Raw genomic sequence first — 72,089 nt, 5'->3', positions numbered from 1 at the left:
AAGACAGCAGTTCTCAACCTGTGGGTCGCGACCACTTTGGGGATCGAACGACCCTTTCACAGGGGTCGCCTAAGACCATCGGAAAACACATATACAATTACATATTGTTTTTGTGATTAATCACTATGCTTTAATTATGTTCAATTTGTAACAATGAAATTGGGGGTCACCACAACATGAGGAACTGTATTAAAGGGTTGCAGCATTAGGAAGGTTGAGAACCATTGATTTAAGACTAATTGAAATCCATTGTTCCAGCTCCTCAACTCTACCCAGTTCAATTTTGCTCCCTGGGAAAGTTTTCTTTCTTTCCACACCTGGATCAACAGATAGGGTGCTCATTTGTCAGTTAATCTGTTAGATCCAAGAGGCCTCAATGAGGTCTTTCAAAACAGATTGTCTTCACTGGAATACAGAATTGGGGTGCAGTCCCCTTTGCACAAGACTCAAGAACAGTCCAGAGTGATGATGCTCTGTGCTGGGAAGGAGGCAAGACGCTCCTCAAGGGAATGGTTCCCGGGCAAATGGAGCATGGATCTGAGGACGGTTTCCTGAAGCAGCATTTGGTGATGCCAGCTAAGTCATCCTCCAGGGAGACATTCTTCACTCTGTACCTTTCATGCCTCTCCCCAGGAAAGCCTGGCTCAGCATCATCAGGCCTTTCTTCCTTTACCCTTGCCTAGGATTCCTCTTCCTAGTGTGATATACTGTTGGGTTGTGAGATTTCAGAGCACTGGGAAAAGTCTTGCACTTGGAATGTAACCTATATGGGCCTGCTGCCTTTGTGCTGGAAGTCCCATCAGTCATTTCTAAGGGTATAGCTTTGAAGGCAGCTCCTAACTTTTTTTCAGTTATTTTCAGTTAAACGAATTCGAGTGATATTAGGACAGAATCAGGAGAGACCAGGATACAAAAGAAGAGACCTGGGATAGATCAGTTTTTGTTGTTGTTTTGTTTGTTTTGTTAATCCTCACTTGAGGAAATGTTCATTGAATTTAGAGAGTGAGGAAGGGAGGGAGAGAGAGAGAAAAAAACATCTATGTGAAAGAGAAACACTGATTGGTTGCCTCTTTCATGTGCCCCTACTGGTGATCAAACCCACAACCTAGGTACGTGCCCTGATGGAGAATCAAACCCACAACCCTTTTGGTGTGTGTGGGACAATGCTCCAACCAACTGAGCATTTAGCCCCAGGCTGGGGCTAAATCAGTTTTGATGTGAAATTTAAGGAAGTAGAAAGGATATATGTTTTCAGAGGGGTGGGTTGGTGGAAAGAGCATTGAACCAGGAATCAGAGTTCTGGAGTTTGAGTTTTCTCTTTGTTTCTTAGTAACTATATGGCCTTGAGTAAGTCATTTAGAATTTCATAATCTCAGTTTTCTCACTATAAAATGGGATAATTACATCTCCCCTAACAACCTCACAGGGTTATTGTGATTATAACTCAAGATGATTAAGGGCAGATCCAGGTTCTGTGGAGCCTGAAGCTTATAGAATTTCAGGCACCCTGAATAAGAAAAGGGATTATTACAAAATTATAAAAACAATAGTAAGCATAAATGTGGAAATTTATAATAGCAAAGTAAATTACAATTCATTATGAAATCAGTATTCCCAGATCAACTTGATTTTAACCAAATGCCAAAAATACTCCAAAGCAAGTGGCCTGTAAGAGATTCATAAGAGAGAAGTCAGAGTTAAGAGAGAGTGGTCTTAACAAATTGCACTTAAAAGACCTACTACTGCAAATGTCACTAAATCGCAGAGCATGTGAGCACATTGCCAGGGTCTCAGAAGGCACCTGTACCTGTATCTGTATCTGCGAGGGGTCCAGAAGCCAAAGCTTCCTCGTAAACCAGTTTCGGAGAGCACACTTACTAAATGTCCTTGGGAACTGTCCAGTACAACATAAAGGAAAGGCGTTGCTCCTGGTTTCTCAGTTGCCAGAGTTGTTGTCTCATGGGAAGTCTATTTGGGTTATTTGTATCACAGCCACAGCCTAAATTATTCTGTTAAAAGTGCATATTTACTTAAATTTCCTGTCGCAGAATATATACACCCCTTTGCATGTATAAAGCAGGTGTTAGAATTGTGATTCGAACAGTTTGTAAAACATTTAAAATACATACTTTTATTTGAGCCTTGTATGGTCTATTGCTGTCCCAAAACTTAGCAGCTTAAAGCAACAGCAATCATGTTATTCCTCATGCTCTCTGTGGGTCAGGTCGTTGAGAGTGGTTTGGAGAAGTGGTTCTGGTTCAGGTGTTTCACGCAGTCGCATTTGGGTGTTGGTTGGGGTTGCAGGCAGCTGTAGGCTTCATGAAGACCAGAGGACTTACTTCCAAGGTGCTCACATAGTTGGCAAGTTAGTACTGGCCATTGGCCAGGAGCCTGTTTTTTTCCATGTGGGATTCTCTCCAGACTGAGTATCCTCTAGGCATGATGGCTAGCTTCCCCATAGCAAGCAATGAAAGAGAGAGAGAGAGAGAGAGAGACTGTCATCTTGCCATTGCCATTTATGACCAAGCCTAGGAAGTCACTTCCCATGTAGCCTATTAATTCAGGAAGTTACAAGTCAGTTCATATTCAAATGAAGGGAATCAAGAGCACACCTTTCTTTGTTTGTTTTTTAAAAATGTATTGTTGAAAGTATTACAGATGTATACTTTTATCCCCATTGACTCCTTCTACCCCACACCCACCCTACCTTTCGATGGAGGATTGTCAACATTACATGGTAAGAAAAGCATGTATGAGACATATATTGATGCAACCATCTTTGGAGAAGACAATATACTACAAGCTTCATACAAAGTTGGGAGATGGGTAGGGCAAATATTTTGATCTTCCTTCTTCAATAGAGAACACTTCAAAGAATTTTATAGTAAGAAGCCTAATAGACCTGAATTAAAATCTACCCTTTACACTGTATTCTCTGCATCATGCTGGGAAGTTACTTAACTTCTCAGAATTTCTCTTGCCTTATGAATTAACTCTAATATATTATGGTTCTTATAAGGCTGAAATGAGATAGGGTCTGGGAAGGACTAGTCAGTGCCTAGAACACAGTAAATATTCAGTAAATGGTAGAAATGGTTTGGGGATGAAATACAGCAACTGAAACGGTAAATACTTATTAAATAATTTCTCAAGGTCACAAACTATAAAAATCAAATTATCCAAGCAAAATCTTTTAAGTGAATAAATGGCCTGTACTTTGACTTTGCATGTAATTCACATATGATTTATTCATATTGTTTGATTATAAATAGAACTCCTTCTTTTAGTCTAACTTCAAATATCAACTGGGAAGTGAAAGCTTTTCTGGCTCCGGGTGCCCCTTATTTATTTTTGGATGATAAATGTGACCCACATTATTGATGATGGAGGCCCTGAACTTATGAATTACTCTTTAATTATTCAATTTGATGGGATATGCAGTATGTAAAATTAATAGGGGATGCAGTTGGGAGCAAATTTCCATTTTTTCCCTTAGTTAACAGACTTGATATAAACAATAATACAGCTGAGTTTAGCACTCAGGAAAATGTGACCGTATTTTTAAATTGTTATGCATATTAACTACTTATAGTCTATTTTCTTGAATATTAAAGGTGATGAAGCGGCTTTGTTTACCTAGGATTATTTAGGCCATATCTGTTGGGAGGTTGAGGGGAAGGGTTAGCAGAAAGTGTTTAATGCACTAAGCACATGTATAAGGTTTCCATAATTCATCAGCTCCGCTGTTGCACACCTTCCTGTGCATTTGCAGAGACTGCATACATTATACAGTGATGGATGGGATGCTGATTAAATAAAATGTGTTGCTCTTGCCCAGAATATATATATTTTCACATTAATTTTAAAAATTCTAAATGGTGTCCTTAAAAACGACTGGATGTTTATACCAGAACTGAACACCAGAGTTCACCAGAGTTAGTAGGAATTTGACAAAAAGTTGCTTTCTCTTGACTTTGCAGTAGGTGCTGTTTACTCTTTCCCATCAAGACAAAGAAACAAAGAAAACTAAAGTATGAAGCCCTAACTCAGACCTTCAATAATGGTTGAGTTCTTCACAGAGTTCAAAATCCTGTGCAAGGGTATCCTCTTCTCCAAAGAAAGTTAATGATAGGGAAAAGCTTACCTAGTCCATCTCCCCTCTAGGAGAATCACAGGATAACTTCACGTAATTAAGGTTCTCAGATAGCAAGAAACAAAATTCATTTAACTTGGCATAACTCGGTGTTTCTCAAGTGTTATTTGAACAGGGAGTTCTTTTGTTGTTTGTTTTTTCAAAGGACTTCAACTGACATCTCATAGACCCTCATCCTCTCTTAAGGGCTACACACTCACTATTACAGTGTATGCATATGATACTATTTTACGTAGCAAAGCTCCTGATGGTGTCTCTGTGAGTTGCTAACAAGTTTTTGCTATTTTTAACCTTTGTTTGTAAATTATAGCGCATACACATGATTACTGTCTTTAGATAGACTTCTAAAGACGGACTGCTTGGTCTTGACCTGGTCTTGATGTAGAAGCCACAAATCATCCTTCTGCACACCCCCAAACCTGCTCCAGGGAAGCCGGAGTGCAATCATCTCCCCTCTGCACTGGGAATCTTATAGTCTCCATAGTGACAATTAGGCAAGAGGGCTTGACGTTCAAGGACAGATGAAGCTTCCCTGCCGCATTGCTCTAACAGCCAGCTCTCCATTTCACCTGCTTTCATTCTGGATCTGGATGTGCGTTTTCATCAAATATAAAGTTTGTTGGAGGCAGTAGGTGAGCTCCTCCTCCTTCAAGGCTGAGAAAGTCTTGGGATAATGTTCCTGGTTTTCCTGAACTGCACTCAAGTAGTCCATGGGGTGTCTGAGTGATTTGCACAAACCATCAAGTTCGCACTGTTCTCCTGCACTGCCTTCTCCTGCCCAGTGCCCTCAGGCCCTTCCTACTCGTTTTCTGCTGTTGGCTGGTTACAAGAAGAGAAATGCCTGGAGCACAGAGAACATCTGTCCGAAGCTCATCTGTTTCCAAGGCAACTAGTGATACCCATCTCTCCTTAGTTCTCAGTTCCTGTTTCCATTGATGAGAATAGCTTCTCTGTCAGTCGTTGGCTAAGTGACTCATTTGCAATTGGGAATCAGATATATTCTTGTGTGTAAACATCATCATCATTCATGTATTTTGGAAACACTGTTAGCCCATCCAGTCTGCATTAGACTAGGACAGTTGTATAAACCCTGACATAACTGATTACTTCCTAGAACAAGTCTCCTTTGTGCTATTGTATCCAAGCATCGCTAGCTAGTATGTCTTCACTCTTGTATACAGACATCACCAGCTGACACCATTTCTCCTTCCCAAAATAACTTCCATTCTTTATCCCCTTTCCTCACCCCTATAACCTTCCTTTCCAATTTTATATGTACATTGTTCGGGACTTAGATCCTGTACAAAACCTTTCAGAAGCCTCTCCTGCCCACCCTAGCCCCATAGGGTCTCCTTTTTCTCATTTCATTAGGCATTTGCCATACTTAACCTTGTATTTTCATTTATCATTCGCAAATCTCTATGCATTTTACCCAGCTAGATGATAAGTATCTTGAAGTCAGTGGTTGTCTTTTCATCCTTTCAGTTTTCAGAAACATACATCCTCTCTCATTGTCTAGAGACCACAGGACAAAGGTCCAGGTGATGTACTCTCAAGTTGGCCTAGAACCTACTGAGTAAACGTTCACCAGCTTCTGTGGTTCTCCTCATTGGTATCTGGGTTTTTCAAAATGGCATATGATATATGCCCACTAAGCCACAGTACTTAGAATTTTTTTTCATTTTTCCCTAAGGTGGCAAATGTATTACTATCCTTAAAAACTATGTGTTTATACATTCATACAATATGAATAGGGCATTGCAAACATTTCTCAGAATTTTAGGCAGTGAGAGTACCTATCTGAGATACTGACTGATGGTAAATAATTGAGGAGAAAGAGTATTTCCAAACATGTATTCATATCCTGCTATGTGCCAGAACCCATCTAGGTTGTGGAGGCAGGCGGTGAATAAGACACAGTTCCTGCCCTCATGAAACAAAGGCATTGAAGATATTTTGCTCTTGAAAAACTATGAACCCAACCTTGAAAGCTGAGAAAGAAAAGAAATATGAGTGGCCATTTGGAATTCTGGACATAAAATATATGCATCATGTATTTTATGCAGACATGCTATTACATTGGTTGCATAAAATGGGTTCTTTTTTATGATTCTTTTATGGATCGGCCATAGACTATGCAATGCAAGTGGCATATAAAAGAATAATGGAAGAGACGAGACCTGACTAAATAAATCCCTGAAAGCTTTATTTTAAACATTCTGTCGTGAGAAGACATTTCCCTTGCACCATTTTTTTTTTTTTTGCTTCTGTTCTTTTCTAGGTCATCAGAAATGAAAATATATTAGGAGCATGGCATGTGTATTAAAAATCTTTGCAATATCTCCAAGTCAACACTAGACCATTAAAAACCTAAAGGAAGTACTCAAAATGAATACATTGGGGGTAGAGTACTGAATAACATTTGGGAAACCAGAAAGTATCTACCCATTTGTCTGGACTGGTGTCTATTACTGTCGTAAGAAACTGAAGCCAAACAAATGAGACAATTTGTAGTGACAGTTTTCAGATTGCATTCATGCACATTGTGAACCCATAATAAGTATTGGATAATTCTCATGGTAAGGATCATGGCAAGGTCCTGCAGATTAAATAAAATGAGGGGGCTGAAGTAGGCAATATTTACTGGAAACTTGGGCTCAGATGTATGACACAACGGGCTGCAGATGTGTCATTTCCATGACACGATATAAAGTAACTCCTCATTCTTAGAAATTTCTAAGCCACAGTGAACGATAGATGGATGAGTGGGAGGTAGAATCAGAATGCTCTATGATAAAAATGAGGTATTGATTCTCTGAGATTTTAATTTAGATTAGTTCACTTAGAAAAAGTAATAAATTGAAATGTACTCAACACAGCTCACATTCGAAATGACTTATCAGGATTCCGAAACGAACCTTAGGCAAGCAATAATTTTAACTGTAGCACTCACTCTAGTCACCCATGCTAAAATATAGCATCTTTGTGAAATAATTTGGACAAGAAAGAGGCAAGGAGTATATCTCTGAATGACAGATGGGAGCTTGAGCTTCAGTGCCAGGAGAAAAGATGGGGAAAGAACTGGATATAAGTGTCTGGCCATACTAAATTAGGGAGGCAAACATCTGAGCTATTAGAAAGGTGATTCAATGTGAGCTATGCCATTTATTTGCCCGATGCCTAGTTCAATTTGGTAGTTTCAGATGGTCAGGTAAAAGGCATTTCTGTATATAGAGTTGGATCTTTTTTATTCGTATCTAGGTTTCTTGAGATTTTAATTTGTTGATGTTCAGGTTCATTTGAAAAGATGTGTTCATCCAGTCTTTTTAGCCTTTTGTATATGCAATTAAATCAAATAGCACCTATAAATCTGCTAATGCAAAGCTTGGTCTATAGTAGGTTAATAATCATAATTATAAAAGCTGACAGTGTTCGGGCTCTTATTGTAAGCCAGACACTGAGCTCACCATTCTTATTGCATTTAATGTGGAGTTCAAAAAGCATTATGTCCCCTTTTGTGCAATCATGGCTCATTTTTCCACTTAGTTTTACATTTTTATACTGAAATTATGACCATAGAGCTAGAACTCAGTTAGTGTTTTCTTTGCAAACTACTAATTGAAGACTCTAGTCGTTTCCTATGTATTTATTGTGCTCCATTGTCTTTTAGGTTAATTCATGCTACATCGAGGATAAATATTTTGCTGTTCTTACAAAGCTTCCCAATAAAAGTATTTTTTCTTGCTGACCCTTTTTGGGGATATTTTTGGCTTTTAAAGATTCATTTTGTGCCCAGCTGGTGTGGCTCAGTGGTTGAGCGTCAATCTATGAATCAGGCTGTTAAGTGTTTGTTTTTTAAAATATTTTTTTATTGATTTCAGAGAGGAAGGGAAAAGGAGAGAGATACAGACATCAACGATGAGAATCATTGATTGGCTTCCTCCTGCACGCCCCCTACTGGGGATTGAGCCTGCAACCTGGGCATGTACCCTTGACTGGAATTGAACCTGGGACCCTTCAGTCCCCAGGCTGATGCTCTCTCTATCTACTGAGCCAAACCAGCTAGGGCCAAGCTGTCAAGGTTTGATTCATGGTCAGGGCACATGCCTGGGTTGCAGGCTTGATTCCCAGTAGAGGCTATGCAGGAGGCAGCCGGTCAATGATTCTCTCTCATCATTGATATTTCTATCACTTTCTCCCTCTCTCTTCCTCTCTGAAATCAATAAAAATACTTTTTTATAAAGATTCATTTTGTTACCAAGTGACCATTATGATGGTGTACACAATTTGTAGCACCCATCTTTGTTAACTGCCCTTAGTAAAAAATGACTTCGTTTCTGTTCTGGCTCTTTCATAATAGTTCAGCTTTCTCATCTCCACTTTAAAGAATTTCTCTTTTGTAGGTTCAATACTTACCTCCTTACAAGCGAAGTTCTTTTTATTAAAGGTATAGCTTCTGTAGCATCCTGGGACACTTCGGGGGCCATTAAGCTTAATGAGTTAGCAATTTTTTTCCAAAGTGTACATGAGATGGCTACTGAAGATAACTTGAACAGGCTCTCCTGATGTTTTACGAAGCAAGTCTCTTTCCACAAAAGCTTTTGGGCTGAACTTTCCTTCTAGTCTAAGAGAAGCCAACTTTTTCATCTCAAGTGCTGTGTAATGCATCCCATGCTGGATCTCTGTTCTTGGGCTATTATAGAACCAAGCTATCTCCCTGCATAATGATGCAGTGACAATAGATAAATCCCCTTTCTCTCCAGTCAGGTTTTTTGTTTCTTTTCAAAGAATTTCATCATGAATAAGGATCATTTTTTCCCCTTTGAAATGAGATTTTAAATTTCACACATATTTATCAAGAAATAGTCAAAGCAGAACAGGTCATTTTTATCACGAAGTTTTCTTCTTCCCATGGAGCCTCTAAAAGCAAATCCCATGCAACCATCAGAGGACCTTTTCAGAGGTAAGTCTTCAAAGTATCCCTTTAGCCCAGTGGTTCCCAGCTCATAATAAAGACCCAAAAGTCCCTCACATCCTTTCCACCATATTTGAGGCTTCACAGTGAATTCCTGACCCCAAGGAAGAGGAGGCAGAAGCAAACTCCCTTCATAAAGAAGCTCTGGCTGGCTGGTTAGAGAGACATGAGCTCTTGGCCATGGAATGTAGCTCTGTGGGGCCACCTTCCTATCCTATATAATAAAAGTCTAATATGCTAAGCATCCAGTCATCCAGTCACCTGTTCAACCAATCAAAGCGTAATATGCTAATGATATGCTAAGGCCACTTAACCACTCACTATGATGTGCACTGACCACCAGGGGGCAGATGCTCTGACCAGTAGGTTAGCTTTGGGTCTGGATGATCAGGACTGAGCAAGACAAGCTGGACATGCCCTGGAGCCCTCCCGCAGTCCCTCCCCAGCTGGCCAACCTTCCACATCCCTCCCCAGCCCAGATCATGCACTGGTGGGGTCCCTCGGTCTGACCTGTGCCCTCTCACAATCCGGGACCCCTCGAGGGATGTCAGAGAACTGATTTTGACCCAATCCCACAGGCCAGGCCAAGGGACCCCACTGGTGCATGAATTTGTGCACCGGGCCTCTAGTCATCTGTAATGACAAAGGACCCCATTGACCTTCATCAGTCCTTTACTCTGATTCAGGTGCCAATGTTTCTAAAAGATATGGCCCAGCATAGAGACTTCAGTTCTGTGAACTTGGTCTCTCACCTGTAAACTTAGCCGAGATCAGTATGGTGCACAAGTCCCTGTAGGACTTTGAGCAAGTTTCTTAACCTCTCTGTCACCCTCATTTGTAAAATTTATTCACCTACCAAATATTTTTAAGTGTTTATTATGTGTCAGAAACTTATGTGTTTTCGGTACCAGGAATACATCAGTGACCAAAAATAAATAACTCTCAGCCCTACATTTGATTATATTCTACTAAGAGGATTTAGAGAATTTAAGAAATTAAATGGATAAAGTATTACAGAGAAGAGCAAAGCAGGGAAGGAGACAGAGATGCAGGTGAGATTTGCAATTTTAAGTAGAGGAGCTTGTGTAGGTCTTTCTGAGACTCTGACCTTCTAGCAAAGACTGGAAGGAGATGAGGCAATGAGTCACAGAAGTATCTGGGGGCATGGCAAGGAAGTCAGAGAGCCAGGTTGGGGAGGATGCCTGATGTCCAGAAGAAGCAAGGAGCCTGAGGTGATGGGAGACGAATAAGTGAAGTCAAAGGGCTGCTGCAGGGACAGATTTGTCATCCTTTGTATACATTGGCCTTTACTTAGAGTAAAATGGAAGGCTATTACAAGGTTTTGAGTGAAGTAATACAATCTTAGAATTTAAAAGGATCTGACCATTGGTTTGAGAACAGGAGGAGACAAGGGTGATTCAGGACAGAAGCAGAAAGATAGCTTAATAGGTGACAGTAGTTATGTAGAGATGATGTTGGAGAGGGCCAGGAGAGAAGGAGAAATTGCTGAATCCCAGGTGTATTTTGAATGTAAGATCAGCAAGACTTGACAGTTATGATACATGATGTGAGGAAAAGAGAGGCATTGAGAATGACATTAACTTGAGCAACGAGACATATGAAGAAGCTAATGAGTCAGAGAAATCTGCAGAAGTAGCAAGTTCATGGGGGAGGACAGGAGTTTGCTTTTGTACATGTTGCTTAAAAGGCCAAGTAGACTTTCAAGTAGAAATATTGACATTAGATAATGATAGTGCTTATTACTCTGCATGGTTGGGAGGATTAAATGGGCTTTATCATCTAGCCCTGCCTGCTTCTCCAGTCACATCTGCCACCATATTTTATCACCCACCCAGGTGTTAGCCATGTTGAACTATTTTGTACTTTCTCATCTCCTTATCTTTGCATATGTGGTTTCCCAAGCAAGGATGATCTCATCTTCTCTTCTTGCCCACCCATTTTATTTATTCTGCACATTTCTTATTAGCCAATACTTAAAGTAGTTGCTTCCACATTCTCCCTTCTTCTACAGTTCTAAAAGAAATAAAATTGGTATTATTTATTGAAGACAAACCAAATATCACGTCCTCCAGGCAGCCCCTCCATGACCTCCCTGGGTATAGTTAAGAGACATCTTCCTATGAGCACTTATAGGCATGTCTGGAGCTTTAATGACAACCTTTGTCATAGTTACCATTAATTAATAACTAATTTCTTAATTATCACTGTACTTATTGATTTCTGTGAATCTCCCCTAATAGGCTATCAGCCTTATAGAAGGGGAAATTGATCTATTTCATAATAAGTATTTAATAAATATTTGTTGAATGAATGAATCAGCGGGTGAATGTTCTATATGGCAGAAATAAAATGGAGAAATCATCCCTTGAAAGGAATTTTTGTAAAGAGAAACTTTGTCATGAAATTGACTTAAGGAGCAGCAGATCTTGAGTGGTCATCTTTGCTGAAGCCTTTCCTCGCCCAATCTGTTCAGCTGGGTGCTGGCACAGTGCCTGGCACAAAGAGACATTTATTAGAATAAATGCTAAAAATGACTCACAAAGAAAAATTCTTCCTTCCCAGTCTGTGTACCTGGGGAGGATTAGTCACCAGAATGAAATTTGGAACTTGAATTTCAACCACTTTGATCAAAAGTACTCTTCAGAATTATTTTATATTGGTAATGTTATCACAAGCTTTGAGAAAGAACTTACTCTTAAACATTTCTTAGAAGTGCCAGGCACCAAGGCCACCTGTCAGCTTTGACTTGCCAAAATCACAGTTAAGAAGCAAATGCTTCTGTAAACAGCAGCTGCCAAGCATTTATGAAAATGGGCTCAGGGTGTTCTGATGAACACTGAGCAAAAGCTACTGTCCCTCCCTAAACGTGCCATGTTCTCTCCCTTGAGCCACTCTTCTACCTAGAATGCCCCTCTCCTCCACTTCACCTGGTGTCACTTTTCCAAGGAGTTTGTCTTTGATCTTCCAGGTACATGTGGGGCCCTTCCTAAGTGTTCCCAGAGCACCTCACACATCTCCCTGTAAAAGCAATGATTCCTCTTCACCATACAGTGTTGGTTAGTTGCCTGTATCTTCCCTTTGTTGTAATTTCGGCACACTTCCCCCAAAGACTGGAATATTGGAAGCACTCAGTAAAGATTCATGAAATGCACCAGTAAGTTTGATGGATGGGGATGATTGGAAAATCATTGGGTCTTTGGAAGAATTGACTTACATGGAGGGTTCTAGAAATATAACCAGAAATCACACTTCATCTATCCTGAAATTCAACCTGGACCAATCCCATTAATATGCCCTAGTAAAGTCATCATGGCTGAGTCATGCTATTATACAATTTCTTAAATCTCTTTTAAAAGGTATAGCTTGCCTTAATTAGGGGATGAGAAGACGTAAGCCCTATAGTCTCTATTTTATAGTCTTCAAGGTTTTCAAATGGTGAATAAGAATATATGACTTTCAGATTTGACAATCTCATTTTATCTCCTGTTAGAAAATTTCATGACCACTCCCAGAAATCTTCAGGCATTCCTGGGACTTCCATTTGTGCTGAGATTGTCTCACCTCTTTTTTTTTTATCCCCTTTCTTTATACAGGTCATTCTAAACTACAATTTGGGGTACACTGAGGGAACCATGGTGGATTTAGTCAGATTCCTTTTTCTGAATGTTCATAAAGCTTCCAGAAACACGTCTGGACAAACCTGTCTTAGTGTTTCTCTGCTACGATCCTTTATGTCCACAGCAACTAATGTATGAAGTTCTTGAAACTACTGAACTCACATTAGTTGTCAGAGCAGTAGACTGAGTACAAATTGCAATTAGAGAACCACTGGAAGAAGACATCTGTTATAAAACAATCCTAAAGCCACTTAATATGCAGGTAATGTTCAGTGCTTAAAACAAAAATAGGCAAGGTCATTACCAAATGGCATCACCATCTCATGATCCATGCGGAAAATAAATGGGCTCAACCAAATAATACCTTATAAACTGAGCTTTCAAAAGAAAAATGATTAATAGACAAGCTAAAAAGTCCCATATTTTGACAATTTAATACACTTAAAATAACATAAACATTTTTTTGTAAAATTTTATTTGGTTCTCACTAATTTTTTAAAAACATCTAGTTTTAAGTAGGCATTATTAAACACAACACACACACACACACACACACAACATATGCTGAAAATCACTAAAGCCTAATATGAAATAAATAATTTAAAAAATTCTAATTCCTGCATTAGCATAGATTAATACTGACCTTGAAATTTATAAAATTGTTTTTAAGTTAGATATAGTATTTTTTATTGTACCTCAAGAACAAGAGAAATAAAAGAATTGGAGCTAAGAGTGATATTGTAAGACAGAGAACTGCATGTGAAATTATTCTATCAGATCCCACCTCTGAAGAATATGATTGTGAAGTTCACGCGTTTCTTTGTAAATGAGAATTTTCTTTATTTTGTGATAGACAGATAGCAGTGACTTTTATAAAGCAGTTCAAAATAAATGAAGAATTATTAAATTAACTACTAACTGTGCTACTTTTCCCAGTTAAAATAGTCCATGCAAGCTTTATCTCAGGTTTTTTTGGATACTAACCTGCTCCTTATCTTGTCCACCATCTGTTTTTCATTTGAGCTCTGTAATTTTGGATTGTGAGCACATCTTTAGGGGACTTCTTTGTGAAAATTCTGGGAGTCTGGATTTATGAAGTGTCCCATGAAATAGACTTGGTGCATTTAAAAATATTTTATCCTTACTAATTTTGTCTACTTAATAAGTACTAAGAAACGTGTAAAACTCTCTATGGTAGTAGATTTTACTTTTTCTTTTAAATGTGCTAAATATTACTTTATATGGGGGCATGTTGTTCGGTGCATAAAAGCTTAGAACATTATGATAGGGATTTCTTGTGCTCACCCATATATACTTCTTCTGGCCTTCTGAGTACATTAGAATACTATACTTTCCTGCTCCTTTGCAGTAAGGCAAGACAGAGTGAACCATTTACACCAAGGGGGGCTGTGAGAAAAAGTGAATCACTTCCAGGCCAAAACATTGAGTTCATAGCATGAGACCCTGTGGTGCCCTCTTACCTTTCCATGGCAAAAAAAAAAAAAAAAAAAAAAAAAAGGCTGTGCATTTCTGATGGGGCTGCTGCAGATGATAGAGACGCCATCAGCTTGGGTTCCTGAGTGATTATGTGGGATAGAATGCCACATTGACCTGTGGTGGCTATAAAATGAGAGCAAAACATGTGAAACAAGTGGGATTTGGGTTAATTTCTCCTGCAGCAAACCTGCCCTGTCTGATGATGCTTTTATCTCTAATAAATTTAAACTATATTTTGTGTTATTCATAGCTACATTAAGTTTTCTTTCATTAGCGGCAGCTTAGTGAATGTTTTATTTGTCCTTTACTTTTATCTCTTTTTAAATTTTATTTATTGATTTTTAAAAGAGAGAGAAACATCGATGTGAGAGACAAATCAATTGATTGCCTTCTGCACGCACCCCAACCAGGGTGGGGAACAAACCTGAATCCCAAGTAAATGCCCTTGTTCAGAAATCAAACCCAGGACCCTTCACTGTGGGGGTGATGGCTCTAACCACTGAACCACTGACCAGGGCGACTTTTGTCTCTTTTTAAAATCTTGTTTCTTTCATTTTAACTGTGTCTCTTATAAATAGTCTATAAATTTTAATATAATTTTGTATTGGTGAACATTTTATTTTTTTATTTTTTCCAATTACAGCTTACATTCAATACTATTCGGTATCAGTTTCAGTGTACAACATAGTGGCTAGCCAATCATGTACTTACAGAATGGTCCTCCTATATTTCATGTACCCACCTGGTCCCATACACAGTTACTACGATATTGTTGACTATATTCTCTATGCTGTAATTTACATCTCTGGGACTATTCTGTAACTACCAATTTGTACTTCTCAATCAGTCTAATTTTTAATTATTTCAACAAGCATTAAAGCTGTCACTTAGCTCCTTCTAAACACTAGGCCCTGTTCTGGGTATTAGAGATAAAGAAATAGACAAAGCAGAATTTTTTCTCTAATGAAACTGTAAATATCTTTTGCTAGCAAGTTTGATCCACTACCTAGCAATAGGAATACACTTATTCCTATTGCTAATGTATTTTTATTTATTATATAATTTTTTGTTTTCAATTTAGTGAAATCTTTTTGCTTCTTTTATTCTCCTTTCTGGTGCTAATGTACCAATCCAGTTTTTTTTTTCTTTCCTTTATTCACTTAGATGTTATGCATTCAATTTCTATTCTCCTGGGATTACTAGGAAAGTGGTAAATTTTTAACACTCCCTCAGGTTTGAAAAATATATTAAGGGAACTACTATCTTTATCCATCATCAGAACTATGTGTGTTTCTTAAAACATTTATAAACAAATTTGCTCCCTTCTAATTTCATGTAACTGTTGTTTAGTATTTTAGTTATCCGTTGGGTTTATGTAATCCAATAGGTCATTGTTTTGATAAAATCAAAAGGAACAATCTTTACAAAGTAGGTATAGGCAAATTTTTCTTGGAGAGAGCACAAAAAGCACAAATAATAAAATAATAAAATAAATTAGACTTCATTAAAATTAGAAACTTTGCTCTTTGAAAGACAGCATTATGAAAATGAAAATTCAAGCCACTGCCCAGAAGAATATATATATATATATATATATATATATATATATATATATATGCATATGCATTGGACCAAGGACTTGTATTCAGAATTTATAAAGGACTCCTACAGCTCAAGAATGAGAAGACAGCCCTGGCCAGTGTGGCTCAATTGGTTGGGCATCGTCCTGTGCATCCAAAGGATGTTGATTTGATTCCTAGTCAAGGCACATGCCTGGGATGCAGGCTCAATTCCTGGTCAGGGGGCATGCAGGAGGCGATTGATGTTTCTCTCTCTTCCTCCCTCTCTAAAAATCAACAAGAAATATTTTTTAAAAAGATGGAAAAAATTGAGCACAAATTTGAACAGATTTCACATAAAAAAGGATAAACAATAGCAAATGAAAAGATGCTCAATATCATTAGTCATCAATGAAATGCTAATTAAAAGCAAATTGAGATACCACTCAATTTATATACTGACTAAATGGATTTTTAAAAAGTGATTTAAAATATTGTGATTTTGTTAGGATGTGTAGCAACAACAGTTCCCAAATATTGCTGATAGAAATGTAAAACGGTATACTCAGTTTGTAAAAGTGATTATCAGTGTCTTACATAGTCAAACATACCTATCAGATAAGCTAACAATTATACTCCTAGATTTTTCCAGACTGGAAATGAAAATGTGTGTCCACACAGAAACATATATTCACGTGATCTTGCAGATTGATCCAGAATAACCAAAGATAGAAACAACCTAAGTGCCTGTCTGCAGGTAAAAGGATAAAGAAAGTGTGCTAAAAGTACTCAATGGCATACAACTCAGCAATAAAACGAATAAACTTCAATACACACCATAACATGGATGGATCAGACGAAACATAATGCTGAGCAATAGGAGCCAGATCAAAAGAATGCATACTCACCCTAACCGGTTTGACTCAGTGGATAGAGCGTCGGCCTGCGGACTGACGGGTCCCAGGTTCGATTCCGGTCAAGGGCATATACCTTGGTTGTGGGCACATCCCCAGTAGGAGGTGTGCAGGAGGCAGCTGATTGATGTTTCTCTCTCATCGATGTTTCTAACTCTCTATCCCTCTCCCTTCCTCTCTGTAAAAAATCAATAAAATATATATTTTTAAAAAGAATACATACTCTATCATTTTAATGTGTATGAAATTCTAGAACAGACAAAATGAATGTGCAGTAGCAGAAAGGAGGTCCATGGCAGCCAGTGGCCAGAACTGCAAAAAACAGATACCCTGCAAATCTGTGCCAGGGAATTTTGGGGTGACAGAAATGTTCTGCGTCTTAAGGCTGGCAGTAGCGGCATGGTGTGTGCATGTGCTCAGGTTCACTGGATTATATAAGGCTTTTGGGACCCAGAACAACCGAGATGAAAGAAAAGAGCGCCTTGAAAATGGCAGGTACTGGCCATCCCATTGTGGCCCTGGAGGGATCAGAACCAGATTTAATTTGATTTAGGAAAACAAAGCAAGGTGATGTTTCATGTGCCTGAATATTGTGAAGCAACTGTCTCCCGCATGCCATTGATTGGTACCTTCCTTCCTGAACCTGGAAAATGCTAATCCCAAAGCAGGATACATACCCTACCCAGTCCTGTTATATTCCCCAGACCGTACATTATCTTGTTACCAGGCCAGTTAGCAAAACTAACCATACTTTCTGTTGCCTTCAAAACAAACAGGGCTTTACTTAAAAACTTTAAATGGCACGATTGCTATCATGGTATAAAGGTGCCATTCAGCTTCTCGTGGTATTACAGCCAAGCAGCTTTGACCCTTTTCCTGTCAAAGACATCTGTCCGCCTAGACTCTGGCCTTTGCTTCTATTTGGGGTACTTATTATTTTTCTTACCGTTATTGAAACTGTGCTCCCTCCATCCCAGCCTTCTCCAGTGTTTGGTAAATTCTGCCATGGAGACCACACTGGCAGCTTGATGCCTGGTGTGTGAAATAACGTGTCAGTGGCCAACCTTGCTCGGCAATGAGAACTGGCGTGTCTAGGAGCTCAAGCCCGGCAGAGCCAGAGCCTTTTGCTGCGAGTGGATAATATATATTTGAAAAGAACCCTGATCACTCCTGTTCCTTATCTACTGCATTGCATATTATGTTCTTTTGATTTACAACCCACTCTCAGATTTCTGGTTTGGTAGTATCTATTATCTATGGTTGTCACTTGCAAGAATTGAACTTTATTTTCTTTACCTCTCTTAAATACTTGTGGTAGATAAGAAATGGTCTTCTCTGTGCTCTCATTTTCACAAACTATTCATTAATCAGTTGACAGGGAAGTCCCTCAAATGTACATATGAAAGGTGTATAACAAAGTGGGGGGGGGGGGAGCCTGAAAGAAAAAAATAATGAATAGACCTTGAGTTCTTGTTATAAAGAGAAAGAAGGAAAATACATGTGTGTTTTATTTTGATTCTCACACAAGGGTATATTTATTGATTTCAGAGAGCAGGAGGGAGAGAGAGAGAGAGAGAAACATTGATCGGTTGCATCCTGAATGCACCCCGAGAGAGGATTGAATCCTCAACATAGGTATGTGCCTTGACCAGGAATCAAACCACAGTGTTTTGGTGTGTGGGACAATACTCCAACCAACCGAGCCACCTGGCCAGGATGAAAATATGCTTATATTTTATAGTTAGAAGCAAAGGGATGTTTGATAAAGAACTCAAAATGGGTATCATGTACCTGGCTCTCCTGCCACTTTCTAAGTTAATTAATATTTCAGAAATGAATATTTTTCATGTCATTCCTATCCCACTATTTTGTTTTGAAGATTAAAAATGTGCAATGTCTCGCGCTTGGAAAGTAGCTATTATGTACGCTGGGTCAACACTAGTGTATCATGGTACGTTAGGTGCCAATGATTAAACTGACACCATCTGGACAGAAACACATTGTCTTTGCCTAATGTCAAAAGAGCAAAGACAGCAGAAGTCATATTTAGTGTGCTGAAACTTCTAAATATCAATCCACAAATGGCTGCTGAGGTTGAAAAAGCAAAATCCTAATAGTCACAAACAGCTGAGAGTCCTGGAATGGGCCAGCAAGCCTAATGGAATACATGGACAGAGAACACAGCTTATAGTCTCAGGGGACATCACGTCTTCATAGGTAAGAAGTGGAAAAACTGCCTTTCTCTTCTGCCCTTGGCACAGACAGCCCCCCAAACAGGATTTGTGAGCCATGGGCTTAGTGGAAACCTGAATCTCTGTAGTAGTGATATAAGGCCTCTAGAATTTGCTTTGGGATCAGGCCATGGCAACTCCAGGCCCCAACGGCCTTGGTCCAATGTATAGCAGCTTCTAGTACCCTGTCTTGGGTTGTTGAAATAGTTTTATACATTTTGTCTTGAATGTAATATAAATAAACCTTTACAGTGTTTATTTATTTTATAAGTTCAGAGTGTCCCACTGCATAAGAAATCTCTGACTTCCAAGAACTTAACTTCTGAGTCATTAGACTCATATATCATTCTTACAGCCTATGGGCCAAGCACTAACATTTTGAGTGTGTCAGTTTTGTACCTGGGCAGAAATATACATCAAATCATAGGCAGGTCATATAATTCCAGGATGAAGGACACATTAGGCATTGCTTCTCCAAGCAGCCATTTTTAAAAATCTCAGGACTGGCCCTAGCTGGTTTGGCTCAGTGGATAGAGCATCGGCCTGTGAATTTAAAGGTCCCAGGTTCAATTCCGGTCAAGGGCACATGCCTGGGTTGCAGGCTCGATCCCTAGTAGGGGGCATGCAGGAGGCAGCCGATCAGTGATTCTTTCTCATCATTGATGTTTCTATCTCTCTCTCCCTCTCCCTTCCTCTCTGAAATCAATCTATAATAATAAAAGCATAGTATGCTAATTAGACCAGATGACCTCCAGATGACCTTCCTGATGAAGCTGCAGCTGCGAGGGTGGAGGCAGAGGCCGCAGTGGCTGTGAGGGCCAAGCCCCTTGCACAAATTTCATGCATTGGGCCTCTAGTAAAAAATAAATTTAAAAAGTTTGAGGACTGAAAGGTAATTAATTTCAGCGATTGGTACCCACATCCTTTTCTGGTATTATATTCAACAGAGTAGGAAAAAAAACAGGGTTTTGATGATCAGCTAGCCCACTGACAATTAGTATATCTGTAGGTTCATCTCCCCATTTCTATACACTTGACTATATTAATCAACATTGCCACATAATGTTAGGTAAAAACCACTCTAAAACAATAACCATTACTGCCTCTCACAGTTTATGGGTCATCTGGGAAGTTCTATATGTGCTCAACTGAGGTTTGTTGGCCTTACCTCTGAGTCTGCTAGCGGGTTGGATGAGGATCCCTGGTATAGAACGGCCTCTCTCCGTGACTAGTACTTCATCTGAGATAATGAGGTTGACTATTCTGCTCCATGTGGCTCATCCTCTAGAAAACTATTCTGAGCAGAGGAGAAAGAAAGAGGGCAGAAGTCCACAAGACTTTCCAAGGGCTGAAGTTGGAACTAGCATTCTTTTGCTTCCATTACTTTCCATTGACTAACGCGAGTCACAGCAGACCACTTTCAAGGATTAGGGGGAAAGGCTTAACCGATTTTTGGAAGATCTGGACAGATTCATTGTAAAGGGATTGGTTGCCGTAAACCATTGATATGAGCTACCATTGAGGAAGTTATTCTCTTGTGTACTGATAACACTTATAATTCTTTTATGTAGATGTTGAAATCATTTTTAGCCTACCTTGACCTTGATGGGGACTTTCAAGAATGGAACTTACAAATCCCCAAAGCTCACAATTTATTAAACCCCAGAGTGAGGCATCCTGATGGTGCTATATGCGATACAAATTATGCACAATGAATCAGACTGCCAGGGCCTTGAGAGAGAACTTCCAAACCAAACCAACAGCTTCTAGCCTTAGACTCCCGGATTTGAAGCTTTAGGTACAGTATAGAGGGCTATTTGTGGAAGACTTCCTCCCATTGCTGATCTGTTGAAAGGAGCTGTAGAAATATTGTTTGTGAGTTATACAATTTATACAGTAAATTTACAAAAACTATACAAATATATTTATAATAGACATCCTATTTATAAGTAAATATACACATATATGTTTGCATGTGTGTTTGTATATATGTTATATTTACATATGGATGTGTGTATATAACATGTATTTGCATGTACTATAAATTGGTCTCTGTAAATTACTTATGATGGTGGCAAATACTGCCAGATATAAGTTTCAGGCTGAAAGTTTGCTGAGATAAAAGATACCTGTAAGATTAAGGAAGAATCTGTATAACAGTTTGTCCCAAGTCCAGAGAAGGTGATCAGGGAAGCCCCATAGGTAAATAACGGAAATCTGACCCTAAATTGAATCTAACACCTGGTGTAGGTATTCCAGTGTTGGACCAGTCACTATATCATCACACCCATGCCCAAATTGAATAGATTAAAATTCAAATAAGTCATCAAGATGAAAAACATGCATGTGCACTTCTACCTTGAAATATTCTACAAGAACATTCTTATTGCTGACTCATCGATCTAGAAGCCTGACGTGCTGCTTGGACCTACCTTGTCACCAGGACCAAGGTCCTTCATTTGGAAGCCACAGTCGGGTAGTTGACAGCAGTGCATGGATAACAACTGCGTCTAAAGAAGCCCGCCAGCCCTGTCATAGTTCTCCACTGTCCCTAATAGCCCTGAGGCAACGTTGTCTAGAGCAAACAAATGTTAAGTTTGAAAATCAAACTCCAAACAGGACACTATATATTTGTACATAAGGATATATTATATGTGTTTTTCTATACTTTATGACATGAATTATTATGAACACACAGTATACATAAGACACTCACCAAAATCACGCTTTCCTGATGACTGGCTAGTTGGTGAAGCTTTTTGGAAACTTAAAGAGCAAAATAATTTGCAAATAAATAGCAAGGGCTTCCATGTGGTTCTCAAGTAAAGCTTTCAATTTACAAGTCTTTCATCTGCCCTCACTTTTCATCTGCCTTCTTCCCTTCAACGTTATTTGAACCACAGCGTTTCCATTAGCATGAAGATTCTGAAAATTGCTTGAAGGCTTCCCCAAGGAGCACTGAGCCATCTATTTAGATATTTTAAGTTTCTTTTAATTGTAGGACAGTGGTCTCTGGATACCTCCCATATGGGTTGGTGAAATTCAATCAGTTCAAGATTAATCTGAAATAATAATAATGGTGACAATAATAATAGCAGTAGTGGTAGCAATAATGCTAGTAATAATAATAGTAGTAATAATACTAGCCATATGATGATCACTACGTTGTCTCACTGAATCCTTTTGACAGCCTCTAAGATAGCTCTTTTAAAAGATGAAGAAACTGGCTTATATTTTTCTAAACCACACAGCTAACACATGGCAGAGGCAGGATTGAACCCAGGTCCATCTGACTCCAAAGTTCATGTTCTTAACTACTTTTCTATGTTGTTCCTGGATAGACTAAAATCAAGCTAATTTGCATGTTGCTGCTAGGCTGAGACCACTAGACCAAGATTATTGGCGACTTTATCTGTAGATGTTCAAACCTTGGCTCGTAGGGAACCAGCAGTACACCAGGCAGGCCAAAACAATGACCATGGAGAACCACACGCCCAACTCAAAGCAGCAAAGGCAGCTTAGATCCCACCTTGACAGAAAGACACTTTGGATGGAGTCTGTGATAACTAGAGATAGGCTGACTCTGAACAACCAGCAGGGCAAAAGCACAGAACAGAGTGACAGGTGACATGCAGCAATAGGCATAGCAGGTTTTCAAGAATGTGGCTCAGAGAGGTCAGGTGCTACACTCATGGCCTTGGGCACTGTCCGCAATCAGAGAAGTATAAGTCATATCACCCCGAAAGTGTCAACCTCTAGTTGACTTCATATACACTAAACATGCATTTGTAATAGTGTATATTAGTTGTTCACAGGCCAGGTAGCACACAGAATTACCAATCCTTTAAAATTATTTTTAATTAAATAATTTCTGCATACTTTATATTAGATTCAATATGTTTCAGCCACTAGCTTCTGACTTTGAAAACTATAGAATCTAGAGGGAAGATAGACACATAATTAACAATTGGAATCTATTAAAAAAGATGGGCACACATATTTCTACCTCTTTATGTAGAAGAATGTTTGAAGTATTGCAGTGGGATTAAAAAAACACTTCATTGAGTTATGACTGACATACAAATAGCAGTACATATTTAATGGCTACAACTTGATAAGTTAGTGGTAAGTGTACAGCCATCAAACCATCGCCAAAATCTAGCCATAAACCTATCTAGAACCTCCAAAAGTTTTTCCAAAGGCTTGTACTATCAGGCTCCTGCTGATAAGTTGGAATTATATTTATTATTGTGGGGCACAAGGTACCAACCCTATCCCATGATAGACGTGCATTTATTCATTTATCCATTCAGCCAATATTTCTCAGTGCCTGTATTAAATGCCAGATACTATGTTAATCGCTGGCATATGCTTATGGTCAATATAAAGTGGCTGGGACAGACATTTTAAAAATGCAGAAATCTACGTGTCATTATAAATGTGATTCGTACTCCAAAGAAGTTCAGGATAGCATGGAAGTTCAATGTAGGAGGTCTAACATGGGCCTAATTCTGTGTCTTTTAAATCAAGAATTGAATGAGAATTTGGCTCTTATTCTATAAGGAAGAAGGTGCGAAGCTTCCAGGCAGAGGAATAGAATATGAAACATCCATGAAGGAGAAAACTGGGACCTCTGATGAGTGGAAATGTGACTGTCGTAAAAACAGAGGGAACAAAGAGAGGTGCCAGAGGAGGCTAGGGAGACAGATGACATAAGACACTGTCAACCATAGTTTGTATTTCAGACTTTATTCTAGGGGCCCTGAGAAGTCACATGAAGGATTCGAAGCCGGGTTGTGACATAATAATAAGTCAGGAATTCTAAGCACTTTACATATATTAACTTTACAATCTATGGGGTCATAATTGGGGAAGGTCAGCCTTAGAAAATTTCAATAATTGATATTAGGGGCCAGAAAAAAAGCTGAAATGGGAGTCACACCCAAGCAGTCTGGCTCCAGAACCCAGAGATCACACCACTTCTGAGGATTAGCTTTGTGTTTCAGGCAGGGGGGTGGGGGGGGGTCAGTGTGTTCCATGCACCGGTCATGTCAGTTCACGTTAGCACATAGTGTTCACCCGCGTTAGAGTGGACTGAGCTTTCAGGAAGAAATCGCTGGTCACCTGTCTGCCTGGGGCACGTACAGCTGGAGGAGGCCTTTTGACAAATGCGAACATTACTGGCAGAAGTACTTTCTGCACCACTAAGCCGTCCTGCATTAAGAAATGGGAGGCAGTCCGTATTTCAGCCACTTCCATTAAGCAGTGATGTACCTTCCCTGTATCTCCTGCCTTACAGAAGCCTTGGATTAATCAGATCTTCTCTACTTAATGCAAGTTTTCCCCCCTCTCACCTGCCCAACCATCCTGCATTCTGCTTCTGATATCGCAGTCTAATCACTGTAATGTCAGATGCATAAGGTCATAGCCGCATCTTGAGCCCTTGGGTGGTTGTGAATCATTTAGCAATTGCAAAACTTTAATGATAGCTAGAAAGTATTGAACGTTTTCAGCTTTCCTTTCCCCCAAAGGATCTGTGTAATAGAGCAGTGATAATCATGCTCATATGCAAATGTGCCTTTCTGAAATTCTAGATAAAACTCTGCCCCACGCAGTTCCCGTGTATGAGAAACAAGGGGAATATAGTAGTAATATGTAATCATGTAATTTTGTTTTGTGTATGCTTGTATATGGAAAATTCAAGACTATCAATATAGAACTCTATAGATGTAAGTGTATCTTAATTCAGCATTTTAAGCTGTTGAAAGTGATTGCTTTGCAAAATTTATCTTTTAAGTAAGTAATAAATTCACAACACAAATTTTCCACCCATCCCACTAAAAAATGTATGTATATGTGTGTGTGTGTGTGTGTGTGTGTGTGTGTGTGTGTAGTCATATGTACATAAAATTCTAGTTTCCCATTCTTTAAAATAAATTAAGGCATATTCAACACTAACAAGTTTCTTAACTCATTCACTGTTTTTAGGACATAGCATGTGTGGGTTGCACTTACAATTCTATGGTTCATGAGCCTTGATAATATTTTGACTATTATTCAACAGCTGAGAAAATTTTCTCTGATGCTATGTACTCATCATCTGAACCATTACTATTAGGATAATTGGCTTTCTTAAATGAGGCAAATTCTCACTATTCCATAGGTTAGTGGGTTCAGGAGAAAGGATGCAAATGACTAGCATTAAAACAATAGCATCACTTTTTTTACTTCTAGTCTGCTCACTCCAGCCCCATCTCATCACCTCACCTTCTACAACTATCAAGCAATGTTGTCCCTTTGGTGCCAAATGAGGGACTTGAAGGCCCCCTCTTGCCCCTCAAGTCATTTTACGTTATTCAAATAGCTGTGGTGAGATGTGAGCTGGGGCAGGAGTATAGAATTTTAGAGCATGTGCTTTGGGATGACACAGACTTGGTTTGAATCCTAGTTCTATAACTTGTTAGCTTTGGGCAAGTCAAACTCTCTGAGCTGCTCCCCATATGTAACATGAAGATTATCATAGATGCATCATGAGTTTGTTGAGGGTTAAATGAGAAAAGGTATTGAATTTCTCATCCCAGTACCTGACACCTTGCCAGGCATTATCATTGATATTATATATCAACAATATATCACTATTATGATTATCAGCTGTAATGAGGAAAAGATTAGACCATTATCTCTCCCTCTAGCAATTGGTTCAGTATCTCCTATCTCCTGTCCAAGACCTTTGAAGGGATATGCCAGCCAAGTTCGGGCTGTTGTTGCTATTTTAATCATTTAATATTCACTGAGCACTGAGACAGTAAAGCACTTGCGGAAGCACAGAAGGAGGCAGGGGCAGCCTCTCTGGCTCTAAGTGGAGCTGGGAGCATGGAGCTGGCTGGATATGTGACTGAGAACAGCCCAGCCAACAAAGACCATCTGGCCCAGTGCAATCAGGGCTCCCAGGAAACCTGTGGGGCCTCTGACTAAACCAAGATATTTGGCTTCTGATCAACTTCACATTAACATTCTCCAAGCCTTCCTGTCTAAGATGCTAATTCCTCCTAAAGAGGCGTGTGATAAATAAGAGACCTTCTCAATCAGGCTGCTGTTATTTCTTCTGCCTCATCTTGCTCCTGTCAGCTGGGTTGATCCACTGTAAAACACAGACTTTTTTCTTATACTAAAGCAGAACCTTCATTTGGATAAACATCACTGCCATAACCTCGCTTTAAGAGGCCTGAACACATTTGGGGGTGTATGGCTCTGGGCCTCCAGCGATGCTTCTCCTGGAGTTGATGCCAGTTTCCCTTTCTTGTTAGGGAAGTGGGCAAGCTCCTTTGAACAACTGTGTTTTCTAGGACCACCCAGTCTTTAACTTTCAACCCTTCTAAAGGTGTCTGAAGGCCAAGGGTGTCCTTAATTCTAACTTAACATTAGTTAAGCTACTCCAACATGTTAGCAATAGGATCCTAGACAAAGCCACAAAATGAATCCTGTCATTGCTGTCTTGACTTCATGACCTGCTTCAGCCAGGTAAAGGCATTCAGAGAAGTCTAACAACAACTTAAGCAAGATCTTACTATTTAAACCCTGTATTATAAAGTAGGCCTACAGTTCCGGGGGAAACTTGCGATCAGATCCTCGGCCTCCCTTTTCATTGAATTCCCTTGAGTTCCCCAGATAGTGTCAGGCATATAAAGCTGCTTGGTCCATGTTTGCCGAACTGAGCACAGTTACTACCAGAAGGATTATTTCTCAGCTTCCATGGATTTGGATTTGCAATGTTACTGTCAAGTAGTCTTACAGGAAGACCTCAATAAACAGTTCTTCATAATTCAGACAAGCAAATAGTCAATGTATATATGAGTATGTGTGTTTTACTGGATATGTTGGAGGTTAGAGAGGAGGGGCCACTATACTCATATAGAAGGAGGTAAATCTATTGTACAATTTCTACAATTTAGGGCCATGCAGTAATATTTGCATTTAGTAATAATAATTTATATAATATATAATGTAATTATATATTGGATTATATAATGGTATATAGAATGGCTGATTATATAATGGTTTACAGTTTACAAAGTACTTTTGACCATGCTGTCTCATTTGATCTCTATAACAATTGAAGGGAGTAAGGAGAGTCAAGATTCTTAGTCTCATTTTACTTGTGGGGAGACCGAACCCCAGAATCAGCCGTGACTCATTGCAGTGACAGAACTGGCTCTGCTGATGCCTGTCCTGTTACTCTTCCTACCACCTGTTCCCATCTACTCCACTTCCTCAAGGGCTCTACCAGGGATCTGTGAGCCACATATATGTTTTAAAAGTTGATATATTCCATAATTATTCATTCAACAAACTATCCCTTGATTACTTAGGTGCTAGGCACAATGTTGGGTTCTGGGAGGGGATGAAAAGCTAAATAAGATAAAGACCACTGCTTTTTAAGGGCTCAGAATCCAATTGACAAAGTCAAAATTGTAAATAACTATTTTTGTGGAATGTGGCAAATGCCTACAAAGCAAAGAAGACAAAGAAAATAACTCTTCTGAGGAGGTCAGAGAAGCTTCAGAGAGAGTCAGTCATTGACAAGGCCTTGGGTGATGAATAGGAGTTTTGGTGTTGTTGGTTTTTTTTGCTTTCTTTCAGTTTTAATAAGATACTAGAGGCCCAGTGCACAAGATTTGTGCACTCAGGGCAGGGGGAGGGGGGTCCCTCAGCCTGGTCTGCGCCCTCTCGCAGTCTGGGAGCCCTCAGGGGATGTCCGCCTGCGGGGAGTGGGCCTAAGCCAGCAGTTGGACATCCTTAGTGCTACTGCGGAGGTGGGAGAGGCTCCCGCCACCACCGCCGCACTCGCCAACCTTGAGCCCGGCTTCTAGCTGAGCGGCGCTCCCCCTGTGGAAGTGCACTGAACACCAGAGGGCAGCTCCTGCATTGGGCATTTTCCCCCTGGTGGTCAGTGCATGTCATAGCAACCGGTTGTTCTGCTCTTCAGTTGATTTGCATATTAGCCTTTTATTATATAGGATAATGGACTTATAATATTGCATATATTTATAGTATATGATGTATATAATGTAATCATTTGATAAGTTTTGTTATCATCCACCAGCTCACAAATTTCTTTGCTTTTGATGAGAACCTTTAAGATCTACTCTCCTAGCAGCTTTCAAATATACTATACATTATCATCGACTATAGTCACCATGCTTTACATTACATCCCCAAGACTTATCTTGTAATTGCAAATTTGTAGAACATGAGATTTTAATGAGGGGGGGGAGGAGAGCGGGTTTTTCAGGAGAAGAATGAGCCAAAGCACAGAGCCATGAAGCAGTATGGCCTACTTGTAAACAGATGAGAAGCTCAGTGTGTGGCAAGTATAGTATACTTAGGAAAAGTGATAACAGATGAACCTGGGAAATGAAGTCAGGCCAGATGACCCCTAACTGAGAAGTTGTTTATTTTTAATCTTTATTGTTGAGATTATTACAGATGTCCCTCTTTTTTCCCCCATTGCCTCCCTCCACCCAGTTCCCACTCCACCCCAGGCCTTCACCACCCTATTGTCTGTGTCCATAGGTAATGCCTATATGCATATAAGATCTTTATTTAATCTCTTCCCTCCTACCCCTCCTTCTCTATGAGAATCATCAGTCTGTTACATTTCCTATTTTATTCACCAGTTTAGTTGTAATTTTGATATGGTTGTGGGAGGCATCGACTACAGGCATTTACCTACGCCACCATATTGGTCCCACCTCCTAAGAAATCTAGTTTTTAACACTGTGTTATATACATTTTCAGTATTTAATTTTTAAAAAGGCAACAAGATTTGAAAATAATACTCCCTGACTCTGTATCTGACATGTAGTTGATCAATAAATATTAGAGCCCTAGCCGATTTGGCTCAGTGGATAGATTGTCGACCTGCAGACCAAAAGGTCCCAGGTTCGATTCTGGTCAAGGGCATGTACCTTGGTTGCAGACTCCTCCCTAGACTGGGCCCTGGTCAGGCTCATGCAGGAGACAGCCAGTTGATGTTTCTTTCACATCGATGTTTTTGTCTTTCCCTCTCTCTGCCACTGTTTCGGAAGATCAATGGAAAAATATCCTTGGGTAAGGATTAACCAAAAAATAGTAATAATAAAGTAAATATGAGAAAAATTAGTTACATGAATTAATGAATTAATAAAAAATATCAGGCTAGGAGATTACAGGTTTTCTTCAAAACCTATATATTGAAGTATCTCTGCTAAATTTTATACCCAGGTAAAACATCATCCATAATTGGGTATAAGTGCTAACATTCAGTATACTTAAAAGTTATCTCTGAGCCCTGGCCAGTGTGGCTCAGAAGGTTGGAGCATCATTCCATGAACCGAAGGATCACAGATTCAATTCCTAATCTGGGCACATACCCAGGTTGCAGATCCCTGGTCAGTGTGTTTGCGGGAGGCAACCAATTGGTGTTACTCTCTCACATTGATGTTTCTCTCTCTCTCTCCCTTTCTTTCTTCCTCTCTCTAGAATCAATGAAAAATGTGTCTTATGGTGAGGATTTAAAATAATAATAGCTACCAAAATAATATTAATAAGAAGGAGGAGGAGGAGAAAAATAATTTGCATGTTCTCATTGGGGCTCCTTGGTCATAGTGCCTCCCTCTGAATTTTTTCTTTAGTTAGCATTAAATATGCTATAATCAAAAACCCTAAAAAATCTTCTACATGGTTTTATGCTTATAAACAATTGGAGTTTGAATGGGAAAAGAATCTACTTCTTGTTTCTTAATTCAGAGCTTACTGAGCCCATGGAACCTGAACTGTTCCTCCCTCATACATAGTTGTACAAGGTGCTGCACTGTCTGAGGAAGTGGAAACCAGAAGAGGCGGCATCTTTCTGGGCCATTAATTATTCATAGAAAGTGTTGCTCTAATGAAATGTCAATACCGGCTACTCATACTTTTCTGATTGTGGACTTTGGCCATGTCAGAGAAAAAGTTGAAGTAAAGAATGGGGCAGTAACAGAAATTCTTGTTAATAAGTCCTATGTATATGCCACATAAAATGCCCTATTTGTGTCTGTGAAAATATGGGAGAGAGATGGAAAAGCAACAGGGCATTAGTTTATTAAGATCCTACCGAATCCCATTTGGAGAATGTGGTTCAACTTCAAGCAAGACTCCAAAGTCACACCTGACTCTGATTCTATTGTGCAGGTTAACTTGCCATGGTTTACAGTATCTTCAGGCCTGGTGCTCTTTCTTCTTCTGTAACCCCCACCGCCCCACCAAAAAAAAAAAAAAAACAATCCTAAACCTTGCAAACCTAGGGAAATAACATCTGACAGTAGCATTCGACTGTGGTTTGAATGGCTGCACATGGGACAATTATGTTTTTAGCAAATGGGTGTCACTTTGAAGAAAGGAAATGCGGGGCAATTATATTGATGCGTGTCTCCCAGGGCTTGACTAACACACCTGAAAAGGGGGCAGTTCAGCTTGACATCACTCATCGCTTCTTGACCTTTATGGTGGAATACGCACAAGTGTGTTTGTGTTTTACAATCGCCAAGGGCTGCTGCTGCCTCTGAAACCCATTGGGGTTTCATGCCAATGACCAGGATGGTTTCAAAAGTGACCCTGACTCTTAGATCACCTTTGATCTCTCTCAAACCAACCTGCCCCCAAAGGGGTGATTCCCTCCAAGAAAAGGTTGACAGTGGAAGAATGTATTCTCATTACAATGGTGTCATAACAAACATTTTGTCATGATTTTAGTGGTAAAAAGATGACAACTTAACCCACAACTCTCTCTTTTTTCCTGATTTTGTTTTAAATAACACACTTTTAACATTTTTAAATAATTTAAACAGGTGTCCAGTAACAGAATGGCAAACGTTAAGTGTGAAATCTGAAAGTTAGGAAACCGAACTACATATGGCCGGGTTTTTTTTAAACATCCTCCTGGGCTGGACTGCTAAGTGGTTTCATCACTGTCAGGCCAAGCAGGACTTGTAAACCCTGGGAGGTGGGCATTCAAAGGCAACATTTGCTCGGTGCCTTTAATGACTTTTGTAATTAGTCATTTAAACAGATTGCCCTGTGATCTAAACCTGGGAATGCAGGGAGATGGACTGAGAAAGTCATTTCCTGAAGGAACTATAAAGCTAATTGCGGAAAATGAGGCTTGTCTTTGCAGGCTTTCCTGGCTCATATTTCATTGGGTGGGAATGGAGGTGGAGAGCCACATTCTCCAACAATCTATAAAATGAACATGCCCAGAAGGCCTTCTCTCTGATACCAGAGAGCTAAAGGCCTTTGTTGCCTTGCAAAGTTTAACAGATGAGTAAGTGGTCCAAATATGCAATGACAATTTAGAGACCAGAAGGAAAGGAACCAAGAAAGTGATATTTCAATGAAATGGGATAAGAGTTCTGGGAGATCGATGATTCTGCCTTCATTGAACACAGTTATACTTTGTTGGTGCACTTTGAGTAACTAATTCAGCTTTCACTTCAGAGATAAAAGTAGAATTTTTCAGAGCATGTCAGAAAGGGACTCAACTGTGTTAATGAATCCACGGCTCCCTCCCTAGGTAACAGTCGCTCAGATAACTAACTGTCTTGATCTCAGCACGCCTCAGTTGCTCCACGTGAGAGAAAGGGCCATTTAATTCTCACCAACAATTTTCTCACTCCCTTCTGAGAGTTTTATTGATGGCTCAAAACTTTTTAAAAGTTTGGATGATATTAATCTCTGTGTTTGGTGCACACATACATACACACTCACTTTGTTTATAATAATAGATAATTGCTAACATTTACTAAGTGCTAATTGCATGCTATACACAAGTCCAACCTCTTTATGTGGCCTAATGTATTAAATTCTCAGAATAGGGAGGTTTTGCTGATCAGGAAACAGAGGGACAGAGCATTTAAGTAACCAGCTCAAGGTCATAGAGGTAATAAAGGAAAGAGCTAAGCTTCAAACTCAGGCAACCTAACTACTGAACTGATGTTCAAAGTACAAACCTTCTTTCCTCCACGTCCTTCAACATTCCCAATTCCCATCTGTAACCAAACATGAAACACATCAATTTCTTTTGTGGGCCCTAACATCACTATAGAGCTGGAGATAAAATATTGATTGGCTGCTGGGTGACAGAAAAGCATATTGTGGATGGAGGGTGGAGGAAAGTTGTTTGATTTCAGTACTCTGAAAAATAAAATGTGTAACTCTGAAAGATAGGGAAAATCATTAACGGGTTTTTTTTGTGGGGTTTTTTGGTCTTAATCAGTTTTTAATTATTTTGTTATTATAATAGTTATTTTTATGGATTAAGTTATTACATATGTGTCCTTATCCCCATGTTACCCCCTTTCCCCCCCACTCATGCCTTCACCCCCCTGTTGTCTTGATGGTCGGAGACAATACAATGCCACGAAGTAAAGGATGCTACTACGCTCTTCCCATAACTTCAATGGCTGGGAGTTCCGACCGTGCCAAGGAAGGGCAAAGGGAGAAGCCGACCTTCAAAACTGATGTCTGGCACCTAAAGTCCCTTGGTGGTATCTGCTCTTTCATCCTACATCCTTAACATCCCCATTGCAGATGCAGATAGTCTTGTGTGTCTTTTTAACCTTAAATTAACTTTGTAATGTATTTTATAGACAAATATTACAAGCTATAAGAATTTTAATTCGATAAGAATCTACAGAAAGTATTTTTTAAGTGGAGAAACAGTATGAATGGGCAATTCACAGAAGAGGAAATGGACTATAAATTTTAAAATATATTACAAAAAATGCAAATTTTATGAAATAATAGAATATTTTTTATCTATTAGATTGGCAAAACAAATTTTTATAATATATTTGTAAAAGGGTATGGGCTAACAAAAAGTATCATAGGCTGCATAAAAATTGGGTCGCCCAATCTGGTGGGTAATTTTCTCGGCATCTATTTAACATTTTAGTGCAAGTAAGCATCTCAGTATCTACTACAGAGAACACATAAAATTTTTATTTTTTATCAGAGAAACATCTGCCATCCAGAGTTTTCAATCTACCCAACTAAGGGAGTAGAATTTCAGGGAAATAGCAGAAATGGAGGTTGGGGTAGTTCCTTTGGTTGACTTACAAATCCCCCTTCTTGGCATTCAATGTGTTCTTGGCGTGAAATTTAAGAGAAACATGACTTCAAAAAGAAAGCAGAGCAATGAATTACACTGGAACATGTGTGTTTGCAAGGTCATCTGGTCTTTAGGGCTCTGTCCTGCACAAAATATGGAAAAGCAAAACCATTCTGGGCCCCTGGGGCAGGAGAAATGATTTGGGGTGAACTGTCCTTTCTGGTTTGAGAGCCATCTGCGGCAGGAGTCGTTAGGAACCTGAGCGGTTCTGATTCTGGTTGCCTGATTCACAGTGCCTACTGAGGTGGTGGACCAGTCTATTTGCCTCCACTGAGCAGGGCAAGCTGCCAGCAGAATGCTAAGTGGCTATTTCAGTGGCGCTGATTGATTCGCAGAGATGGCACAGCTGTGACCTCCTCAGTCAAAGTCAGTGTTTTCTTGGTCCTCAAAATTTCAGAGAAATACAAACGCAAATGAAAAATAATGACAAGGCCCACATAGCACCCCAGAGCCATTGCCTCAACAATTATGAATGCCTCCTAGGCTTCCAGCATCCTGCTAGGTGCCGACAGTGACATAAAAATCATCGAAGACATAACTCCTGTTCTCTACGACATTAATAATGATAAAGTAGCAAAAGTTATGTAGTTGTAAAGATCACAGAGTTTAACATTTCTTTTGCCACCTATATTCTGCTTCTTAAACACTAACAGACAAATATAAACATGCCTTGTGCATAATCTTTTTATCTAGAATGCCCTTTTCTTTATCCACCTGGAGAACCTCCGTATATAATACAAAGTCTAGGATGACCGTCACCTTGATGACATGAAGCCTTAATGGCTGTGCACACACTGCAATCCTCATCACTTTCTCTGTGCTCCCTTTAGACCCCCATCCCATCCACACCATTGCAATTCTAGATGTTATTGTAAGTATCCGTGTGTGTCTGAATCCCCCGCTTGGGGGGTGAGGGTAGGGGTCCCCTTTAGTTGAGGTTCATCTAGATTCTGGCTGTCCTTTAGAATCATCTCTGGATATGGTGTGCGCGCGCATGTGTGTGTGTGTGTGTGTGTGTGTGTGTGTGTGTGTGTGTGTGTGTGTGTTTTAAAGTTCAGGTTCCAAACCAGACCCATTGGTTCAGAATTCCCAGGGTATAGACCTGCACATCTTTATTTTATGTTACTCTCCACGAGTGAAGTGGACTTAGAGTCAGGGCTTAGAAGCACTCACTGTGCCCGATTGCTTTTTATAGCTCCGATGCCAGGAACAACACCTAGCACACAGCAGATGCCCAAGTCATGCTTGTGGAGGAATGAATTACTCACATCCACTTTATGTCTCTTTGTAGGTAAATATCTAAATTATACGTGACACCAACTTGCTGGGGTCAACTCGGATGTTTTGTAGGCTTCTCTTAAAGGTGTCTGGGTTTCTACGGCTACATTCTTTGGTTGGTCCCAGTGCTTTAGCATTCAGATAAAGGAAGTGATCTGAGGTGGAAATATTTTCTTTTTAACAGTAAATGTATGAAATTTTGCAATACACAAGCTAGAATTTAAAGGTAGAAGGGATTTATTGCCAAAATGCGACAAGGAAATATAGATTAGTTGCAAAAGACCTCTCTATATATTCATACGCATGTCCAAGTTCAGACTAGAAAAGAAATCCCAAGAAGTTGTCTATTTTAAGGTCTGTGACCACATTTCTAACTGCTCAATGGAAGTTCACATGTTCAGATAATATACTCAAAATGGAACTTACTACATTCTTCCTACACAGCTCCTCCTCCTTGTTGGAGGTAAGGACTGAAGTGTAGATGTTGATAGTATTATATGGTCAAGGATTTAGAATGAGAGAATTTGGTCTTTCCTCTGGCCTCCCTTCCCCAAGGAGAAGAGAAGTAGCCACACAAGGAATAATAGCCAAATATGAATCAAAATATCATATCACTGACATCTGAGTCAGGATCCAATAACCCAGTGAAATGTTTCCTGGTTTAGAACATATTATTGGGCTAGAGACTGAAGTGAGCCATCCATTTCTTTACTACTATTTAAATTTAAATCTTGAAAGCTGGACATTCAGTTCTCCCTGTGTACATTAACGTCTGCCTTTATACCCCCATTGTCACTGGCATAACTCAGGTTCCCTGGGAGAAAGGTCTTTTGGAGGGTCAGCCCACAACCATTTCCATTCATTCAGTGTCCTCTTTCCTTAATCAAACTCTGTAGAGATGGTTCAAGTTTCATGTATCAAACTCTGTAGAGATGGTTCAAGTATCCAGGATAGGATACACTAAGAAATACTCTCAGTTCTTCACTTTTAAACTCAGCAATTTTTTCATCTGATTCTTTTGAATAACACAGTCTTGTCATTTGCACGCAAATCTGAAATAATGGCTCATTCTCAATGTAGATTATTTGGTCAAAAAGACCATAATAAGTATGTATGGGGCTAGGTGGGTACTTGAAATATCGGTGGGGGAGTGTGCTCTGTAAAGTACATGATTGGCTAACCACTATGCTGTACATCTGAAACTAATAGAGAGTCATAGTGAATGTAAACTGTATTTGAAAAACATAATAAAAGAAATAGCCAAAAAAATAAAAGTGTTCAAAGATGAAGTATAGATGAGATTTTGGATAAAATACCGTAGATCTAGGTTTCAGCTACTTTCCAACATGCACTTGCTTATCTCTCCTGTTTCAGGTCCTTAAATTCACCCCCTCATGTAGGGCCCTCCAGCCACAAGGTCCTCCCTCCATTCCTCAAACACACCAAGTTCGTTCTCCAGGGTTTCCAGTCATGATCTTGCTTCTCTGAAAACCAGCTTCTTCCTACGGTTCATTTGCTTATCACCTGCTTTTTTGTTCAGCTCTCAACTCAGAAGCTGTTTCTTCAGAGAGGCTCTGCATTGACCTCTCCCAATCTAAACCAGCCTCTTTTCTCTTATTGTCACTTGTCACTATTTGTATTACATTCTTGGTGGTATTTATTAGTGCAATGCCTGTCTCTCCCACAAAAGGGAAAGAACTCTATGAAGGCAAAGACCATTTCAGCTTGGTCCACCAATGCTCAGTCCATAGCCTGCCTCAAAAAATATTTTTGAATGAATGAATAAAAGACATGGTTAAGGCACTTAACCTATATGAGCCTATGTCCTTATCTGTAGGCTCAAAGTTATCATTAGAGTGAAGTGAGGTGATAAGTTGACCAGTTAGACAATAGTCAGTACTCTATAAATATTATTCAAGACCTTATTAATTTTTTGACTAAATTATTTTCCATGTGACTTGAAATAAGTAATCTGCCTCTTTGTGTCTCCCCATTTTCTTTTATTAATAGGTCCTACCATATGAAAACTCTCAAAAAGCAGTAAACTTTATAATTTTGCATTTGTCCACAATTTTTATACAGAGAAGTACAATATAATTCAATAATTTCAGACACTGTACAACATAATTTGTAAGCAAGATGGAGCGAGGGCATTTCTACCCCATTTAGTGAATAGTGATATTGATAGAAAGGGATTCAAAAGAATTGCCTTAAATCATATTACAACCTGGTGGGATAGTCAAGTTCTTATGAGCTATTGGGCCTCCAGATTCTCTTTATCCTTGACTTGACTCTTCTTATTTTTACTTCTCCAGTTCTGGGAAATCGTTGTGACTCTTTCCTTGCCACAGATTCCTGATCAGACTTCCCTTACTTCATCTTGACCCACTCATCCTTGGGCTGTGCTATTGAAGGGCGATGCACTTTTTAAGGCCTGTAGTTACAAACGTTGTGATTTCAGCCCCAGTTAGGAATGGCCCACACATGTATTCCTGAAATAGAACACAGCTACTGATGATAATCAGTATTGATTAGTGAATCCAAATGCATCTCATTCATGGTGGGTAGAGCTAAATAAAGAAGTATAAAATGTGCATTGTACTGTATCATCAATTTCTCAAACTTCTTCCTTTGGTTCCTTATTTTTTATGTTCCAGGAACTGCAGAGCATCACGTCAACTCAGGAAGCTGATGGTCTGACTGAACTAGTCCTGGGGCTCTTCACAGAAAAGGCAGCCGGGGTCCTGGTCGGCGGGAGATTCCATCTGAACGGTGAGTGAATGCACAGGAAAGCTATTGCTGAGGGCTTTAGCAATCTCTCTCCGAACGCCCTGGCTGTCCCGGCTGGCTGCTGTTGAAGAGGAATCATAGTGAGCCTGACATTGATTTCACACAAATAGGCAACTACTACATCTCCAGCTTCAAGTACTTGGTGGGGCAAGGCACAGGCCTAGTGCTCAGAAGGAGCCAGGTTGGCTCTGACAATCAGCTACACCTACACAGACAAGGTGTGTGTGTGTATGGGGCGGGGGGAGGATTTTAGGGCAGCAAAGTACCCAGACACTATGGGAGCTCTTCTTCACAATTATCTCTGGGGTCTGGCACTCCTAGGAGCTGAGTATGAAAGTGGAAATGAGCCCTGGAAAAAGCCAGGACAGAACTGTTATTTCTTATACAGCCTTGCTCACCAGTCCCCAGGGACCTCTGGGTTGCAGCTCTTATATCTAATCAGAACCTATATTAAGGCTGGTGACAGGAGGCAGGGAGCATTTAGAGCTCCCTACAGGCCTTTCTTAGAGCAGCAACCCTCACTCCATCTTTTCTCTTGTCCCCAAAGGTATCAGGAGGCTGTAAAATTCCCTCCACAGTAACATGATTACTAGGTTCTTCCATTTGCAATAAAATATTAGTGTTGTGGATGCTGTAAATTCCCTGTAGCCAGATCTGAGCCTCTCAGCAAAGATCGGGATGTCTGAGAAAGCAAAGTCCTCAAATGACTGTCACCGATGTTTCTGTACCCTGCGTCTACATAACTTCCTGAGTTATTTTCTAGCAGCTTAATGTGTCTTATTGGCCTGTCTCCCGAGGCAGAGAGACACCTCCCACCACCCAGTTTCTCAGCTCTAGGACATACCCTGGACAAAATCACCTTCTCCTTGAGAAAGTCATTTTTAGAATAAATCCAATTTCCTAAGAATTATCTCACATGGTTATAGAATTTCTAACCATCCAGTAAAAAAAAAAAAAAAAAAAAAAAAAATCACCACTAATTTTTACTACCAAGTATTTTAGGTTGTTAGAACCTTAAGGCCCAGCCGGTGTGGCTCAGTTGTTGAGCATCAACTTAGAAACCAGGATGCCATGGTTCAATTCCCAGTCAGGGCACATGTGCAAGTTGTGGGCTTGATCCCCCATGTGTGGGGCATGCAGGAGGCAGCCCATCAATGATTCTCTCTTGTCATTGATGTTTCTCTCTCTCTCCCTCTCCCTTCCTCTCTGAAATCAGTAAGAATATATTTAAAGAAAAGAAAAAAAGAACCTTAAGGATGGAACCTGTGTATGCTTTATCTTTCTTCGGTGATAGGCAAAGCATCTCATACACAGGAGATACTCAATGAAGATTTATTGTTGAAATCATCCCTATTATTTAACCGTTTGAGTTCCAAGCCAAACAGGTGAAGTCTAATTTTCAGAACCTAAGGACTTCAAATTTGGGTGGCATTTTTACCCACTTTGTCCTACCCTCTTCAGTCAGCCTCTCTAGGAATAGCATCAGTATCATTGTTGCCATGACAACATTGACAAGGGGTATGGTTTTCCAAGGCCCTTGGTAATACAAAGTATTTCACAGTTGTTTAGACAGGTATCGGCCACTAAGGGCAGCTCTACAAAAAGGAGGAAAATTACTGACTTTGCAGAACAAGGACTGAATTTTGTCCAGTCTTACTGACCTGCAGCAACATGAGCCGAGAGAATCACCTGGTTTGTTGTCAAAGACCAGATGTGCAAGCTGTGCACAGACACCACCCCATCCACCGCTAAGATGAGGTCTTTCACAGCATTGTAGTTGAGGTTCTTGGGCACACCTGACAGAAGGAAAGAGTGGGAGGCTATTGTTATTCCACTGAATATAGCCATCTAGATGGCCAATTGGGGCTGTAAGGGCGGGGGGGGTGTCGGGTGGATCCTTAACCTGCCTTTTTCAGGATTTAAGAGCCTTATTCATTGGGATTTTCTCCTTAGGGCTAATTTAAAATTCTCTACAATTTGAGTTTAGTTTAATCCCACTTCATATTATTTCACAGAGATAACAAAGAGTTGGTCAATATGTAATTTTACTTAATTAGCTGCACAAAGCTCAGGATAGCAGAAACAAATTAGTGGGTTTTTTTCTCAGATTAGTCATAGAATGTATATACAATCATGGGTGAAGTTGTTGTATTATAGTAATAATAATAAAGACATAGCTTTGTTGAGAACCTATAGTAGGTCAAGGTTTATGCTAAGTACTTTATTTATAATGATTGTCTTATTTTCATATTTATAAGAACTTTACGAGCTAGTTTTATCAGTGCTATGATTCCTATTTAACTGGAAGAGAAATTGGGAGACAGAAAGGTTAAAAAGCATTGCTAAGGCTACATAGATAAGTGGGATGTCAAGGTCTGCAGCTCCTGCTCTGAGTGTGAGGTGTTATGCAAATGCTAGACTCTAGGGATTGCAACCCACAGTTGACTGTTAGGCCTAGTGTGTCATCTCTGCAGAGTTTCATTTGACTCTTGAAGACCTGCTATCGTTCATCTAGGACCCTTATGATGAAGTCATGATCCCATTACTTTTTGTCTTCTTGCCTCATTTATTTCTTTACGTTCATGAGGAACACAAGTCCACTATTACTTATTTTACTCCATGAAATAATGTCAACGAGCACGAGGCTATGCTCCCACGGACCTCCGTGCTCCATCACCTTCTAGGGACCATTTTTCCCCTGACGGAGAGCCTGCAAAAATATTAATGCATCCAGGAAAGTACTCAAATTAGTGTTAAAATAATTTCCCAGATTAATAAATAAATGAAAAAATCACTCAATTATAGAATTGCATATTAAGTAAATAAGATAAAATATTCCACTAATCAGATTAGGAAGGAAGAGAATCAGCAGTTTGATAATAAACCATGTTGGTGAACATGTGAGGAAATGGGCACTGTTATATTCTATTGGCCAAAAAGATGTTGAAATAGTTTTTAGGCAGAACAAATTTTAAAATGCACAGAACTTTTGAAATGGAAATAACATTTTTAGGAATTATTCCAAAGGTGTACAAATGCTAAAAATATATATATGCACATGAATGTTAATTATACCATTGTTTGCAATGGCCATCAATAAGCAAGTACATGCATACAGTGGAATAGTTTATAGCTATGTAAAAAAATAGGGTGTTTCTATGTATGTATTTAAATGGAAAGATATCCAAGTGAAAAAAATAAGTGCAGAGCAAAATAAGTACAAATCCAGAATACTATTTGTTTAAAAAATACATACATACATTATATGTGTATACATACATTATATGTATATATATATTATATGTATATATGTAAATATTTATATGTACATATATTATATATAATGTGGTATATATGTAAATATTAATATGTATATATATTATACATTTATGCATTTATATATGCATATATATATATAGTTATCTTTTGAAAGATGTATGTCAACTTATAAGTAGATGTTACCCCTGAAGAATGGGACTGAGAATTCAAAGTAGGAAAAAAGGGAAGACCTTTAAAATTCATTTTCTACTTTTGCGTATTATTTTAAAATGTTACCAAAGATAAGTATTCTTTTATGCTATTCTAATTTGAAAACCTAGTTTAGAAATTAAGCATCTACCAGATAGGAGTTATCTGGCAGTTTCCATAATTAACTGTCCTCCCTTTAAATAAATAAGGAAGGTAATCACCAGAGCACATCTACACTGAGAGACAGGGAAGTGGAATCTAGTCATCTCCACCAATAGTGCGCCAATCTGCCTTCTATCCCCCTGGTAGTCATAAGTGCCGTCCTAGCGACAACAGCTGCAGCTCAGCACTTGGCCCTCAGGAAAGGAAATGGGTGTATTTGTGACTTGACAAATCAAATATTGTCACCTCCAGAGCGAGGAAGTTCGCTTGTTACTCAGTGACATTTGACTCCATTTGGTTTCACTGTTGTCAACATTATCATCTGCCAACAACGATACTGTCCACTGAGAACAGAAACCTTAAATGCAGCCGTGGCAGTGAACACTAAAAATGCGAACTGCTTTGAAGGCAGCTGTCCTCTGAGACTGTGTCTCCCTTATTTCAAAATGTGCTAGACAAAAAAGAAAAGTTCATCCAACATCCGGATATTCATGATCATCCAAATGTTTGATACGATGCAAACCTCTGACTCTGATAGAATTTTCTGGGAGCCATTCCCCGCACCCTCCTGTAGGAATCTCTAAGTGCTATGAAAAGACTAATTCAGTGGTTCTCAAAGTATGGTCCTCAGACCAGCAGCAGCAGCATGTTGTTAGAACTTCAGATTCTTGGGCCCCACCCCAGGCCTATGTCTTAGGAAGGGTGTGGGTGGGCCCAGCAATCTGTGTTTTAACAGACTCTCCAAGCAATTCCGATGCCACTAATGTTGGAGAACTGCTGGCCTAGTCTAACTAGGGTGTTAGGCAAGCTCTTCTAAATAGCTACAACGCTGCTAAGGGTAGGTTTATACTGTCTTTCTTGGGTCTTGTCCATACATTTAGGGATAAACTAATATCTTTACAATAACTTCCTCCATGTCTATCTTTAGTGTGTGTGCATATTGTTTTTATACTGAACCATAACATTTAACAGTTACTGGAGGAAAAATAGAAACCAATACTTTTTAGTTGTTCCATACGAAAGAAAATCATAATATTTGTTTTCCCCCAATTCTTTATCAGTTTAAATGTTCTCTGTGATGTATATTAATAGTGAGCATGCCTTGAGGCTACCACCTCTTGTGGTTATAGGGAAGAGAAAACATGGATCTTGGGAATAAAATAAAATCACTCCTACCTTCCATGAGTAAGATGGAGAAGTCCTTTAAGACTGTGATGGTACTGGCCAACACCAGGACAGAAAACACAAATGTGCAGATTGAGTCGGCCATTTTATAGTCTGGCTGGAAAATACAAGGGCTTTAGGTTAACTGAATGTGTGTCTCCTTTGAAGAAAGTCTGATGAATAAAATATGTAAACCTCCCTTTTTCCTTCCCTCTCTATCAACCTTTCTCCTCCCACTTAACATCCAACTTGACACGATATCCAATTCAGAGGCAACTTTCTGAAGACTCAATCTTTCTTTTAAGCCAGGGGTGGGAACCTTTTTTTCTGCCAAGGGCTATTTGGATATTTATAACATCACTGGCGGGCCATACAAAATTATCAACTTAAAAATTAGCCTGCTATATTTGGTCAAACATTTAGTTAACTCACCCCTAATGCCTTGGCAGGGCTGAACCAAATGATTTCTCAGGCCTTATATAGCCCTCAAGCCAGACATTCCCAACCCCTGTTTTAAGCTTGAAACTACCAGTGACGGAAGAAGAGAGACTACAGGGCATCTCCCATCATTTAAGAAGTGAAGGAGAGATATTCTTGAGTATTTTCTCAAGAGGCCTGATTTGACTTCTCAGAAATGAACAGAAGTACAGAGCTTGCGATGAGCTGATTCACATAATGCTCATGGACTTTTCAGCCTTATGATGAGAAGAAAGCCTGTCATCTGCTGAGAGGTTGCATATGCCCGAGGTACAGCTGGAGTTTGGTCTTGGCAGACTGGGGTTAGTGTGGTTTTTTCCCTTCCAAGTATGAGGCATACTCGAGACAGACATCTTTGGTCCAGTCCTAAGGGTACACGCTGAGGCCTCATTCTTGCCTCTGTCACCACTGAAACCCTTAGCCTCAGGGTGAAACGCCTGCTCTTTTGTCTCTGATGCAGTTTTGGGCCACAGAGAAGTCTGCCTCATTATGTCTAAAATTTAACCTTTATAAGCATACTCTCAAACTCGACTAACCCATACAATTTTGAACTATGTTTCCTTAAACTTAAAGCTTTCAGTGAGTGAGCATTTGCTCAACTGAATTCAGATATGTTTTTGTAATTTGTATTTACGTGTTTTCATTTTTAGTAAAATTAATGTAGAGTCCCTGCTAACTGGGCAATCATGATAAGAACAAAGATAAATGCTCTTCTCCATTACCCTCTTCCCCCCTCCCCACTTCCACACCCCCCCACCACTCTCACAGGCCTGTTGGTTCTCAGTGCTACCAAATGCAAATCTGCAATGAATATTTCCTTAGGGTCAGAGGCCCACCCACAGCCATTCCTACTTTTCATGAACACTCTGACCTTTTGGAGAGAAGTTACCTCTGGCCAAGCAGCAGGTACAAGACCTACGCTAGACTCCTTTCCCAGAAATATGAATCTTCAGCAGAATGATAAGAAATTTAAAAAAATGAGTTGAGTCATATTCATTTCAGTTTGGTGTCTGGGACAGAAGTTGGATAGTTTCTGAAATCTAGATAACAAAAGTGACCCTTATTTGTATCTTGATTGCTGCCTGGAGTACATCCAATAAATTTCATATGTATATATAATTATATATAATTTATTTTTACATATATTTTATTTATTTGTTTGTTTATTTATATATTTATTTATTACTTAAGTGAGCTAGAGATTTTTTTCTGTTGCTTACAACCCAAAATCTCTAAGATATTTATGACTCCATTGTAGTGCATACTGACCCAATGACAAAAGGAACTACTTTCTTAAAAGACTGGAAGCCCTGCAATTAAAGACAGAGCTCTCAGGAATTTGGAAAGTCCAAGGTTTCAGGCTTTGAATGTTTATTTGTTTAAAATTTGCACAGTAGTGTGTTTAGGAAAAGAATAGTCTGTCCACCCTCCTTTCTGTTAATTTTGGAGGACCCCCTTTTATACTACTTGGTCTATAAAGTTGCTATGACAGTGAGTTAAAGCAAACATACTCACCTTGAAGTAGATGATGAGTGCGCTGGTTAACACACTGATGCTCTGAAACAGATCCCCAAGCGCATGCACAAAAGCTGCTCTGACACTGGCATTAGCTAGCACTTCCTTGTGACTGTGGCCAGGAGGCCTCTGGTGCAAAATCACACTTAGTCTGAACAAGAGAACATGTTCTCAGCACACATGAGATTAACCCTTAAAAACCTACCCGGCATAATGGAAGAGTCAACAGTAGCATATATTATCCAAATTGACAGGTAATTAAAATATTCATGTTTTAAGATATACTATTTTGGACTAATTTTGAACACAAGTGGAACATAGCATTTTCAATTTTCCACAAAAGGGCAGACAATGAAGATTCGCCTCAGTTTTCCTTTCCGCCTAATGCTCCCCTTTCACATTAAAACTGGAAAGCATCAACTACTCTGATGAAAGCCAAGTATTTTACAATGAGGAGGGAAAATATCATTTATTGAAGGTCTACTTACTGAGCTAGGCTTAAAGCTGAACTTTGATGGGAGCTTAATTAAATGTATTAGTTTCAAATGCATAAAGCAGCAGGAAGGAGTAAAACAAAATGAGTAGTGAATTTCATCAGGGCTGGATTTTTAAATCTTTTACTTAATTTTGTTCATCTACATAAGAATTTGAAATTTGAATAATTTTAATGGCCAATGATGAGCATACTGTGCTTATGTATATGTAGCTATTTATCCAGAGAGTAAAATATATTAAAATATTATAAATGTATTGCAAAATTTAACATTTCCTATCCAAATCGAAGTGTTAAGTAGTAGCCATTATAAATTATGCACCTAGTTCTATTTATCTACAACCTCAAGAGGTATTAGACCAAAGGCAAAATGAGAACTTTTTTTACTGATGGCCAACAAGGAGTGTTTTGCCTAGAAACTTCTCTGTACATTTTGTAACATAGGTTTTAAAGAAATATTGTTTAGTACCACGTACCCTTATTTTCAGAAAAGTGTCTGTCAACTCTCAGACCATCATCACGACGTGAACTGACTACTGCCCACTGGGATTTGCTTTTCACATAATGTTTCCTTTTTAGACTGTCAGTGTTTCGGCAGAAATTGACCCTCAATTCGGAGCTACCATTTCAGGGTCTTCAGACAGCCTCCCACGGCTGGCAGTTACTAGACTCTCTTTCTAGGTCTGCTACTAGTATGTGTGCTCATCATGTTGTCATTCATTCTTTCACTCATTTTATTAAAAAAAGAGAAAAACTTACTTAGGGACCCGTGTATGCTAGGCACTGTTAAATGTTTAGGGCATAAGAGTAAGTGAAAACAGACATGGTCCCTCCCTGTTGTGGCTTCAAGCATGAAGGAGATGCAGAGAATTTAAAAAGACAAACACACACACATACATGGAAAATTCTAATTATAATAAGCCTACTAAGAACCGGTGCTACAGATAGTCAAACAAGGGAATCTGATTTAGTTAGCAGGACAGAGCAATCGAGTAGGATGTGAAAGGTTAGCGTTTGGCTAGGAGGGGAGGGAATGTTCCGGCAGAGGAAATTTGGCATGCAATGGCCTTAAGGCTCTGCCAATAATTTTCATCCTAGAATCCCTTTGCAACCTGTATTATACTTTCTGTTCTGATTTTGAGTCCTCAAGGAATAAATTTATTTCCAAATTGTGGTTGTCTATTCAGACAACACAGCCTCTACCTGTACTTGGAACCTGTAATCCCAGTTCTGGGAGAAAACAGTATAGTCACTCAGTAGCCTTATCCATTAATAACCACCTGCTTCCACAGGGAAGTCAAAAGCTTTTTAATTCCCTTATCTTTCTGAGCACCTGAAAATTAAGGTCAAAGTTCAACAGCAGTTGCAGTAAAAAGAAAATGTGCGTGTATCTGTTTAGAAGGTCAAACTCAATCACCGAGGGTCCAGATTTATGTGGTAGTTAGCTAGGGGTACCCTTCATCTTCGTGTAGCATCGATACAATTATGTGCCATATGACTTGGGAAATTATTAATATTTTTATTCTTCCTGCTGCCTTGTGGACATGTTGTTCTCCTATGCAAAGATGATGTTATTGATCCCCCGTCAGCAGGACATGTGCTCTGGCTTGTCTCCTAGTGGTGATAGATTGGGATTGATCTCCCCAATGCCAATGTGAAACACTTTTTCAATATAACTGGGTGGAAATAGGGATCTAATCAGTTACAGCAGATGAAATATCACTCTTCTAATGGTTTAGCTCAGAGATTTTGGCAATGGTTTGCAAACTAAGAGGTGAGGAACAGAGGCAGGCACAAGGTAAGGGTACTAGAGGGACCTGGGGCGCTTTCTCTACATGTACATGCTCAGCTTTTCCTCTAGTTCCAGAGATCCACTGTGCCCTTGCTTTAAAAACACTGTTTAAGATGCCATTCTTCTATCACTGTCTTCTTCACTTTCATGTATAAGCCTATTGCAGTATATCACGTGGCAATGCAAGATAGACGAGCAGATGATGCATAGTGTATGAGTTTCCTATTGCTGCTCTAACAAGTTACCACAAGCCTTTCTGGCTTAGAACAAAATAAATTTATTATCTTATCGTTTTGGAAGTCAGGAGTCTAAAATGATTGTGCAGGACTGCATTCCTCCTGGAGGCTTTAGGGGAGAACACACTTTCTTACCTTTCCCAGCTCTGAGATGTCACTTACATTCTGTCATCTTCAAAGCCAGCAATGCAGCATCTTCTCCCCTCTCTGACCTGATGCTTCCCTTCTATAAGGACCTTTGTGGTGACATTGGGCCTATCTGGATAATTCAGGATAATCTCCCCCATGTCAAGATCCATCTTTAACTTAATCACATTTTTAAAATTTCTTTTATCATGTAAGGTAACATATTTAGAAGTGCTAAGCCTTAGAATATGGAAAAATTTGAGGGGCCATTGTTCTCTGTACCACAGATGATACAGATAGATGGACAGGCAGACAAATAGATACAGTTTTAAATAGGGTTGTCCAGAATTATTTTGTCAAATGAGAAGGAGCAAATCGACCAAAAGGATCAAATCCCTGGCCTTAAAACCCCATTGTCATAAGCAACCAAGTAGCTCATTTGGGGAAAAGCAGACAAATATGGCAATGATCACATGTCCAGTAGGACATGATCACATGTCCAGTAGGACATGGTCACACATCCCATAAGAGTGATTTATGACTACCTGGTTAAGGGGATGAACCAACAGGTAGAAAATGAAGAGTTTAGCTAACATAGCTTAAGGCAGAATTTTTATAGTCAAAATATTGCAAAGATATGGTAGAGTGCTTATGAGAGAAATAAATTCTGCTATTCTGTTAAAATATATGAAACTAATGACCATTTTATAGGATGTTGCAAAAGAGAATTCAAAAGTAGAAAGGGGACTAAAGTAAATAGAGTTTAAGATCCCTTCCACTCCAGCTCTGTAGGAAGCCATAATATGTCCCTGTAATAAAAACTGAGTAGGAGTAAGTCACGTCCCATGTGGAACCATCAATATGCATGAGAGCAGAATGGCTAGGACCCCATTCTGAGTATGGTGGGTCTAGAATAGATTCAGATCCTGGCTCTATACCTCCTCACTGGCAATTCATTTAACCTCACTGAGCTTCAGCTTTCTAATCTGGAAAGTAGGGATGTTGTGAACATGGAGCTTGATAATGTAGATCAAAAGATCATATCACAGTCCTTGACACATAAAAAGCATTGAAAAATGGTAGCTATTAGAAGCTGATAGTAAGATACTTAAATGAGCACAACCGACCTTACCTTCAGCCATAGAACCACGTGAGCACTCTGTCAGGTCTCTGCCATCCTCACAAGTAGAGGAATTAAACACACACAAGAAATAGCAACAAGAACAAACACACATCTGAGTCCAGACAGGATTAAAGGCAAGCTTCCTGGGCAGTGTGTGGGGTGACTTACACAATATTGGCTGCCACGGCACAGCCTGAAACGATGATCATCACGGTGGCCTGGATCTGGTAATCAGGGTACAGCAAGCGCTCACACGCCAGGTACACCAACACACCAGTCACTGCCCAGACACACAGCATGGACAGCAGGGCACCGAGGATCTCTAAGGATGCAAGCACACAGACGTCCATACACAAAGCATTCATGAATCACCTTAACGTCCCCAAGAGTCATGAGACATTCATGCCCCCTCCCCCCAAAAAAGAAGCTTTAGACTAGTTCACTCTGGTTCACAAAGCAAAACGTTGGAAGGATTTTAGCACTAAGACAAGCTGCTTTCATGTTGCATTTATAAAACACCAGCATCTGAGTTCATTATGCTCCGTGTTACTCAGTAATTTGCAGCAAATTTTAAAAGCGTATTATTTGTTGCCCACGCGTGCTGTTTTCCTTGGGGATTTTAATTTAAGCAGGTGCTAAAATGATTGAAACTTATTAGGAGATGAAATAATGAGACGCAAATAGTAAAAGGCATTTAGAAACTCTTAATTTTGCCATAAAACATTTACAACGTGCCAGTACCAGTAGCTTCTGTGGATTACACAGTAAAAGGGGGAGGCTTCAGAGAGTACTTGAAAAATGAGTTTCATTTGCCAACCCAACATCCCATCAACACAGAGGTGAGCTCAGAGGTATATCAACACTCTAGATGCGTTTTAAGAGCAACGGTAAGGAAAAGAAACATAGAATGTGACATTTACATTGACATTTAAAGATAGGATAGTGTTCAATGTGCCCACTGAGTAAAGTACATTTGCTCACTTAGGAGTTCCTTTATGCCTCACCCTGATCTGCAACTCAATGTTGGAGGTGGATTCAAAAAGCCGACCAGGGTCTGGGAACATTCTGTGAGTCAGTGATTAGGCACATTCCAGAATTTTGACCTCCCCCTTTAAGCAGGCACTGTAACCCCTTGTTTCTCATTGTGGGCACTCCACCATGAGCGCTCCGTCAGTGAACTGTACCTGCCCGGTGCCATCCAAAGGTCAGCCGCTTGGAGGGAGGCTTGGAGGACAGCCACAGGGAGAAGAGGCTGAGCTGGAAACTGGTCAGGTCAATCAAGAGGTGGGCAGCGTCTGTGACGACAGCAAGACTCCCCGCAATGTGGCCACCTGGGGGGTGCACAGTATCACGCGGGGTGAGGATATAATGCCCCACACAGGGTTCCCAACCCACCCAGGGTCCCCAACCCATAATGGGAAATCAGCCTGGAAAGGGAGGTTGGGGACCCTTGTGTGGGGCACAACTAGATTCGTATGTGCGAACCTGAGTTGGTGAAATGTCACAGACCCACAGAGCATTAGGAGAGACATCAGCATGGATCCAATCTGCCTCTTCTTCCCAATTTGACAAGTAAAGAAACAGAGACCCAGAGAGTGGGTAGGATATGAACATGTAGAAATGAATGTCAAGGCCAAGGCCATTCCCAAGGGGGAAAGGTACAGAGACTGGAGAGTGTGGGCATTCTTGGGGATCATCCCCGTCAGACAGGGGCATGGGGATTCAAAAAGGGCAATGCAAAACGATGAGGCTGCAGAGGGAAAGGCCAGATTCACAGGCTCTCACACTGCAACTGGGGACCTGGACTTCCGTCTGTAAAGCCGATGACACAATGGCCCACTGATGGGTTTTTATTTATAGTCTTGCCTTGTGATTTTACCACAGTCTTTACTGCTTCTGTCTTCTCTACTAATTTGCATTATCCACCTGAGTTCGAGACCCCTGTTAGGAATAGGGGCAACAGTAAAGCGAAAGGACAGGCAACCTCTAAAGGGACTGCTGAGTGTCACAGTCTGGTAAAGCATAGAAAGAAAACCCACGCCGAGAAGGCCTGGCTGGCTCTTCTCTCTGTGCCCTGGGCTTCCTCTGCTTCCCTCTAGTTCTCTTTTGAGCAAAGACCTCCAGCCTCCACAGTGGAAGCCAAAGGAAAGCCTCGCTTCCTCCCTCCCGAACAGAACTTGTTGTTCGAGAGCAATAACCTTTATTACTCCGGCTGCGTCTTCCCAGCAAAGAGCTTCTGCTGACGGATCGTCCTCCCAGCAGCTGTTTATTGCCTCCTGCACTAAAAAGCGACGGCGGCTGTCAGTCATCAGCCCTCGGTCATCAGACTCACCTTGTCGGCTAATGATTTTTAAGAATTACATATATGGCTCATAATTGCAATAATCCCCACAGACTGCTGGCTCTCGCTGCAGTTAATAACGGGTTTGTCAAAGTTTAATGGTCTGAGGGAAAGTAGTCTTCAAGCTTGTTACTGAGCTGTCAGTGCAAAAATCACAATGATTCATTAGCCAAAAAGTAACATTTTGCTAACAAATCAGCTGTCCTTCCAATTACCCTGGAATGTTGCTCTATCTGCCAAACTGGGGCCTGATAATGAAGCTGTGTTCCTAATGCATTATTTCTTGCCCAGAAAATGACTGCAGGCAGATAAGCAGCACACCACCATCTCAGCAATGAATGATGATGGTGATTCTATGTGCTGAGCTGAAATCGTAGCCCAAGTCAAGGAAATAAGGTCTTATAGGGTTTCTTCAAGAGGCTCCACTGAGTCAGGAGGCAACTGAGGGAAAAAAATGGCCTGACTTTGGAAGAAGCATGTTAAGGGGGGTGGTGGGGGGCAGTCCGGAAACCAAGAACCATTTTGCAACCATCAGAACTACTTTTAAGAACCATCTAGAAAATTGTGAGCAATCATGATGAGTGGCTGTGGAGCAAAATTGTTTGCAAGAGGTCGTTTGCAACTGAACTTGCATTTGCTTCTGAATGCATGGGGTATGAGTGACAATTAATTCAATCATCCCATCAGTATTTATTGAGCCCTTACTGTTCACAATACAAGAATAGGATACACAAAGATAAAGTTTAAAAATCTCAGTCCCCCCCAGCCTACATGGCTCAGTGGTTGAGCATCGACCTATGAACCAGGAGGTCATGACTGGATTCCTGGTCAGGGCACATGCCCGGGTTGTGAGCTCAATCCCCAGTGGGGGTGTGCAGGAGGCAGCCAGTCAATGATTCTCTCACTCCCTCTCCCTTCCTCTCTGAAATCAATACAAAAAAATATCCCAGCCCCTCTCTTCTGTGATCTCACTAACACTCACTGTGCCGAAGACACACATGACAAATAGGCTAGAAGACTAGAAAGCCACTCCCACTGGGAGCTTTGGGGAACTTTTCACAGGAGAGAGGGGGAAGGATTAGCTAAAAGAGAAGGGTTTCTCAGGGAGAGGTAATAGCAGGAACAAGAACAGAGAGAACTGGAAGAGCATGGAACCTTCGTGGAAAAGCAGGAGGTGTGGAGTTTTGGCAAAATAATGGGAAATCAGACTGCAAAGGTGGGTTGGAGAAACTTGTGTGGGGCACTATATGTCATGTTAAAGAACTCGAATGTCATCCTATAGGATCAGGGGGTCTACTTATGATTTGGAGGCTGGGTTGTGACATGTTCAAATCAGTATTTATGAGGGAGATCTTTGCCAGCAATATGCAGACTGGCCTGGAGGGAGAAGCAGCTAGCAGTTAACACACAAGGGTAACAGCCAAAGGAAATGATGATAAAGGCATGAAGTCAGGCGGCAGCACTCATATGTCTGGATTGCTTGGCAAGATGTAGAGAGCAATGCACATATAACAAGGTAGGAGAGGCGGTAAGGACTGCATTCTAGAAACAGACCCCACTGAGGGCCTGTTGGGTGGAGATGACAGCAGAAGACCAGCGGGGCCACTGGGCCTGGGTCTCATGTTCACCTCAGAGTCAGAGTTGTTGTGAAGCACGCATGATGGCGTTCTGCGCAGAACATAGACATCCTGACGGGAATGAAAGAGCGAGTTGGTTGTCTGACAGCATTCGCCTTGTTTCCCATTCCTGGACTACACCATTGTACGCTAGTAAGCCATATTTTAAAAATTCTTTCATTGCCTTATGAATAGCATTATTATACGATGTAGCTTGTTATGCCAAAAACTCACTGTCTGTGAGTTTGAATTATGTAACAAGTATTCAAAACACACCACAGTTTGCACAGGCATGTTTTGACATTTCTTAAATTTTTAATACCAGGAGCATCAGGAAATGTAAGTGGTAGAAGCTATTGAGACACTCTGGCTTAGGGGAGAGAAGCTTGTGGTTATCATACCACCCACCTGTATCTTTTTCTTACTATGAAGAGACACATATTTTTTTACTCTGAGATACTTCCCATCTCCCCCAGCCAGCCTCCAGCTCTGTATTTCTATCTAGCAACCTAGTGCCCCCTCCATTCCTGCTTGCCTCTAAGCAGTCCTGCTTTGGGATGCCTTTCCTGACCACTCTCAGTTTCTTCCGGGATTGACCTTAGCTGACCTATCTTTTGTGAGTTTTTCGTGTCTTTATGTCCATCTTTTCAAATTGGGATACATGTTTACATCTACAATGTAACTCATCTCTTTATGGCCTTTCTACAATTAGGCATTTCACAAGCAATCTGAAAGAGCCCCAATTCAGATTCTTACCATTTGCAACAGCATGGGTGGAACTGGAGAGCATTATGCTAAGCAAAATAAGCCAGTCAGAGAAAGATAAATATCACATGATCTCACTCATATGTGGAATATAAAGAACATCATAAACGGATGAACAAAAATAGATACAGACACAAAGAAGCATCGAACAGACTGTCAAACCTCAGCAGGAAGGCACGGGAGGGTTGGGGTGGGGGGTCTGGCTAAGAGATCAACCAAGGACTTGTATGCATGCATGTAAGCATGACCAGACACGAGGTGGGTGAGGGCATGTACTGGGGGGTGAGGGAGGCCAGGGGGAGGTCAATGGGGGAAAAGCAGACATATGTACTATTATTTGTAATACTTTAAACAATAAAAAAGAGTCCCAATTCAACAGGTTCAAAGGACATTGATGCTTACAGCCTTCTTGGATCTTGAATTCCTCCCTCCCATTTGCTCTACAAACTGAGTTCAGTTCTCTCTCTAAACACAGATCTATGACCTGATTCTCCTCTTTTTTAAAAATTTTTCTTTTATTGCTTAAAATATTACAAAGAATAGTACATAGGTCTCCTTTTTTTTCCCCCTTGACCTTCCCCCGGCCTCCCCTACCCCCCAGTGTCTTGTGTCCATTGGTTATGCTTATATGCACGCGTACAAGTCCTTCGGTTGATCTCTTACCCCCCAACCCCCCGCCAACCCTCCCCGGCCTTCCCACTGTAGTTTGATGCTGCTCTGCCTCTGTATCTATTTTTGTTCATCAGTTTACAATGGTCTTTATTATCCATAAGTGAGTGAGATCATGTGGTATTTTTCTTTCACTGACTGGCTTATTTCACTTAGCATAATGCTCTCCAGTTCCATCCATGCTGTTGCAAATGGTAAGAATTCCTTCTTTTTTACAGCAGCATAGTATTCTGTTGTGTAAATGTACCACAGTTTTCTAATCCATTCATCTGTTGATGGGTACTTAGGCTGTTTCCAAATCTTCTCTTTTAAAATGTCAATTACTCCTCCAGGCTTGCAGAATGAGTCCAGATTCCCCATTCCGTATGGTCTTTCTTGAACCCCCAACTACTGTTCCAGTTTTATTCTCCACAACCATGTTTTACCCTACACCACTACCTTCGGTAGGTCCTTTCATTGGTAAGTCATAACTGCCTAACTCAAACCAGCTTAAACAGTTACAACAATCAAGTGGCAATTTATTGACTCAGCAACTGAGGACAGATCTGGGTGGGATGGGATTGGGTGCAGCCCACACTCAGATTCAAAAATGTTGGGGCTCCCCTCTGTGTCCAGCTATTGCTATTAATTGTCCTAGAGAAGACAGACTTCCTCCCCCTCGGCAAGAAAAGTGGGCCCCTGGAAGCTCCAGGTTCAGAGCATTTCAGCATAGTATTTGCAGAGTAAACAGAGCTTTTCCCCCCAAGTCTCCCTATGTAAAGGCCCGGAGACTCTGATTAATCTGGCTTGGCATCTCACACCCAGCCTTGTCTATGAGCATGAGGTACCTGGGCCAGGATACCAGAACTGCAACCAGGCAATGAGTGTGAGAAAGCTTGCTGAACACGCAGTACCAGTTCACTACCAACAGTGGCACCCAAATGTGGCTGCCTGGCAGACTCACTTGAATTGCTTCCTGAGAACACATACTCCCTGTCCTGTTGCAGACCCACCCGCTCAGTCTCTCCAGGCAAGGCTGATGTTTACACTGCAGGACCACAATAATAATCAGGTGCTGCTCATTCAGGCCCCTCCATCTGAAAGGTCCCCTCATCTCCCTCTTAGCCACCTCTCCATGCCTACCCCCCTCCCTCAAGGATTGGCTCAAATCCCATCTCTTGCAGGAGTAATCTGAGAATAATAATTGCTTTCTCTGACATGGTCAAAATGACTTTAGGGAGGAAGTGAGCTGTGGGCTAGGCTCTTGAATCATGGCCAGTGTTTTGATGAGTGTGGGGGATGAAGGAAAGTGTTTTTTCATTCAAATGGAAAGTCATGAGCCAAAGCTACAGAGATATTAAGATACAATGATTATTTTTGCATTCAATGAATAAATGGCTGAAACAGAAGAGCCGTGTAGGGAAGTAGTAAAGGAAAGAGACTGATAGTCTGTTTGGCAGCCAGAGGGTGGAATGGCTTGAAAGCCAAAGTAAGAGGTTTTCATTTTGTCCAGGATGCCAGAGCTTCCCAATATATTGATCTCTCTCACTTGGGGCTTAGCACAGAGGGAGCCCCTAAACCAGGCTATTGTTGCCACAGGTATTCTTGCCAGTTTACCTCAGTGCTCAGTAAAAGTTCCTACATCTGCCATGATGGGGAAAGGTTGTGAAGGGCTGAACTAGGCAAAGGGGAGCCAGGGAAAAATTTAGAAGACAGAATCAACATGATGAGAGCAATGTTTTAGGAAAATCTGCTCAAAATAAATACAGTTCAAATTCCAAAGGGTTGTCAGTATCCACATAATTTCTTTATTGACATCACTTTCCTTTGACTCTAAAAGTCACATTAGAGCCGAACCGGTTTGGCTCAGTGGATAGAGCGTTGGCCTGCGGACTGAAGGGTCCCAGGTTCGATTCCGGTCAAGGGCATGTACCTTGGTTGCGGGCACATCCCCACTGGGGGGCGTGCAGGAGGCAGCTGATCGATCTCTCTCATCGATGTTTCTAACTCTCTATCCCTCTCCCTTCTTCTCTGTGGAAAATCAATAAAATATATTAAAAAAATAAAATAAAAGTCACATTAGAACTCACAGACCAGTTATCCAGGAATGAGAAGATAGCTTCCCATTTTACCCCCTAAAAATGCAAGTCATTTTTTAAAAGCAAAGTGATAGAGCATAAGAATGGGTATAAGGAGAAAAGTGAGTTTTTTTTTAATGGAATAATCATCCATTCTCAGATGGTTATTAATTTTTTCTCTATTACCCAAAAGGTAGCATAAATTAATAACCATCTGAAAATGGACGATTACTCCATTAGCATCTGCTAAGCTATTTTTTTCCACTATAATGGCTAGCAATCAGACTTAATTGTTTTCTTCAAGCTATGGAGTCTTATGGCCCATGTACTCAGACTTTTATTGCTTTTCAAAACTGGAAAAGAACTTAGACTTATCCAGCCCAAGACAAATCCAGGGTTGTTAATAACCTGCTTCCACTTGGTTTACAAATATAATTGATAGCACACAGTTCCTAGAGCCAGGGTAAGTCTTTTGAAGGAACTGACCTAATAGCTTGTGGAATAGCAAATAATTTACTTTTAACAGTTCCAATCTGGAAAACGCCCTGTGGATACCCACTGACATCTTTGCCAAAGGAGTATTCTTTTTCATTATTGAAATTCATAAGGTTGTGGACAATATTGCATTGCTCATGAAAGAGACTGACAAAATGGAAAATCTAAAAAGCAGAACCCATTCGAAATGCAATTTGAAAAGGTGATGTCTGGAAATTCACAGCCTTCCAGTAAAGGCCTTGGCACCGCCCCATTTCGAATGCAGCTCAGGAAGAAGAAGAAACTGGCTTGTTTCCGCCAGTACTTTCTGCCTCTGCTTCTTCCTGGATCCTTGTGATGCTGAAATCGATGGCATCTTCTCCCCAGCTGATGTCGAATCAGTATTCTGAAGCGAGACGGCCTTTCATTCACAAAACTCACTTTTCTCCTTATACCCATTCTTAAAATCATAATTAGATTTTGGAGAAACCTGAGCAAAATGATTCTCATGCTTCATTAAAATAATAAACTAAAATAAATTATGTTTATCTTTTTTTTCTGTTAAACAAGGATTAATAAGGAAAGAATAAAAGCTATTATAACATATAAATTTGCATTAATTGAATGTGTTACTACTGACAAGAACCAGCAACAGGAATCATGAAATACCTTAGACCCAAACCCTATTGTTTATAAAAATTTGATAAATGATAAAAGAAACATCAAAAATCAATGGAGAAAATAATTATTTCATAAATTATACTGAAAACATTGTTAGCTTTTTAGAAAAAGATTTTTTTAAATATGTTTTATTGATTTTTTTACAGAGAGGAAGGGAGAGGGATAGAGAGTTAGAAACATCGATGAGAGAGAAACATCGATCAGCTGCCTCCTGCACTCCTCCTACTGGGGATGTGCCCACAACCAAGGTACATGCCCTTGACCGGAATCAAACCTGGGACCTTTCAGTCCACAGGCTGATGCTCTATTCACTGAGCCAAACCGGTTAGGGCTAGAAAAAGATTTTTTTCAATTCTTAAAACATATCTACTTTCACATTGATTTAAAACTGAACAACAAAATGGTATTTATCTTCTCAGTCCCTTGGAAGGCTTACTAGGCACTAAACTGGTGAAAGAGTAGTAAAAAAAATCAGCTAAAAATAAAATGTTCGATACAATTATCTCTATAAAATTTTAAACTTCTCTATGTCAAACCAAAAATTAAACAAAAATTAAAAAGCAAACAAAAAGCAATTAAAGTACTAACAAACATAACAAAAGTTTAATATCCTAATATATAAAGAGCTCCCAGAGATCAATATAGCGAATTATAAGTTCTCTAAAAAACAGACATTAAGAGGCCACCAGGAATGCATTTACAGGGAAATACAGATCACTAATAAGCATGCAAAAAAATATATTCTAGCACTAATGGCTGTTAAAATAAAGCATATTCATTTACATATTAACAAAGATTTCTCAAAGATTAAAATAAGTTCTGGTAAAGATTGGAGAGCAGTCATTTTCATGCAGACCTGGCAGACATAGGAATTGCATTAAGCTTTCTGGATAGCAGTTTGGCAATATGCATCAAGAAATAATGAAAATATTCATGTCCTTCAACCAACTATTTCCGCTTTTAGGACTCTCTTTGAAGAGATTAACCAGAAAGGCAGGCAGAGTTTTATTCAAGATTTTTTATTGCAGCATTGTCCATAAACAGGAAAAAAAAATCCCTACATTTCTAACAATAGAGAGATGGTCCTTTAAATCACAGTGGAGTGTGCATTGTTCAGGCGTGAAAATATTTTCAGAGCATTTGATGGCATGGTCAGAAGCATTTAGTGTGCTCTCGGTTGTGTTGAAAAACTGAGCTATGAATAGAAAATATATTGTATGGAAATACTTCATAATTTTATTGGCAGTTATCACCCTAATGTGGGATGGTGGTGAATGTTATTACGTTCCCTTTTATTTTCCAACGTATCTACAATGAGCACATTGTTACTTCATACTTACAGAAAGGTTAGCTCTCACTTTAAAAGAAGAACCTAGGTCACCCTCCTGTAAGGATGGAGGATTTTCTTTGCTTGTTTAATCAGAGAAGCCTCGTTGAGAAATACTCACCCACAACCTCTGCAATCATGAAGACGAAGCATATTCCCGAAGCAGCCCAGAGTTTCCACTTGGCGTAGACTTGCTCGCTTGCCCTGTTCTCTGTGGCCTTGGCATTACTGTGACAGTGATAGATGGCTCCGGGCTCCAGCACCTCTGGCTTCTCTCCAGAACAGTGATCTTTAGTCACGGGTTTCTGCTGGCGATCCGCACTGCGCATGAGTTCGACAGAAGCAAGAAATGAACATGGTTGCCAACACCACTGACAGCCCTACCCCTTCTCTGAACCACTGTGAGGACATTTGCTAGCTATCTAGGAAGTTGTAATTCACAGTTCCCTCTACAAGAAATATCACGTGCAAGGAACAAGCAAGAAATGTCTCTCTGAAGTCGAGTACTAAAAGTTTTGCTCTTATTCAGTCAAACTCTTCTTCAGTCTCTACTACCAGTGATTAAGAGATATCAAAGGAGCAGGAGGAAGGAAGCAGATACATTTCCTTCCCAATAACTTCATTTTGAAAAGATACTGGATACTATCCCACAAATCAAAAAAGGAGTGGGAACATTGCTAGATATGTGTCTGTGAGCCAACTGATGATTCGAATTCCCACCATTGCATGCCAGCACTGTCACTTTCTTCTCCACGACAACATTGTTAATAGATCATAGCAGTTTTTCCTGCTAAGTCCATGTGGACCCTACGAACCTTCTTCACACAGCATTGCACACAATCTCTACCAATCCATGAAAGTTATAATGGAAGTTGAGACTTACTCATACTTCCTATAGCAAGCAGTACATATCAGTTCTGCTAGTTCTGCTCACGCAGAAATCACTATTTAGAGCCATTTATAGAATTATAGAAGTTCATAGATGGAAAGATTATAGATAACATTTAGTCCAACCCCATAGTTTCTTAGCTGAAATAATTAGGGTTCAGAAAGGTTAAGTAATTGCCTGAGGACAAATAACCGGGAAATTGCAGAGCTGGGATTCCAAGACTTCCTGTGTCTTCCAGGTCACCCCACTTTGCTTCCCTACCTGAACTTCAGTAAATCTAAAACCAATCTTTACTGATGCTATGTTGATGTTCACAGATCTTGAACTAATCATTTAATTGTTAAATAAACTTATTAGAAGCATTAATAAGATTATTAGAATTAAGAGCTTTGTATTCATTACTTTGAAAGATATAAAAACAGAAATAAATTAGCCTCCAGTTGAAGAGCTATTTCACTTGTCTAATCACCAGCTAGAATTAAAGATCTGCAGGCTTTGGCTTAGATGATGATTTTGATTCTGACTCTAATTATCATTATACTTAGTTTTTCTGCATAACAGAATATATTTATTATAGAAAATTGTGAATTACAGAAAAGCACAAACAGAGGGGAAAATCACTGGTAACCTTACCTGCAAGAGACAATTACTATGGACATGTTGTTGTTTAGCTTTGTAATATACAAACACACTTTTTGTACATAATTAAAGACCATATTAATTAGGATTTTTTTATTACAAGTGCAGAAAACAAAGCTCGTGGTAGGTTAATCAATAAGTGGGGATTATTGGTTCTGAAACTGAAAATGTCTGGAAGTAGTGGGCTTCAGACTGATTTATCAGGGCTCTGGATCCATTGCTTTAGTTCTAACTGTGCTTCAGGATGGTTTTCCTCATGATAGTGGGGTGGTTGCCCAAGGCAGTCAGGGCTACACACTTGCAAGTGTCCTCATTTCCAACTGCTAAACAAGAGTTCTAAGTTGCACGCTGAGTTGGCCAAATGAAAACCAACCCCTAGACCCAGGGGAATTTGAATGGGCTGATTGACTCAGACCTTGTTCCAATCAGAATATTGGCTAAAGCCAGCCAAGCTGACTCCTCCTGCTGAGAATGGGGTAAATACTACCTAAATCACATGGTTGCAACTCGCTGGGGATGGGCCAGAATGGATTGTGGATGAAATGCCGGTGTCACCACAGGATCCTACCAAAGATACAGCTTTGGGACCTGAATCTTAGCTGTATTTATTGTTAACATTTCCTCAATTCATTAAATATTCTACGTCATTACTTTTAACCTGTAGAGATTGTTATATTTAATATAGATATGTCACAACATAATTAACTGAATTCCTATTATTGGACAATTCATTTTTTCCAATGATTTGCTCAGGTAAGCCTCACTTTGATTCATATTCTTATATTTAATCTTTGCTCAATATATTATTATCTCCTTAAAGTGTAATCTTAGAAGGGAAATTGCTTGGTCAAAGAGTATCCATATTTTTAAGGACTTTGATGTATATTGCCAAGTTGACTTTGGAAGGTTTGTACCAATGATGTTATTAGCACCCAGGATTTTGAGCAGTTCTACAAACTCTTCATATTGCAATAGGAACCACTTGGCAAGAGGCACATAAAGTATTTATATCTATACATCTTTGCCTTTGTAATGTGATATATGCCCTGATAATAAATAACCATATACTGTAATAGTGTGGGTCCCCAATGCTCATCAACCCAAAGGACCCTGAGAAGGCAGCATGAGCAAGACAGGGCCACCAATTGTTCTAGCACTGTTTATATGAGCACTGGTTTATTTTATATTTTCCATGAATCTTGTGGCCAGAGAAAGATAATTTATCCCTGGACAGTTTAGAAGGCAGAAATCCCACCAGAGCACAGCCTGTGGGCAGTGCCACAAGGGAAAAACGCAAGAACGCTGGCCAATTTTGACTCTTAAATACCACTTTCCTGTAGACCTCAAATTGACCAGTATGGCTATCCTTTGGGCTGAGATTGAACTTGAAGCACTCAGCCAGACATCCATGGCTTAATAGGGTCCATGGACATGGGATGCAGAGTGTTCATATATGTGTATGTGTGTGTTTTATTGGTGCATGAAAAAGTCCACAGTCTTCATTGGGCTCCCCAAAGAATCTATGATTCTAAAAGTTAAAACCCCAAGTTAAAATGCATTCCCCAACATCTCATTAGAGCAAAGTGGTCTAAGTGTCTAGATGCAGTGCAGGCTCTTAAGCTGAAGGATAATGTGAATCTCAAGAAGAATATTTTAAAAGATGGTTCTAAAAAGCAAATGCTATGATGCATCCAAAAAGTAAGTGTAAATTTGCTGCCACTGAATTAATCACTGTAGATGTCCACGTGTTATAATATAGTTGAGGCTCTGAAGAGCAGGAACAATAGACCAGAGCAAAGAAATTCACTACAGCATCACAGAGAAAAAGAGGGAGAAACAGGTTCCTGACCGGGAAAATGAGGGAACAGGATAATTTCTTCCGGGTCTAATTGTTTTTATTTGAAAAGAAAAGAAAAACAGGTTTGACCATTTTTATCATCACCATATCCTGCAAGCTAAACACATGTCTGAGGCAAATGAGACCCTATAACCATAAATGATTGGCTTTATGTGCCTCACAGAGTGCTAATGGTCTATTTTAATGAGAAGGAAAATACTGTTATTTCAATAATGTAGAGATGCTCTATTAATAGTGCCCAAAGTGTTAAAAATTTGTTGTACAAAATTTCTGCCTGACCTAACATGAGTCTTTATTGTTTATGAACTCAAAAAATCACATGTAATATTACTTTCTAAGAAAAATAATTCTTATAAGGTGAGATAATAGATGGTCTCGGTTCTTTGTCATATGTTTGCAAAGCAAAGTTATAAATATCCTGAGAGAGAAAGCTTTTCTTTGCAGCTGCTCAGACAGTTGATTCTATCAAACATGATGTTGCTGCTCTTTGGAATATTAATTCAGTCCCATGAAACAAACAGCACTATGCATATTATTAATGGATAAGTATTTTCTTCACTTCTGCTCCTAAGATAAATGTATTTCAGATTTTCATTCATTCATCTCTACACACTGAGTTTCTCTTTGCTCCCCACTTGGATTGAATTCCCCAAACACGCAAAACTCATTCTTACATGTCTCTGTCTTTACCCAGCAATATCTCCATCTGATCAGCTTTCCTTAACCCTACTTCCTGTGTAGGATTTCTCTAACCTTACTCTAATTCCCTTTATTTTTCAGTGCTCAACCTATTGCTTCTGAAAAGCTCTCTCTGACTTCCATAGTCCAGCTAAGACCTAGGTTTCCTTGAGATATTCTCATTGAACACCCTCAGAATGACAATTACATGCTATTTTGTAATTGATTTTTTTCTTATATGTATTCCATATTAGACTCCAAGTTTCTAGAGGACAGAGATCTGGGACTAGGAATCTTTTCTTCTCCATTATATATCCAGGTGTGTTCAATCCATAATTTTTAAATAAAGGAAAATGAATTAATATATTGTACATGGCACTGTGGGGGATATTCAAAGGAACTAGAACTATGTAGAATATTAAAACTCAGCCCTTTTTATTATAGGTGTGTATATTCAATAATGGTATTATATAATTAAGAAAATGGCAAATAATTTTCTTATATGAAGAGAAAAGCACTAAGTATAGATGGAATAAGAGTAGAGGGGTGAATTGGTAGAAGACGATGCAAGAGGTGGACAGATAACTTTAAGATCAATGTAACCACAAATTTTGTCACATCGTTGAAAAGCCTCTGTTCTTTCTAAATATAATGTAATAAAATATACTATCTATTTTAAAAGTAGAAGTAATTGAGGAAAAGAAAGGCAAACACATTAGATTGTATATGTCTATTTTCTGGAAGGAAATCTACAGATGGAAATACATTCATAAAGGGTGTCCTTCATGCTCTTAGGATAGTTAAGACTCAAATTATGGAGAGTGTTGCATGTTTCAGGATATGAATTATACAAGTCTGCCAACAGTTTATAAAATTTTACAAAATGTCCCAAGTTGCACAGCAAAAGTTCCCAGTCTGAAGCTGGGGGATCTAGAGATGTATTGAGGATTGAAGACAGAAAGCCATGAAGCAAAAACAGGTGGCTGTTACCTGTCTAGTGTGAAGGCATACATCTTGGTGGCCTTGTCAGTCACAAGATAAGTTCTTTCCGGGAACTCCATGGTGGCCAGGATGAGAGCTTTTGCTGCGTCTGTAGTTATTCTTGTTATTGTTGCTCTGCTGCTGCTGTTTAACTCACTGTCCAGTTTGGGAAGCAAAGCAGCATTATAAGTATTCACACACTTTCCAAAGATAAAAATAAAAGGGCTTCCGGGACTTAATAGAACAAGCCTCCTACATCAGTGTTCTTGTAGGTCTGCTAAACTTACAGCCTCCTGGAGTACCGCCTGGCCTCATTCTCTCACCCACAGGTTCCTTCCTAGAGAGACCTGCAGGGAGGATCCCGTGTGTGTGTGTGTGTGTGTGTGTGTGTGTGTGTGTGTGTGTGTGTGTGTTTTCCATGCTATCTGATTCCACTTGCTTTCTAAGAGGCGGAGGGCTCAGAGCTTCCTTCTAATTGCTGATGTAGAGATTTGGTCTTCAGAGCACACCTGAGTGATCTGCAAACAGCTACCCTCTGTACAATAATCTCATTTTTTTCCTCTTTTTCTTTATTTCCTTTTTTTGGGGGGAGGGCTCTCTCTCTCTCTCTCTCTCTCTCTCTCTCTCTCTCTCTCTCTCTCTCTCTCCATTTCTCCTGCCATTTAGTTCTAAGATGACCTCTAAGCAGCTGTCAGGATTGACTTCCCTTCTCCTAGGACCATTTTGGGATTTCAGTACTGAGCAGAGGACATGGGTCATTAGTCACTAAAGTCTGTAGACTGAAACCGTTCCTGGTGCGGCAGCTTTGAAACCCTTTTGACAGGCAGGAGGAGGGCAGACTCAGCTTCTAAGTAAACAACAGCCCTCAGCCATACAAGAACCAGAATGACCTGACTCACCAAGGAAACCCTGCCAGGCAAACCAATACCAACTCTTAGGAAAGGAGTTTTCTGAGCTGATCCCAGACACCTTCAACCATAGACTCCTAGGAATGAACATTTGATTTTACTACAAGGAACTTTCCTTTCCAAATAAGAAAAGATGACAGCCCCAGGGGAACAGGCCTTTGTATGTGGGCCAAAGAGCATCCAGGGCCTCTAGGGATGCATGCAAGATGGGCAGCGCTGAGTGGGAAAGGGGGCGTGAACCTGACCACGGAGTCCTTTTATTCTTTTCCCTCTGTCAACACTCATTTCTAGTGAGAAAACTCAGAGCAGTGTAGTACAGAGTAGCCCAGTGACCCAAAATCCTGACAGTGTGCCCATCTTGATGAGCACAAACCTCAATGACCCAATACAATAAATATTGTCCCCAGAAGGAGAATGGGCCTCGATGGCATTTGCAACAGCTGGTGAGGGGGAGAAGTTGTTTTTGGCTGAGAGGGAGAAGGCAGGCCTCCTGTCACATCTGTGGTGGAGCTGTGCCACTTCTGTGAGATTTCAAACACTATAATATTAATTCTATGGTGCCCGACCAGTGTGGCTCAGTGGGTGAGCGTCTGTCTATGAACCAGGAAGTCACGGTTCGATTCCCAGTCAGGGCACACGCCCAGGGTTGTAAGCTGGATCTCCAGTAGGGGGCGTGAAGGAGGTAGCCCATCAATGATTCTTTCTCATTATTGATCTTTCTATCTCTCTCTCCCTCTCCCTTCCTCTCTGAAATCAATAAAAATATATTTTTTAGAAAAATTAATTCTATGGTCTTTTCATAGGACCCATTGGCTAAAAGATTATTAACTTTTCTATGACACATGGATATGAGAGAAATGGCTCTGAGAGGCCATTTTTCCTTGCCAGAGAAGTTTTAGGTCTTGTGTTAGCAGAATAAAAAACAAACTAATTCCTTCTCACATACTTAACTTTGCAAAATAATACCTTATTCTGGAGAGGCAAAAGTAAGAATCCAGAAAAGAATTATGCTTCCATCCATGTGACACATTGCCACATGTTACAGATTGAATCATTTGTGAGTAGTTTCTAGCACATGTGAGAGAAATGGAATTCAAGTGAATGAATGTCAAAAATGGAGGAAACTGCTTAAAATTGGGTTGAAATCCATTAAGGATAAGTGCAAGGAAGAAAAGCAATATTCATATGTAGGAAAGAGAATATTTGGCTATAAATATCAACAGAAAACAAATAATGTGGAAGTTTGAGATTTGAACAGTTTTGTCACTAGCCTGTGTATGGATGCACAGGAATATTTACATTTGTTTGTGATTCTGCGAGGCTAGAGATACATACTATGTTGTTAAAATGAGTTGCTTATTGATACAAGGATAGAAGGAGGATCATTGAGAAGGGTCAGGTAAGACTGACTGGGACAGGATAAGGTGGAGATAGAGAAAGAGGGCATGGGGATCCAAGTAAAAAAGACAAGAATATAAAATATTGTGCCCCCAAAATGTATTCTTTCATCTCTCTTATTTATGTGTAAGTTGAACTATATAAAATTGCAAATTTTTAGTACCAGCATGGCCTATAATAAGCAATTTCATTCCATTGGACTTAAATATATATTTACACATGTCTACACACCAATTCTATCTAATAAAAGACAAAAAGGGTAATTGACCGTACCTTCTCTATGCTTCCCATTAGTTAATAAGGGCGATATGCAAATTAACCACCAACAAAATGGCAGCCGGCAGCCACACAGCTGAACCGAGCAGGAGGCTTGCTTGCTCCAGTGATGGAGGAAGCCAAGGTTTCCCGCCTGCCGCGGCCTGGCTCTGAGCTCTGAAAGCAACAAAGTTTCAATTATAGAAGCTAAACAAACCCCAGATACCTGCTTTCAGCAGGCCGTGGCCTCAGAGTTGGAGCGAGCAGGAGCCGGCTCTCAGCTCCAGTGACGGCAACAAAGTTTCTATTATAGAAGGTAAATAAATCCCAGAATAAAAAAAGAAAAGAAAAAAGGGAAAGGATGGAAGCTTCAGTCGCAGGCCAGCCTGAAAACGACCCTCAGCCCCTCACCCAGACTGGCCAGGCTCCCCAGTGGGGACCCCCACCCTAAAGGGGGTGTGGCCAGCTGCAAACAGCCATCAACCCCTCACCCAAGCTGGCCAGGCACCCAAGCGGGACCCAACCCTGATCCAGGACACCCTTCAGGGCAAACCAGCTGGCCCCCACCCATGCACCAGGCCTCTATCCTATATAATAAAAGGGTAATATGCAAACTGACCCTAACAGCAGAAAGACTGGGAATGACTGGTCACTATGACACACACTGACCACCAGGGGGCAGACACTCAATGCAGGAGCTGCCCTCTGGTGGTCAGTGCGCTGCCACATGGGGGAGCTCTGCTCAGCCACAAGCCAGGCTGATGGCTGCCAGTACAGAGATGGTGGTGGGAGCCTCTCCCGCCTCCTCAGCAGCGCTAAGGATGTCTGACTGCAGCTTAGGTCTGCTCCCCGCTGGCAAGTAGACATCCCCCAAGGGCTGCTGGGCTGCCAGAGGGATGTCTGATTGCCAGCTTAGTCCCAATCCCCCGGGGAGCAGGCCTAAGCCAGCAGGTGGTCATCTCCTGAGAGGTCCCAGACTGAGAGAGGGCACAGGCCAGGCTGAGGGACCACCCCCCCCCCCCCGAGTGCACAAATTTTTGTGCACCGGGCCTCTAGTAAATGTATATGTATACATGTGTGATACATTGAAAAAGAAAAAATAAATGTGCATATTTTAAAGTATTGGGAAACTAGGCACTATTTTCATCCAGGTTTGTGAATTTCCAAGTGCTACTCTTGAAGATAACTACTTTACTATAAATCAAAACTTCTGATGTAAGTAACATAAACGTTAGGGAATAAGGGATGATGGCAAATAAACTTTTATATTTAAAAAAATGCAAGTTTTGCTGCAGTAAATTTAGATGTAGATCAGTGACGATCAAGGATTGCCTGCATGCTACATTATGTAAAATATTCATCTGTTGATCACCTTATCCTCTCACAAGCTCATTTTCACGACGCCATTGTCCACCTCTCCCCCGTGTATTGTTAGCACAATGTTTATGAAAATTATCCCATCCTCCCTGACTCACCTCTGGCCCGCTTTGGCATGCACTGCCAACCAAGGGCCAATGGCCCTAATCAGACTCCACAAGAGTCACAAAATTTGTATTTGGAAAGCAACACAGATCAAAAAAACACATCCCCTCTCTTGTTCACAGTCGGTTTGGGTTGGCATTGTGCTGTTCATCCCAGTTTCCTAGGCAACCAGCTTCCAACCCATCCTGAATTACAGGTTGTCCTTTCCGCCCACTCTCCATCACAAGCCTGTAGCAACTGAAGGGGCAAAATGCAATTTATAACAGTTTCCTCTGGGAATAAATATTCTGTCAGCCGCAAGAACATCTCATCCCTGGCACAACCCAGCACTAGTTGGGCTCTCCGGTGCTAGCTATTGTCAGCAACAGTTTCTTAACAGGATTTTACAAGCAGTAGCCCTGTGCAGAAATAAGTTACATGAGTGTCTTAGCTTGTTTGATATTTCACTTGCAGGAAGGATGTGTGTATTTGTACAAAAATCACTAATCATCCCTAGACATTAAAGTACCGAGCTTTTATGATTTGCATTCACAAAATTTAAACTCATATTTCAGAAACATGAAATATTTGTTTGCATGGAACTCTCCTTTAAAAAGAGACATGAAAATGTGCTTGTTTCTAAATAATGTGGATTTTTCATCCTGTTTGGCTCTTTCTTGTGTGTGGGGAGAGATGGGTAATATAGTGAGGTGGCTTAGTGCATATGCACATGGGCTTTCAAATTAGACTTAGTTTTAGTTCTGGTTTGAACACTGCCTTACATGTGTGACCTTGAACAAGTTACCTGACCTCAGTGGTTTTCAGTTTCTCATCTGTAAAATGGGTGCATTAGTAGAACCCATCTTAGAGAGTTCTTGTGAACAGTACGAGAGGTGATGTGTATAAAAGTGCTTAGCATAGTTATCTGACATGTAACCCATTTTATATACAAGTGAGTTGCTATGGACTTAGCCTTGTCTAAGTAAAATGTTTTGGCTGTCCCTGAGAAATTGGCCCGGTCTTGGCAGAAGACTAAGAATTACACAAGGATAGAAGGATCCAACAAGGAAGTAGAGGTTATTGAAAGGCCTGGGGATTTTAACCTGCCATCAGCCATATGAAATGGGTAGGTACCTCACTTTGGGATCAACTTTCTAAAATAGTAGATTTGTTCCTGCTTCATACCATCTGCTTAGCAGTAGAGTTCTATTCAAAATGTGTCCGCGTTAACTGGCATAACAGGAGAGGAAATGCAAACTCAATCAGTGTAATTACCTGCTAAAGATTCTGTATGTGTGTATTCCCACACAGACTGTAAAGATCCTATTTCTAAGTTGGGTAGCATTTCCTTATGAAGGTGGTTTTATGGTTATTATTACAGTGTGAGGTTTTTCAAAAGTTCCATCCAGGAACTTGAAAACAAAGACATTGGAAATTTAATTGGATTGTATTTTAAAGAACACTATGAAAATTTCATTTTAATCTAAAGTCAACATGTATAAAACATAAAGCATTCCCTGATATTTCATACTCTACTTGAAAATGAAATGAAAGTCATCTGAATTTTATTTTCTTTTTGATAAATTGGCACTATATAACTCTTTTTTTTGCCACTTTGATTTTTAAAGAGATTAAGCTGTAGAAATGTTCCAGTGCAAATATAATTTGTATTTGTTGAAAAAAGAAAGACGTGATAAAATATTGATACTAAAACAATAAAAGAAAGATTTTATTAAGCCTGATAGATGCAAATAAATAATATGAAAATAAACTCACAGTTTTTTGGTGAGGGAAAAATATTAGGGCTGGGTACTTAAAATGTTTATTAAGTATATATTAGATTGATTAGTCTCCGTGTTCTAAACCTCCTTTTCCAAGAACTCTGCAAACTTGAACTAACTAAACCTTAAATGCACCCTCTGAGCCAGATATGCTTGTTTGTCTTGCAAACTCCAAAGCAGCATTCTGCTGGATATGTCTCTGTTTTATTTACATTGCCGAGCAAAATAGGCTTCCAAGAACCTAAGCCATGATTTTAAGGCATTGGAATAAGAAACAGAAACAAAAATCTACTTTCAAATAGTTCATGTCCTTGATCTGCAAATGCACAGAGCATCACCAAAAACTAAAGCACTGGATTCCTGAATTTAAAAAAGAAAGAGAGAGTCCTCTTGTCATTATTTGCAATGGCACCATTTAATTTCCATCAGTACATTTACTTTCCTTTAGTGAAAGGCCTTGAGGCGCCCATATTTCCTTTTAGGAGGAGGATTTTCACAGCAAGTCCCTTCTCTGAATCTTGAAGCCTGGATTTGTTTGATTCGAGCCTGACAAGACTGCCTCTCAGGAGATAGTCCAGGAGACAAGACAAAAGCCGCCTGGAAGCTTTCCCCTGAAAGACTGAGCTATTGCTTTTCATGTCAAACCCACAAAATGCATCAAAGCAGCTGGGTTCTCTGCTTGGAAGCACCACAAGGCATTGCAACCAATTCATCTCTTCTTCTGGTATTAGTGAATTGGCTTCCAGTGAGTCCCCAGGTCTACTTGCTGCTAATCCAATTGTAGTAAATCTCACCCCCACCAACAGAGGATGAGTTCTTTGAATCTGTATCCAATGCAAACATGTGAGGTATTATCATACTTTTTATATCCCTAGACTCTCCACTCTACCACCCAGATATTGGTTAGTGAGAGGGCTGGAGCTTCCGTTTTCCTCCCAGTCAGCTAACTCCAGAAGAGAAGAGAATAGTTATTTAATTATAACAAGCAAATACATGAAAATATGTTTGCAACAGATTTTTTTAAAGCTTATGTGCCTAGGATAATATTCCCCTTGACCCTTGGTAATCTAAGGATTTTCCTCTGAGCCTTCACCAGAATTGTGATACTTCATTATTCAAGAATAAAAGGTTTTTTTAACATGGTAAATATTCAGATTAAATTGCTAACAAAAGTAATATCACAAAAAAGTAATATCCAAGACACAGATAATAACAATGTCCTATTTTAAGTACTGTATATGCAACAAAAATCCATAGGACAAATAACAGTTTGAGTAGTTTTTGATAGAAGTTGGTAAGAATAGGATTTTGGCATAACCTGCACTTCCTAGTCACAAGTTAGTTTCAAAGAAAGCTGTTAAATTGTAAACTCAGGTGCCCCTTAGCCATTTTCTATTGAAGGAAACACAAAGAGAATTTGAGTCTATGATTATTGTCATGTCCCAACGAATACTAAGTTGCCATCATTTCTTAGACTCATCATGATGATGGAGTTACTGTCAGTAACTGAGGAATAGTTCTTTATAATCTGCTTGAAGCTACATAATCATTTATTCTTAACTTTTAATAAAGATGGGGCCTCAGCTAAAGTGAGGTTTACTGATTAATCCTAAGGTTTCAATACATTGGATTCATTGTCTGCTCAAATACATGTTTTCCACTGTTGACTGGACAGATTAGAGGCCTTTGGGCATTCCATTCTAATCCACCTGGTCATTTACCACTAATTCTAACTCTTTACCAGGTAGATATGATTATTTAATTTCTACCCAGTGGCTTAGACAATATGGTATTTTTCTGTTTCAAACTATCTCAGAGGTCATTTCACCTAAGACTAGCTTCTTTGAGCACAGCTGACAGTGGTTCATGGCTCATCCACCTAGGAACCAGGAGGTCATGCATGGTTCGATTCCTGGTCAGGGCACATGCCCATGTTGTGGGCTCTATTCCCAATGGGAAGCATTCAGGAGGCAGCCAATCAATGATTCTCTCTCATCATTGATGTTTCTCTCTCTCTCTTCCTCTCCCTTCCTCTCTGGTGAGCAATAAAATATATATATTTAAAGACTAGCTTATTTGACACCTGAATCCAGCCCAACCATTTTAACTGATATAATGGTTAATGATTTTAACCATTTAGCATACTGTGTCATGCTAAATGCAGCCAATTGGTAAAATCAGGGGCTGCAAGTTCTGATTCCATCCCTTTTTCTAATTTCCAGTGTGTCAATGAATAAGTTTGCTTCTTTATGCCCCTGATTTTCCTAACCAGAAAAATTTGAATGACAGTATTCAGCCACTTCACAAGACTCTCATGAGTAAAATAATCTCCCCTCATCCTTCAGAAGCAGCAAAACACTTCCCAAGATTTAATATGGTTAAATACATTAAATACTGACAAGTCATTTACAGATAAAATAATAAAATGTATCATAAGATAAACACCACCTAAATAAACATTTTTAACATCTTTTTAATTTAAAAAAATAACATATATGCACAGCAGAATATCTCTAAAATTCAAGGAAGTAGATAATAAGTCCTACCTAGGTTAACACCCAGGGAATGATTCAATTTTAAGAATATCCTGAATACCTTCACGGAGTTCTTTGTGCATACACACACACACACACACACACTTTTTTTAACAGTACAATTTAATGTGTAGTTTGGAATGACTTATAAGCCTGTCAACAGTTAATTACTTACTTGTCATTTCTTAATTATTAATAGACTTTCTTTTCTACAACAGTTTTAGGTTCATAAAATATTGAGTGGGTACAGAGATTTCTAATATACCCCAGCCCCCCAGTCATGCATAGCCTCCCCCATAATAAACATCCCCACCTACTAGGACAAGATTTGATGGCTGTGGCTACCTTTATATAATTCCTCCAAGAATCAGCACATACTATTCCATCTTTCACTTCATGTCTTGTTTACCAGCAATTTACCAGGCTAAAGTCCACAGAAGTTGCTTTACTTTGAGATAAAAGGGAAAGTAGAAAGCAAGATGTCTTCTGAGACATTGCTCAACCCAACAATTGGCCCATCAACCCATCCTCCTCTTCTTCCCAAGCCTTGATGGAATTCCTAGTGCTACTGGCTAAACTCAAAGTTCATATTAGGTCAGCTCTAGTGATTTAGACAGACACAATTCCTACTCCCTGAGAATTTATAATGTAAATTGGTACCGGGTGACATACCATAGTAATCACAAACTAGCAAACATGTCACAGTACTGCCAACATGTTTATTCTGGAAGTATACAGCATTCATTCACTAAGTGAATATCATCAGCCCGTTATCTTCAATGCCAACACTAGAAACTCCTACCCCAGCCCCTTGGATTATTAAATCTGACTCTATCCATCAAAAACAATATCACATATCACACATTATCTTATACTTTATCATGGCTTTAAAAAGAAAATCTTACTCTCTAGAGCAGCGGTTCTCAACCTGTGGGCTGTGACCCCTTTGGGGGTCAAATGACCCTGTCACAGGGGTCGCCTAAGACCATCGGAAAGCACAC

The 72,089-nt window shown here is 39.9% G+C and overlaps 1 protein-coding gene across 1 annotated transcript; it reads right to left on the bottom strand.

Annotated features, from left to right (window-relative positions):
• Positions 1-37,135: 37,135 nt before the first annotated feature.
• On the bottom strand, positions 37,136-62,831 carry SLC30A8 (solute carrier family 30 member 8). Its single transcript, XM_036337538.1, has 8 exons — positions 62,761-62,831; positions 57,828-58,027; positions 48,961-49,107; positions 47,945-48,098; positions 44,007-44,157; positions 42,027-42,132; positions 38,882-39,016; positions 37,136-37,281 (listed from the first exon to the last, which is right to left on the bottom strand). The coding sequence occupies exons 1-8, from the start codon at positions 62,829-62,831 to the stop codon at positions 37,136-37,138; spliced, it is 1,110 nt and encodes a 369-aa protein (XP_036193431.1).
• Positions 62,832-72,089: the final 9,258 nt, after the last annotated feature.

Source organism: Myotis myotis, unplaced genomic scaffold (assembly GCF_014108235.1).
Source record: "Myotis myotis isolate mMyoMyo1 unplaced genomic scaffold, mMyoMyo1.p scaffold_m19_p_16, whole genome shotgun sequence".
NCBI classification, from domain to species: Eukaryota; Metazoa; Chordata; class Mammalia; order Chiroptera; family Vespertilionidae; genus Myotis; species Myotis myotis.
Note: the sequence above shows the minus strand (reverse complement) of the source record. Positions and strands in the feature narration are given on the sequence as shown.

Bases quoted from the DNA above. Each gene is read 5' to 3' on its own strand.
- SLC30A8 (XM_036337538.1), bottom strand. From the start codon at position 62,831: ATGGAGTTCCCGGAAAGAACTTATCTTGTGACTGACAAGGCCACCAAG. The intron at 42,133-44,006 runs GTGAGTATGTTT...TGTATTTTCCAG, and splicing joins CACTCATCATCTACTTCAAG to CCAGACTATAAAATGGCCGA. The intron at 39,017-42,026 runs GTAGGAGTGATT...TCCTTCTGTCAG, and splicing joins CTCCATCTTACTCATGGAAG to GTGTGCCCAAGAACCTCAAC.